Raw genomic sequence first — 72,089 nt, forward strand, 5'->3', positions numbered from 1 at the left:
ATTTTTCGTACATGCCAGCCTGTATATATTTTTGGCAGTATTGAAACCTGAAGGTTGATATTGGAATATTAATTATCCCATGTATTATCCATTCACTGACAGGTCGTTCTGACATTGTCACTGGTAATCTTTCGAGTTTTCAATGCTCAGGATTGTATAATCAGCACCCTTCTGGGCCATACTGATTTGTTTATCAGTAAGGTTAAAGATATTGAAAAGTGACGTTGTGTTGATTAAACGCCAAGGCACATAGCCTGAACGCAGATTTTGTAACGTCCAGCCAAGCTGTACAATAGAACGCAATTGAGACTGACCGTGTTGTAACAACAGTAAGTCTTGCGATATTATGTCGATTGCTGAAGACACAATGCTGTCCAGAGAAAAAATTCTGGAGGACAGAGTCATTAACCCATTGTCCACTACAGAAAGTGATTTTTCCAAATTAATACGGTCAATTTCCCGTATCCTTTCTGCTGTCTCAATTTGAGTAACCTTCCAGGCCTCATTGTATGCTGCATATACAGAGGCTGCTATGAAACGCTTTTGACGCTGTTTGCGTGGTCCCATAGTGAAATCACGCAAGTCAGTACCATCAGTAAGTAAGGTTAGGTGTTGCTTAATTTATGCCAGTGTGAAAGTTTGTAGCCATTGAAGGCATAATTTGCCCACACTGTAGGTGGTTATTATCCCTGGGTGATGTCTTTGGGGATATCTAGGGTCTGGCCTGGTCATTTTGAACCCCTGTGTTTTGTTCAGGAATCTGTCTTGACAGTTATTAGTATCTGTGGGCCAGATCAACCACTGTTTCCAATCTGGATGTGTTCTGTTTTGGTTTAATACATAGTTTATGTCTATCTCCTCATCTGTAGAGGTATTGCTGTTCATTGTTGGTTTTGGAATAGACGGTTTATTTAAGTCTTTGATTTTGGCTAAGCCAAGACAGGTAGTTTGTTGAACAGTGTCATTTAAAAATATAATTTGTTCTGGGATCATGCAGGCTCTAAACAAAGATTCTATACCCTGTACTTGCCATTCTTTTGTGCCCCAAACACTTTTCAATTCAACATTTTTGTCCCAATAATCAAAACCAAAAGTATTCATTCGTTCAAAGAATGAGTCTGAATATATCAATTTTGTGTTGGTTATCATGGTCTTTGTCCCTGTCTTATTTGACAATTTGAAATAAAATGTTTCAGCATTACTTATGTTAAAACCTGAAAAGTATGAATATTTGTCATAAACGGTTCTTGAGCTTCCTTTTGGAGGGGTTGCACAATGTTCCCATTGATTATAATTGAAAACATTTCTAGGTTGTGCAGATCTATGTAAAAAATGGTTACCATAGTGGTTGTAGCAATACATACTATCATAATTTGTAGAACCCTGCAAATAATCATGTTTGGTAAATTTAGCAGACATCACTAAGTCAGACATCATATTGTTTATACTTTCAAAGTCCCAATCATCAGCAAATGTGCTTGGTTTTACGAAGTCACTCAATGAGATTTTAATTTGGTGTGGATATTTCAGGATTTCAACCGGACCATAGATTTCGTAGTCAGTGTTGTGCCATGCTACCCCACCCGGTATAGGATTGGCTGTGAAGTTGACTGAAGAAAGTTCTCTTTTCTCGACGTGTGAAGATGTGTGTGGTTTGAGGATCAAGTTGATTTTCTGACTTGCTGTGTCCATTTTAGCATATTGTCCCTCAATGAAGCGTCCCAAAGTTAGTATCATGATGAGCCAAAGTATGAGGATAAATGCACCAAAACCCACCCAAAATTCAATCCATGGAGAAATCAGATATGTTTCTTTCAGTTGTTTCAAAAGTTCTTTAGCTTTATCTTTAAAGGTTTTTGATGATGGCTGTGTTTTTGATTCAGTGAAGCCTTTGGAGGAATCATCGAAGTTTATGAAGTAGCCGGATGCGGTTCTGTCAATTGTTCCAATTGCTTCAGGATTACTGTTTCTTGCATAGTCGTTTGTTACTTCATTATAGGTTGGTGTGTCTCTGCTAAATGTTTTTATTTGGGTGTTCAGAGGTCTAAGTTCCATTGCATTGTTGCATAGTCCTTGTCGTTCTTCTGTAGGCGTTTCGAATGTGATTAGCCTCTTTGTTAGGACCTCTGTACTGGTAGCGAACCTTGGTGTTCTGCTACTTATGGGGAGTCCACTTAGCCTACTATTTGTTATCGGCCACATGATTGTGATTTTACCAGGTCGATGGATACAACTCGGTTCTCCTTTTTACCAGCAAGCGGCGGTAGTACTACTGATCTTGTCCCGTTGACAGACAAGACAGGAACTGCTTTTCTGTAAGAAGGCCCAAATTCCTTCTTTACCGCGATCTTTTCTCTGACTAGATCCCCGACTTTTGGAATCCAGACAGGTCTTGCTGGGACAGGTGGTGGTTCTTCAGTGGTTGTTGGCTGCTGTTTCAACTTTATGTTGCTCAGGTCTTTTCTTGTTTCGTTTAAGTCCTGTAAAATAGCCAAACAATCTTTGATATCAAAGCTTTTTTCCTTTACCACTGAAGTCTGACTGTCAAGGTCAGAGATTAACATCCTAGTTCCAAATAATAATTCGTACGGACTGAATCCCTTCAGAGAATTTCTTGGCAGGTTATTTAGACTACGTTGGACACTTATTAGATGTTTGACCCACCCAGCTCCCGAACCTAATATCCTTTCCGTTATAGATTGCTTTATGCCTTGGTTTTTTCTTTACACCATCCCGTATCCCTCAGGAAGGAAGTGAGAAGATTCCCGCTGTGCTATGCTCATTTGGCCATGTTTCCCCTCAGGCTGGAGGGCTAGAGTGAAAACAATGGTCAAACGTAGCATGCTCTTAGCGTATATGCCATTTAGACTCGCAAATCTTTGTATAACAGTCCAGACGTCAGCCGAGGGCTGGTGATCTACATTATAAGTGGAAACTAGCCTGTATATGTTAATCGCAAGCCTTGCTTTTTACTGTTGATTTTTTCTGGAGTGAAACGACACAGTATTACACCGTTTCTCTCACCACTGCGATTCCTGTTGCAGTTGGGGCACTTTTTTACAAACATGGTGTGATGCAGGCTCATGCCTGGCCACCAGTACCTTGATTGTAATTCTTCCAGAGAATCTTTTAGTTTGAGGTGTCTGAGACCCTCGCCCATATGTGCGTCTGCGATTAACAAGTTTCTCCTGTCCATGTTTGGAATCACTCTATCCCCCACTCCAGGGATTCGAGCAAAAGGGACGGAGTTTGCATCGATTATGTATGTATAATTGAGTGGATAGTTGATCGGTAGCGCTGAGCAGTCACCTTTTGATGACGTTTTTACTGCCAGCACTGTTTCACCGTCAATATACTTCACTGTACGCTTTTTTCGAACTATGGAAGCCGATTTAGTTGCTACCGCTGTGGCTGTCTCAGCCAATGAATTCCCTGCACCGTGAACGCCATCACGCTGATGACTCAGTGAGTGTGTCACGTGAGTCTTTGGTAGTTCTTTTTGTAAAAGAGCTATTTGTTCCCAAAGCAGTTTTTGCTTTATTGTTGCACCTGTGTCATCTTTGTAACCGTTTTGAATCCATGTCTGCAAATCGTTGTTATATGATTTGACGCAGTAATATGAATCGGACACTATAAGTGTCGGGAATTCGCGATCCGCATTATCTAGCGCCATTTTCAATGCTATTATTTCAGTCTGTTGTTCTGAATTAGTTTCTACTGAGTGTGTTTTTGTTAATAGAGGTCTTAGTTTACCTCCGCGCCACACTTTTTTTGTAATCTCACATGTTGGGTTGTATGCTTGTTCTCCCCAAACGGAGGGTTGAGCATGTCCGTCTGTATAGATTACACAAGCGTATTGTCGTAAGGGCAGAATGTCGATTGGCAGAGGGAATGTTCTTTCATATTCTAGATTTTTTAGTTCCTCTACTTCTGGATCAAAGTAGTAGTATACTTTGTCCGTTGTAATGGAATTCACCCATTGTATCCATTCCGGATCCAATGTTGTTGTTGGTAAATTACACGGTGTTGTTAATGCCTCAAAGGCTGATTCTGCTGTTCTGACTGTGATACGTCTACCGTCAGCTTGATATTTTTCTCTAGCTATTGCGGTTTGAACTGCATGAACAATTTTTTCTTTAATGCTGAATTTCTGTTCAGCTTCTGTGTACAAGTGTGATTTGAATGCAATTTGTACCTTTTCTCCCTCATTAAAGGTCAGGTATGTGAATCCGCATCTTCCTGGGATGACTCGAATCACAAGATTGCGTGTGTTATCACGTGTTTCTAATTTTGTTTTAATTAGCATGTCTGTTTGTAAGGATCTCAGAATTTCTGTGTGTATTTGAGTCCAATTGGTTCTTTTAAAATCTGGTTTTATTAGATCATAAAGGGGTTTGACCCTTTCTGCGTAATTTGCAATGTATGTTCTTCCGAAATTTAGGAAGCCTAGAATTGACTGTAGGTTTTTTAGTGTTCTAGGTGCTTGGAGTACGGCACATTTCTCTAGAAAATTGTCAGCCAGGCTTTTGCCTTCACTTGATAATTCATATCCTAAGAACAGGACTGTCAGATGGGCAATTCTGGATTTTTTAAAGTTGAATTTGTAACCCTCTGCTGCGAACCCAAGTATTATGGTGTTCACTCGCTTCAAGTGAGTCTCCAAGTCATCATCTGTTAAGTATATGTTGTCGACATACGATAATGCTTCGTCGTCATATGTTTGTAGTAATTCTGTTACTCTCGCTGAGAATACTCCCGGGCTGTTCTTGTACCCCTGGGCTAACCGACAGAATTGTTTTTGAGTGCCATTTATTGAGAATGCAGACAAATATCTGCTCTCTGGTGCTATGTTTTGACAAAAGAATCCATTAGAGATGTCTAATGTTGTTTTGTATTTTTTGCGCACTATGTTATTCATTAGTGCAGCACTATGCGAGTTTTGCACTGCAAAAGTTTTGCAACATGAGTTAAGGTGTCTGTAATCCAAAACTAGACGATATGAATTGTCTGGTTTGGAGACCGGAAACAAAGGGTTGTTCATTTGTGAGGTGCAAGTTTCAATCACCCCCTGGTATTCTAGCTGATCTAGCATTTCTTTTACCTGTTTTTTTAGCTTCTTGCTTAATTGGGTACTGTCTCTGTGCAGTAGGTTGTGATTTTAACTGGATTTTGTGAGGAGGAGAGTCCTCATCCCATCCTACGTGATTTTTATATAAAGCAGGAGCTAGGGCTACTGCCCACTTTCTAGCAAGTGTGTATTTTTTATGAATTGGGATGTGATTTGAGAAGGCAGGCATAATTATTTCTTCGCCATGAGGGCAATCCCTGACAAACTCTGGTGGCCAGTCTTTTTCAGCTAGAAGGATGTCATAGCCCTTGGAGAGATTATCCCAAAATAGTCCCCTTATTTTTCTAGTCTTATCCCCCTCTATACGTAAAGTTATTTAATATATTTTGTGAGGTTTGCTAACTCTGGTGTCTGCAGTTTCCACTTGAAGATATTCATTCGTGTCCACTGTCTCCAGATGATTCATAAGGACTTTGCGAGCTATGCTCACTTCTGCTGCTCTGTCTAGCATTGTCTGAGCCCATTCTCCGTTTTTCAGTTGTGTCCTCAGTATTCTCGGCATTGTTAACTACCTTGATACTGGCTACCTTCTTTTTTGGAAATTGTAATTTCTTTTTTAGCTGAGCAGGTTCCTTGTCTTTGGACTTGGCGTGCTCTTCTCTTTGTTCTGATCGTCCTCTTCTTTCCGATTTCTGCGAGGAAGTCTGAAAAGATTGAGAGGGACGTGTATCAATGTCTTGATATATATCAGGCTTCTTTATATTATCCCTATTTCTAAGGTTATATCTTTTCCCAGAGGGGTCACTCTGGGGTGACCTGTGTCTTTGGTTCGGAGATTTTTCTCTTCGCCTAGGAGACCTTCCCCTGGACTGGAATTTCTTTTCTTTAGGATTGGATTGTTTGTTTCCATCCCAGCTCTTTTTTTGTGATGTTGAGTTATTATTAAAAAATATTTTTTCAGGACTTTCAATCAGTTGTGGTTTTACTGGTATTCCACCTAAACTATCTCTACCTAGTTCCTCATAGGATTTTTCTATGATTCTGGCAATTTCAGCTGGTTGGTCTGCTATATCTGTCTCTTTTAGCCTCTGGCGGATCGCCACGTTTGCTGCTTCTCCCTTTATGTTGGCTAATAATATAGCCGAGACCTGCTTGAAGTCTTTTAGTAATTTCATACCAAGAGTTAAAGCGGGTTCTGGACCATATTCGTCTTGAATTTGTTTTAGCACATCTGGTATTACCGAAATGGATGGAACACCGTGCGTTTTTGTGTAGATGGAAGCAAAGACTGTACCCCAAGTGTCACAGTCCTCAATGTGTGGTGCGATTCCCATTGGAAGACAGATAGTCAGAATCCTGTGTTTTTCTAACGGGGTCGTGTCTGGAAACACAGCCTCTATTTGGGTGATTTTTTGTGCTAACCAGAATGGTATTTGTTCCCGTTTAGCTGGTACTTTACCTAGGCAGGATTGTATGTTCTGTGGTGTAATTTTATTTGTGTTCCCCTGGTGAGGGGTCAGCTGTGGAATTTGAATTGCTGGCTGAATTGTTGAAGTCCGCATCACATATTGGACTAATTGTCTATGTATCTTTATTAATTGTTTTAGTTGTACTAAAACATCTGCTGCAGGCATTCTTTCGAAATCTGGATGTGGTGTGTATCCGGCTAGGACCGGCCACGTTGCTCCTGGTCTACCTAAAGGACCGAGCCTGGTGATGTGATTATTGTGTTTTAGGGCGCCATTAAATAAGAGCAGGTGCTCTTGAAATTTAAGTGGTACTTCCACCTCCTCGAAAGGAGTATAATCTTCAGGAGGTTCCTCTGTTTTGTAATAGTGGAAGTACTTTGTTACAGCATTTGCTGCTGGAAAATGTATCCATGAATAGTATACCTCTGTCTGCCGATATTCGTGTGCCTCAATTACGAATATGACTGTACCACCTCTAGGTGTCAGTCCATTTTCTATAAGTTTTAAGGTTATAGATTTCCTTTTGATGACCGGGATGAGTATTATATCCTGGTCTGGTTCTTGCAGTGCAGTATCAGCTGCTGCGAGTTCAGTTGCTAATCAAACTGCCTCTCTTTCATCATCACTGTCTACCATTTTACCGACAGGATGGTTACTTTGTTTGTTTGCAGATCAGGTTTCTTATGGAAACAAAGATTAGATGCACAATATTTTGGAACGGTTTATCCTTCAACGTTGACTAAACCAAGTACCATACATAGGAGTTTCCTCCTGCGAGGTTTGGCGGATATTACCTTTCACCCACTCCAGACGTCTTTGGAGTATTATGGGAAAAGGGGTCTGAGTGAGAAAGCACGACTGAGTTTCTCTAAATGTCTTACGTTAGTTTTATCGCCCTTCCAAACGCGTTGGGCGCCATGTAGTGTAGTTCCTATTATCCCAATAGGCTCTGCGCATTGGAATAATACCTTCAATAGTATAGGCCTAGACCAGACGTTAACTAGGTCTACTACTGTCGATATTAGACTTAAAGTTTTGGGTTTGCCAGCTAGCTCAGAGTTCACTAGAAACTTTCTCGAATAGGCAAGGAGGAGTTGAACCTCCCTGGATAGACAAGAAGGGATTAAGTTTCTGACAACCATAGAACATGACAACTTTGCTCTCCCCTAATCAAGAGTGTATCTCGAGAGTCGTGTGAACAAAAGGCAATTTATTTTAATCAGTCAGTACGTGCATTCTTAGTCTCATCAGATTGTAGAGAAAAGGAAGAGACGGGCGTGTTCAATAAAAGATGTTATTTATTGATCAGTCTCTTTTCTCATACAAGAGAAATGGATCGATATTATTGCAATACTTATGGTTAAGTAAAGTGCATACATTAAAAGCAGAAGTATAAAATAATACTGTAAAAACATTGATATGGTTTCTAAGCCATATGAAGGTTTAAAATGAATAAGATATATTACATACACATATACATTTGACTACTCGTACTCAACTGGTGTTTCTAACTACGCCTACCCCGTGTACCTGACCTAAGTCTAATGCGTGGGCGGGAATAGAAAGTTACAGTTTAAGTTAAGTTTGTTTTGCCAAGTGACTGACTAAAGAATTCTCTGTGAGGGGTTATTCAGTTCTGTACCTGGAATCTAGGATGGATGAGGGATGGTATCTCTCGTCTCTGGCCTCGATATTCCAGGCTGCCTGCGAGGGCTACCCGGAAGCGCCGGAGCTGGATTTCTCGGCAGGAGAATAGACAGCTTCTCGTTCTCAGCGCGCCAGGAAGGCGGGGCTGCGCCAGCGGGGTCTGCTATGCTCTGGGCTTCGGCAAGTCTGGCTGCTCCGATTTCGTCACCACCGCGTGTGTTTGCATAGGGCAATATCGGTAATATTTATACCTTTAAGGTGCCGAGATTGACGTAAGGATGGACATAGATACGTCAATAAGGATGTCATACGACCAGGTCGTTAGCACATTCTTTTGCTGAAGTTCTCGGTGAAATCAAAACAATGGCCGCAGGGTTTTTCCCAGGTTGTCATAGGTTTGATTTGTTTTGAGAACTCCGTATGCCTTATCAGGGGCTGGAGGAATATCGCTTGTCTAATTAGATGGCAAGCGTTATGACCTAATCAGATAACACGTTCCTGTGCCGTAGTGTGGCTTTATCAGATAACGGTTCCTGCATCATGGGGGTTTTCTGCCTCATGGGATGGCTGCTAGTTAACTTGTTAGTTTGTTAACCAGAATAGGGTCAGGAATAGGGGGATCGATACAGAACCTATAGGAATACATCACAATAGCCTCATCTGTTGCCAACACCTTTCACATTTCGCTGATGATACATCTCGCCTGATGACTAAAGCTGATAAAGTCAAGTCCCGGAGAAAGACCAACTGACTACTACTGCAGTGGGTGTTTGCCCTTCGCGGGGAACACTACCTTCTCGCCTGTATTGATAAAGATATCCTTTGCTGTCAATAAGGTGTGCAGTCCATCTCTTCTCCATAAGAAACTCTAAATTCCAAGTTGATCTGCCTTTCATGCTCTCATAGTATAGCATATAGAAGTAGACAATAGGTGTTCTAGATGGCATATTGAATAATATTTTAACATTAATGGAGGTTCATTTTATTCTCATTACCTATAACTTGTCTTGTTGCTGTTTTTATAATATTCGGTGTTGTTGTTTCAGATGTGCTGAGAAACAGATTGTTTCTGTAGTAATAAATACTTTTAGCTTAAAGCGTTCATTCTTCTTCGTAGAGTGTGTATGCACATTGTATAGTTTCATGCGGGCTGCAATAACTTGTCTTTCACATTCATCGCTGGTACATTGAACCATGTTCTCCAATGTCACCCGCAGGTGGGAAAGCACAGCTTGTATAGTTACGCCAAAGTCATAACTTATGCAACAGAAGGGGGCACTCTAGGGCTACTCCTTGCACTCACTTCTTAGTGTGTGTGTGTACTGGCCCCCTCCCTCCTGCCCTCTATTTTCCATTGTGCTGCCCTGCCTATTATGGTCTGCTCCGAATCGGTACACAGTCAAAATATCGAGTTGAAAATTTCGACCTACCAAAATATCGTGTTTAAAATTTCGAAGGTACAGAATATGGATGTCAAGAATATCGTAGGACAGAATATCGACCCTGAGGTAAGTAATATCGAAATCATTTATATCGATTCAAGTAATATCGAAGTTAGTAATATCGATAGCATATATATCGAAGTAACTAATTTCGATGTTATTAATATCGATATTTGTATTATTTTTTTGATTTTTATTATGCATGTGTTATATGTTTTTGTTAAGTATTTAAATTAATTTATATTATATGTGTATTATTTTTTTATATTAATAAATGTATTTTTAAGTAAATTATATGTTTTAGTACCGGAGCGGGTTGTGGGTTTATAGGGGAATAGGGTGGGAAGTAATTTAAGTGTAATAATTAATTGGCAATTAATTATTTTAATTGATACATTAATTATTTAATTGGTAATTAATGTTAAATATTATTAAATGTTATGTTTTAGTACAAGAGTGGGTTGTGGGTTTATAGGGGAATAGGATGGGAAATAATTTAATAGTAATTATTAATTGGCAATTAATTATTTTATTTGATAAATTAATTATTTAATTGGCAATTAATGTTATGTTTTAGTACCAGAGCGGGTTGTGGGTTTATAGGGGAATAGTGTGGGAAGTAATTTAATTGTAAATAATTAATTTTTTATTTAATTATTAATTGGCAATTAATTATTTTAATTGATAAATTATTTATTTAATTGGTAATTAATGTTAATTATTATTAAATGTTATGTTTTAGTACCAGAGTGGGTTGTGGGTTTATAGGGGAATAGGGTGGGAAGTAATTTAATTGTAAATATTTACATTTTTTTATGTGTAATATATTTTGTAAATATTTATTAATTGGCATTCCCTACTGTTGAACCCTTTGGAGTTGGAATAGTAATTTATCTCCCTACGCTATCCAACGCTTTCCCTACTGTTGCACCCTCTGGAGTTGGAATAGTAATTTTTACCCATACGCTATCCAACGCTTTCCCTACTGTTCCACTCACTGGAGTGGGAATAGTAATTTTTACTTTTACGCTATCCAACGCTTTCCCTAATGTTGCACTCTCTGGAGTGGGAATAGTAATTTTTCCCCCTACGCTATCCAATGTTTTCCCTACTGTTGCAGCCTCTGGAGTTGGAATAGTAATTTTCCCACCAACGATATCCAACGCTTTCAATACTGTTGCACCCTTTGGAGTTGGAATATTATTTTTTACTCATACGCTATCCAACGCTTTCCCTACTGTTCCACTCACTGGAGTTGGAATAGTAATTTTTACCCTTACGCTATCCAACACTTTCCCTAATGTTGCACTCATTGGAGTGGGGATAGTAATTTTTCTCCCTACGCTATCCAACACTTTCCCTACTGTTGCACTCTCTGGAGTGGGAATAGTTATTTTTCCCCCTACGCTATCCAATGTTTTCCCTACTGTTGCAGCCCCTGGAGTTGGAATAGTAATTTTCCCACCAACGCTATCCAACACTTTCAATACTGTTGCACCCTTTGGAGTTGGAATATTATTTTTTACCCATACGCTATCCAACGCTTTCCCTACTGTTCCACTCACTGGAGTTGGAATAGTATTTTTTACCCTTACGCTATCCAACACTTTCCCTAATGTTGCACTCATTGGAGTGGGGATAGTAATTTTTCTCCCTACGCTATCCAACGTTTTCCCTACTGTTGCACCCTCTGGAGTTGGAATAGTAATTAGCCAATCTACGCTATCCAACGCTTTCCATACTGTTGCACCCTGTGGAGTTGGAATATTAAATAAGATTTTTACGCTATCCAACGCTTTTGTTACTGTTGCACCCTTTGGAGTTGGCATAGTAAATTTTACCCATATGCTATCGAACTCTTTCCCTACTGTTCCACTCACTGGAGTGGGAATAGTAATTTTTACCCACCCGTTATCCAACGTTTTCCCTACTGTTGCACTCTCTGGAGTGGGAATAGTAATTTTTACTCTTACGCTATCCAATGTTTTCCCTAATGTTGCACTCATTGGAGTGGGAATAGTTATTTTTACTCTTACGCTATCCAACATTTTCCCTACTGTTGCACTCTCTGGAGTGGGAATAGTAATTTTTACTCCTACGCTATCCAACGCTTTCACTAATGTTGTACTCATTGGAGTGGGAATAGTCATTTTTACATACCCGCGATTCAACGGTTTCCCTACTGTTGCACTCACTGGAGTTGGAATAGTAATTTTTACCCTTACGCTATCCAACGCTTTATCTACTGTTGCACCCTCTGGAGTTTGAATAGTAATTTTTACCCTTATGCTATTCAATATTATTTATATTTATTTATGTATTTAAGATGTTACATAAAGTTGTATTTAATTAATTTTAAAAATATTGAAAGTATATTTAATTGTTGTCATTTATTAAATATACTTATTTATTATTATATATGTTATTATTTTATGAGTGTTGATGTATTTTTAAATTGTAGTATTTGTTAATATTTTATAATTATTTAAAAAATAATGTATATATTATAATTAATTAAGTATATATTATATATTTAATTATTAATTTTAATTAAATGTTTAATAGTAAATATGTATTATTTATTCATTTTAAACAGTATAACACATTTTAACATAAGTTTAAAATATATATAAGTACTATTTACTTAATTTTACCTTTTTTTTAAAAAACGATATTTTTAATTACGAAGTTTTTAACATCGATATTTTTGTTTCGATATTTTTGTACTTACCATGTTGTAGATAGGGTGTCGATATACTTGCCTTCGATATTCCAGCGTCGATATTTTGTCTGTCGATATTTTCAGCCTCGCTATTCTGTCAGAGATTCCTCTGAATCATCATCTTGTTTCCCTTGCTCCTCTCACCTCCATCCTACCCCTTTTGTCAGCACTTGCACACATCAGCCTGCCCCCTATGGCCAGCTTACTGCCCTTACTTCCTCCTGTCTGTTCTCCGCTCTCTGTCTGAGAGCATCTACCCCCCTACAATCTGATCTCCATGGTCAGACTATTGACTCTGCTGATGCGGGCCAGCTTCTGTGGTAAGCTTTCTGTGCCTTGCTCCATTCCTTCGATTCACAGTGAGCATGACCCTACCTTTAGCTCTTGGCTTCTATGGTCCATTGTGCTGTTCCTGCTGGAACCCCAGCTGTGGTGAGCTTGCTGCCAGCGATTCTCTCCTTCACCCTCTGTTCTCCATTTGCATGCTCTGCCCCCTCCCTCCAGCCCTTTGCGGCCAATTGTGCATCCCCTATCCATGCTGACATTTCCTCTGTGTTCAGCTTGCTTCCCTGCCACTTTACCCTTACCCTCCATTGTCAGTGTGCATGCCAGGCTCTCTCTTCCTAACCCCCATTTTCTGTGTACATGCCCCAGCACCTGTCTTATGACCTGTATGATCTGTTGCACTGCCGGGCTGTCCTGCATGGTCAGCTTGCTTCCGCTGTCCCCATCCTCCATTGTCCGTGTGTGTGACCCTGTAAACTCCTACCACCCTTCGCTTGTTGTGCTACCACTGCCCTTGTCATCCGCTTGTCCTCATTTTAGCGTGCTAGAACAATAACACCCTCAGTTTATTATTTTAAAAGGAAATGCTTTAGGTTTTACAGCTTAGATTTCATCAAGATGGCTACAGGTGTGCCACACTTTTGGCATAAATACAAAGTTCAGTGCTCTTGTTGTTTTTAGAGCACTATGGGGTAGTTAACTGACTGACAGATGTTGTTGAAAGTAAATGTTTCAGTCTGCATGTCAGAATCAGTTACTGACAATCGATGGAAAATACCTTTGAGAACTGTGACCTTGTTTAAACTTGCTAGAGCACTAACCATCATCTCTATAACAAATCAATCACAACTAAGTCTGGGCAGAGTTCGCAGATTTTTACTCCACAGAATTCCACGAAATTCCAGAAAAACTCTGATCCGCTCTGCAGAGTCCCTCTAGCGGTAGAGTCTGTTAGGTCGCATTGCTCACACTGATTTCTAGTGCCAGGTGTTTGTCCCGTGCTATGAAACTGTATATTGTGAATGAAAAATTTCAATGTGTAAATAAAGTTTCATTTTGAAAGTTTCCACTGGAAGTTCCGATATAAGCATACAAAAGAACATGATTCTATGGGTGAATGGTTAATAAATGTTTCATATAGGATTTAACATCTGCAGAGTGTAGTTGTTGAGAAAGCAAGCAGAATATTTCCCTTGTCTTAGGAAATAGGTTGGTGTTGACGACCTTTCCTAAACATACACAATATTTCTGATTTGTCAATGCGATCTAACCATGATCATAATATGCTGAATTTGCATTTTTATTAATTAATATGCATAGAATGCGTATAAAAAGCTATGGTTTTAAATCATTGGGGAGGGAGTAATTTCTCATTTTCTGCCCAAGACTCTGTCTGAGTTTTCTGTGGCTTTTCTTTCTCACTAAGATTTGTCAGTATTCTTCATGAGTTTGACAATTAGAATTTATGGTTTAAATTTCTTTATTGTAACTCAGTCACACCATTCATATGAAACAGGAGGAAACCTGCGGCAGTGATGATTGTAACAATGTGTTAATCCTACAACTTCCCCCTCGCACCCGCCCAACTAACGCGGACCTGGTTGTACATACGAAATTGTGAAAAGATAGAGCCAAATCCTCCAACCCCAAACCCAACTAACGATTATGTGTTAGAGATGTGCCTGACTCCGATTAAAGGAGTAAGCAAAAATTCTTAGGGCAAGTAAGTTCACGAAATTCCGTTGTGAGGAGAGTTTAAAAAGGCTTCAAGTGTTTGGGGAATAATGAGCCTTGATACGTCTGTGTGAGGGTGATTCGCTCCATCCCCATTCTGTGCCAGAGTCTATGCAGCCAGCCTTTGTGAGTGGGAAAATTTTGAGTGTCCCAGAACATTAATATGTTCTGGAGAGCCACCAGAAAGGGTAGGTCAATGCATTAGGAAGGCCCAGGAGAACATATGCCAGGAATCTGGAGATTTCTGTCTCAAGGTGCGTGTCTATGTCTTTAAGGACATGCGCCCAGTGTGTAGCCAATTTCAGGCATTCCCATAATATGTGCAGTGGCGTACCTATGGAGCTGCATTGATACCAGCAGACAGGTGGACTACATTTATGTTATCTGTTAGGGGTGTGGTACCAGTGCGTAATGATTTTTGTGGACATTTTAACGCCTGAGATATTATGAGCAGTATGTCGGGCACAGTAGTAAAAGTCATCCAATTCTTTCAAAGACAGTTCCCTTCCTGTTTTCACTTCCCACCTACGTTGACCCGGGGATTTCGTGGTTGGGCATTCATCGGCCTGTAGCTTATATAAATGGGCAATGAGGCATGTGCTGGATGTGCTAGAAAGTAGCCTGTGTTCATATGGGTTGAGGTGGCATTGTGCCGCAGGCTGGACAGTGGGCTGATTCACTCAGGGGTGGATTTGGATGTAAAGCCACTGCTCCCGTTTAGGAAGTTCTTGACCTTGGCAGAGGGAGTCAAACGGGATGGGACGCGTTGTGTTAAACGGATGGCCCACCGATCTACAACCTGCTTGGTCCAGCGGTGGAACCCAGGGTTCAAAAGGGCTGGAGTAAAGTTGGGGTTCCCTACAAAAGGTGTTAAGGGAGAGGGGAAGGAATTGAGATGTCTACTAGTCACCACCTTGTCTCAGGCCATCACAGCTGACTTGGTGATTATTCCTGTACTGGTGTTGTGGGAACAACCCTGCCTAATCCAGGTCTATGAGACCTGGCAGCAAGGGTTTAAGACTGGAGTCTAAGACACCAGAGAATATTTTTTAATCGACATTTAAAAGGGAGATCGGTCTGTACGAGGAGCATTGGGTATTGTCTTTCCCTGGTTAGGGAATCACTATGATGGAGGTCATTTTCATCGAAGCGGGTGGGGTCGTCGAGGTCCCGAGGACGTTAAAGAGTCAGGGGAGGAGGGGTGCTAACAACGGACAAAACATTTTTACAAAAGTTGGCTGGGAAGCTATTAGGTCCAGGGGACCGAGATGGCTTTAATCGGGCTATACATGCAATGACCTCCTTGATTTTGATCGGGCAGTCCAGATTTTCCCTTTGGGCCGAGGTGAGGGTTGATGTTTGTGCAGCTTGGATGTATGATGAAGTCACTGAAGACCAGCTTTCCACCACCCTCGCCCGGAGCTCACCCGCAGACCGGACTGACCCCGACGCCGCTCACAACCTCAGACAGTGGATCAACGACTGCGCCAACACCCTCGCCCCGCTCAAGAAGCCCTCCAACACCCACACCAGCAAGAAAGCCAGCTGTTTCACCGAAGACCTCCAGGCCTCCAAGCGAACCTGCTGAAAACTCAAATAAAACTGGATCCATGAACGAACACCGGAAAGCTACACAGCCCACAAAAACGCCATCCGCAGACACCACCACCTCATCAGATCCGCCAAAAGGAACTCTTTGAATCACCGCCTAGACAACAATGCACACAACAGCAAAGAGCTCCTCAACATCGTGAAGGAACTCTCCAACCCCAGCTCCAACATCAACGTCCCACCGTCACAAGACCTGGGCAACTCGCTGGCCACATTCTTCAATTGCAAGATCGCAGACATCCATGACAGTTTCAATGCTGAGACCACCCCGGCAACCTCGGAGACCCCTGCTCCCATGACCACCACCCATACCAACCGCCTGCTCTCCTGGACCAAAATCAACAATGACGACACCATCAAGATCATGAGCACCATCCTCTCCGGATCCCCGGCAGGCCCCTGCCCACACCACATCTTCAAACAATGAACAGACAGGAGTAAACCCGTTAACCCAGTTGAGACTGGGTAGTAGTTGCAACAAAAACAATGTCTCAACAGGAATTTCACGTTGGAGGACAGTTCAAAAGTGAAACAAAATCACATAGCACAGGGAAAAAAACAAAGGAGACCAACGGATAGTACAAAAGTTATTATTTGCATACAGTAGCACATAAATACAACTAAATTGCAATGACCATAACAACCAAATGTGTACTGGCAGTGTTTAAGTGAGTGAACGGTGCAATGACACATGATTATAAAAACAACATGAGGCGGCGCAAGTGAAAGGAGGTTTGGTGAAGGTCGACACAAATGTATTTACAATTACAAACAAAAATTCATTATTTGCAAGAGACCATAAGGAGGCCGCAAATGGCGTTGCAGGGTCGACGGCATTTCAACCTCTATGACTTGAGGTTATCATCAGGACGATGGTCACATGAGTTAAGTATAGCGCTCTGTCAGCTTTGGCGGTAAGTATTGCATCTGGATTCCCTGTGGCAGCGTCTTGGGAGAGTAATCAACCTTAAGGAACGGATCAAGAAGGGCCCAACTTCGCAAGTTCCAAAGGAGCAGGATATAAATCAGCGCTCGTGATGGGGCTCGTAATATGGACAGATGATTCATTTTCAAATCCATTCGGGGAAGCCGGCAGGGTCAGGCTGTGTCCCTGACGAGTAAAACGTCTCCGGACTACGGGATGGGGTTTCCTGCTGTGATGGTCCCACATCTGCAACAAAGCCAGCAGCACCATCACATCCCATCTCCGGAAAAGCATCAACATCTCCTTCGAGACTGCGACCTTCCCGGAGAGCTGGAAGCACGCAGAGATCAATGCCTTACTCAAAAAAAACAAGGCGGACCCCAATGACCACAAGAACCTCCCGTCCCTGCGAAGATCATTGAAAAGGCCATCAACAAACAACTGACCAGCTTCCTCGAGGAGAACAGCATCCTGGACCCGTCCCAGTCTCGGTTCCGCAGCAACCACAGCACCGAAACTGCCCTCATTGCCGACACCAATGACATCAGGACCCTGCTAGATAATGGAGAAACCACAGCCCTCATCCTCCTGGACCTAACAGCCACATTCGACACGGTCTGCCACCGCACACTAAGAACATGTCTCTACGACGCCGGAATCTTGGAGAAGGCCCTGGACTGGACATCCTCCTTCCTCTCCGGCAGAACACAGAGCGTCTGCCTCCCCCTTCTGCTTCGAAGCCACAGGGATTGTAGTGTAGTTCCTATATTCCCAATAGGCTCTGCGCATTGGAATAATATAAACAGCAGTGTAGACGTAGGACTGAGGTCGACTAGGTCTCTACTGACTATATTAGACTTAATTAGTTTTGCCAGCTAGCTCAGAGGTCACTAGAAACTTTCTCGAATAAACAAGGAGGATTTTAACTTCCCTGGATAGACAAGAAGGGATTAGCTTCTGACAACCATAAACATGACAACCTTGCTCCCTCAGAATAAGAGTGTATCTCTAGAGTTGTGTCAAAACAATAGACAGCTATTTTACTCAGTCAATCGTGCATACTTAGTTTCACCAGTGTGCAGAGAATAGAGAGACGGGCGTTTTCAATAAAAGGTGTCATTTATTGAGCAGTCTTCTTTCTCATGCAAGAGAAATGAATTGCCACAATTGCAATACTTAGCATAAAGTAAAGTGCGTACAGTAAAAGGAGTATTATAAAATAATACTGTAAAAGCATTGATATGGTTTCTTAGCCATATGATACTTTAAAATAGATAAAATATATACATACATATATACATTGACTAACGTACTCAACTGGTGCTTCTAAATACGCCTACCCTAAGCCTAATACGTGAAAAGGAGTAAGTAAGTAGCAGTTTAAGTTAAGTTGGTTTTGCCAAGAATCTGAATCAAGAATTCTCTTTAAGGGTTTAGTCAGCTCCGTACCTGGGTAATAGAAGCAGGAGGTCTGGTATCGCTTTCTCAGGACTCGATATCCCAGCAACCCGCAAGGGCGGCTGAAAACACCGGAGCAGGATTTTCTCGGCTGGAGAAAAAGACAGCGTCTTCCTCAGTGCGTCAAAAGGGAGGGGGGCGTCCGTGGGCTCTCCGCATCAGCTGGGCTCTCGGGCAAGTAGATAGCCGCTCTGCTCCAAACCACCGTGTGCTTGCTTAAGGCAACGTTGGTATAGTTATACCTGAAAGGTGCCGGGTTTGACGTAAGGTTGGACATAAGACGTCACCACGTCTGACTCTAGGAGTTCTTGTGCAAATCAAAACAAGAGCAGGGGGATTTCCCGGGTTGCTGGAGGCTTGGTTTGTTTAAAGAACACGTTGTACTTTCTAGGAGTCTAGAGGAGTAGCCATGCTGTATTTGGACTGCATGGGTTGTTACTAAATATGGATATGATTCTTATGCCTTTATAAGGATATTATTTATTATAACCATATAAGGGCATAAATCAGGAATATCGAATTAGGGTCCTAGATAGAATTACAACAGGATCATCTGCGGCTCATCCCTCGGCCCAACGTTGTTCAACATCTACATGAAACTGCTCGCCCATGCCGCATGACGGCATGACCTCAACATCATCTCCTACGCCGACGACACCCAGCTGATTCTCTCCCGCACCAAGTACCCCTACACCGCCAAAACCAACCTCCATGAAGGAATGAAGGCCGTCATCGACTGGATGAGGAGCAGCCGACTGAAGCTGAACTCGGACAAGACGGAGGTCCTCATCCTCGGGTCCACCCCCTTGGCCTTGGACGACTCCTGGTGGCTGACTGCACTAGGAACACCCCCAACACCCACCGACCACGCACGGAACCTAGGGGTCATCCTCAACTCTACCCTCTCCATGATGAAGCAGGTCAATGACGTCTTCTCCTCCTGCTTCAACACCCTCCACATGCTTCACAGGATCTTCAAGTGATTCCCCACCGAAACGAGAAGGACGGTCACCCAGGCCCTCGTCAGCAGTAGACTAGACTACGGGAACGCCCTCTACCCAGGAGCCTCAGCCAAACTCCTGAAACGGCTCCAAAGCATCAAGAACGCCTCCCCATGCCTGATCCTCGGCATCCCTCACCGCAGCCACATCACACCCCACCTGAGAGGCCTGCACTCACCCACACATACAAGGCCCTCCACAACACCGGACCAGTGTACCTCAACAGCTGACTCAGCCTCTACATGCCCTCGCCACCAACTCTGCTCCGCAGACCACGCCCTCGCCACCGTCCCCCGCATCTGAAGAGTGACAGCGAGTGGCAGATCCTTCTCCCACCTCGCCCCCAAGACATGGAACACCCTCCCCATCCTCCTACGGCTGACCGAAGACCTTCTGACCTTTAGAAGACTTCTCAAGACCTGGCTCTTCGAACAGTATCAGCTTCTCACCCCAGCGCATTGAGAGCCTCACGGGTATGTAGTGCGCTTAACAAATGCTATGATTGATTGATTGGCATGAGAAGTGTTTGGAGCAAAAGCCTGCTTTCGTCCCGGGGAAGGTGGGTCTCTTGTAATAGGCACATGTGGCATATGTGGGCCCCTGAGTTTTCCAGGTAAGACAGGATGGAACTCCATTCCAGGGAGTGATTAAGGTCTTTGATGTTTTGAGTGAAAATTTGCTCTGACATTGGGCTTAGGTATAGGGTGCCATACGATGGCTACTTATGTGAAGGCAGAAAGTTGTGCGTAAAATGTAGGCAGAGCTTACTGAGATAGGGAGTGTGGAGGTCCAGGTCTCCTGACAGGGATTCCCTAGTCCGTGCAACAAAGAAAATTCAAAACAACCCAAAATTATTCAAAACATACCAAAATCCCAACAAAGAAAAACAACAACAAATTTCAACTGGTCCATTAAGTCACTAGTGGGATCATGGGTGCTTCCCCCACTCCCCGTCCGAACCCAGCCATCTGCTGCCACTGCGATATGCCAGGGCAGAGTCGGATAGAAGAAGAGCCGAAGGCAGATGAACAGGACTCGGATACCGGAGAAGAGGCACACCTGTCAAGAAGATGCTGGTCTCAAGGAGGTGCCAAATCATGTGTTCATGACAGCCTGCTTCTCTCTGGCTAGAGTGTTACGATACAGTCTTTGTCCAACTGGAGAAGCGCCGGAGGCCCTTTGCGCTCAGCTGATCAATCTTGCCGGTTCTTCTCTGCTGTTTCCGAGTGGATTTGGGAGAGTTGACCCTGAAGTCCAATATACGAATTGCTTTTTCCAGGGACTGGGTTTGATGCAGTTCCCTTCGTGACAGAAGATGGTACGGAAGGGGTGACCCCAGGAGTAGTGCACCTGTGTGAAGTGATTGGGCGGAAGTATTTCCATTTCTGGAGGAAAAACGCTGCAAGATCCTGATATAAGACCATGTGACAGGCTTGGTAGAGCCGGGGTGTACTGTTTATCTCGGGTCACCTGGAGAATACGTTCCTTTAAGGGGTAGACGTGGACACATGAGAATGTCCGCAGCGGGGCCTGAGGCGAGCGCTTGGGTCCCAACTACTATGCACAGCCAGTGTGTTCTATCGAGTTGAATGGTTATCTCGGGCCCACATCCAGGATGGTTTGGAACAAGTCCTGGATATAGGCTGTGATATCCGATCCCTCAGCTTCGGAAGGAACACTATGGGAGGTAATCTCTTCAGGCTAGAAACAATCCAATTGGAGTCATTGCTTCCTTGGTCAGAGTCGGGATTGCCTGTGCCATGCAGTGGCCAAGGGCCCCCACTGCAAGTAATCTCGGAGGCCCTCCATGCGCATTACAGTCCATAAGTCTCTCCAGGGGCTACCATGTCCATGCCCACAAGCTTCTTGTCGGGGGGGCCCCACAGGGCTTACCGCTGCACAAAGCCTCCTCTCCAGTCGCACCCCCTGCATTTTACCCTGCTAGACCCAGGCACAGGCCCTCGTCCAATGTGATTGCACCACTTCCAACTTCCTTGGGACACTGAGCTCCGGCCTCCACAAAAGCCCCTGGATTCTGCCAGGTGAATCCCTCCCTGAGAAACACTGCAAGGGCGCCAGGTCTTCGCGGGCAGCCTCTCCCGCAGACAGCAAGGTGCACAGGTCCCGGGACACAGGACGCACCACAGCCCCACATCCCAGGTCAGGGGGCTGCCACAAGTCGATCCCAGCTGCACCATCTGCTTCTTCTTTTGGGGCCGATCTGCCCTGCGTCACAGTGGACTTGTTCCCTCCTCCACCACCCCAGTTGCGAGGGCACTTCAGGGCCGGCCCGTCGTCAAACCTCTACTCAAGCCATGCTCACTGCGGGCTTCTCCCCAGGGCTCCTCAGCTGTGCTGCCCAAGGGCCAGTCACAAACCAGGGTGATCGGTGCAGTCCGGGCCCCATGGATGCCCCAAATCTTCGGCAGCCGTGCCATCCGCTGAAATGAGCACAGAGGCGGGCCCCACTACAGAAGGCTATGGCCCACGGGCTGGCACTCCCTCATAGGAGGTAAGTCACCCAGGCCCCACAGCTCTGGCCACCTCTCAACTATGTACTGGACAGGGGAGCCACTCTGTGACACTTTGTGGTGCTCTCAGCCACCTCCTCCACTCCGGCCACTCTATCCAACCTGCCAGGGGACGGTATTCCTGTGTAATGCTACATTAGATGGCCGGGCCCTGCTGAAGGAAGTGGAGAGACACAAAAACACTTCTCAGCCCTTAGCCATCTTGGCCACACCTGACACTTAGAATTTGAAGGAACTGTTATTAATTAACAAAGGTTCTGGTATGATATATGATTCTGTAATTCTCTACTATGAGCACTCATGACAAACATTTTGCATAACTCTGTAATGTTCTAATTATGAATCTGTATTCAGCCTTAAAAAGATCATTTTAATCTAAAACTCAGTTCTTGAGTAGTACCAGGTTCTAAAATTGTTTACCTCTGTTAAAATTGTGTGATTGAAGGGAAGGTTGGTCTATTTCAGCAAGATTAATAAGAATACTTCAGAGCTGAACTGGTAAAGCAAATATTGGAGTTTTGAGATATTGGGGTTCAAGAAATTATTGGAACTTGGCTCCAACACTGACATCTTGTGGATAGTTTACCAAAGATAGGTGGAAAAGTATGGCTGTACACAGTGTTCTCCCTGTGCACAACCCCTTGTAGGGGCCTCACTGTCTCTGACACTCAAGCGCCATTAAATGGCCAAACCCACTATGTACAGCATACCCTCTGTACTGAACCGTGTAGGGATAACTAACTTCTTGTGGGCAATCAATTAAACATGGGGGGGGGTAGCCTGCTGCACACAGAATTCACCCCTTGCATAAACCTTCATGTGCTAACACTCTGTATACATCAAGCAAATGACATTAGTCAATGAGCAGGTGTTTCGCTGTGAGTCATAGGTACCACAGCATTTATTTAAGGTACAGAGGCACTGCAACACCTACCACAGTAACATTGGTGAAAAGCAATTCAAGACATCTTCTTTAATTGTGCCAGTGAGTAAACCTCCAGGTTCAAAGTTAATTTAAAATAAAGCCTTCAGACAAAATACAACTTTTAAGTTTCTATTGTTGGAAAATGCATACTTTACCCAAAGCGACCCACCCAATGGTTCTATGAGATCCACTAAAGTACTGTGTTACCAATAGTAGGTATATAAAATTAGAGGGAAAATACATGTTAATAAAAACCAAAGGAATTTTATGAAAAAAACTAAGTATAAAAATGAAATTATAGTAAAGTTACGAATGAGACCTTACTTTATGTTAGCAAAAACCTTGATGTTCAATGGAAAAAACAATTGTTAAAGTGACGTTATTGTTAGGTATTGTTATGGTTCCAATAAAAGATCTTAATTTATGTTAAGGAAAAACCTTGTCTTCTGATAATTCAAATGCATTCCATGCCATGGTAATAAAAAGTTAACTCGAACTGCTACTGTTCGGAGACTGATATTAACTGTTGGGTAAGGATTGTGATTTTTACCATTGGCACTCATTTAGAGACATTCTAGTATTTGCTTCATTGTTTGGGCTTTGTGGATTATGTACAGATTCAAGCAAATTATTTTTGGTAATTTGTCTCTTTCTCTGCACTTCTTGTTATATCTGATATACAGCCAAACACATCTGATTTAATATGTATTTTAACAAATGGCATAAACGATTAAAGCGCCTTATTTACAACATGGGTTTAGAAGCTGTCATAGTACAGAAACTGCTCTTACTGCGGTTTTTGACAACATTAGGACACAGGTGGATGCGGGTCATTCCACCTTACTAATTTTACTTGACCTTACCGCAGCGTTTGATACCCTATCTCCACTGAGACTTGTGGAGCATCTCAGGGAGATAGGTGTTGGGGGCTCGGTGTTGGGGGCTCAGCTTTGGGGCTTCTCGCCTCTTTCCTTAGCGAGCGGACCCAAACAGTAAAATTGGGGAATTTTTATTCACGTCCTGCCTCCCTTGTATGCGGAGTGCCTCAAGGCTCTTCCCTGAGCCCTACATTGATTAATATCAATGTGGCCCCGCTTGCCAGGGTGATAAAATCATTTGGTCTGGATGTGTTGTCGTATGCGGATGATACGCAAATAATGGTGTCTATCACTCATAATATCAATGACTCCGCTCGCAACTTTAAAAATTGCATGCAAGCTGTCTCGTCATGGATGGTGCAAAACTACCTGAAATTAAAAGGAGAGAAGACGGAGGTTCTGATCTTTGGGGACAAGTTGGACATTTGGTCAGGGGAGTGGTGGCCTGACTCCTTGGGCAATTGCCTATTTCCCCTCTCCAATGGAAAAAACCTGGGAGTTTTGGTTGACAATTCTCCTTCTTTGAGTCTGCAGGTCTCCAGGACGGTGGCTACCTGCTTTGGGCTAATTAGTCTCATAAGGAAAATATCGCATTTCCTTTCATTTGATGCACGCAAACAAGTTGTTCTTTGCGTTAATACTGTCCAAATTGGGCTATTGTAATGCCCTTCATTGGGGCATTAATAAAGGACAGCTGCGTCGCCTACAGCTAATGCAGAATGCGGCTGCAAGGCTGGTGATGGACTTGCCTAAATACCACTCAGTCTCTGCTTCTCTTCTTTCTCAGCACTGGCTCCCCATGGACCGCAGAATTATGTTTAAAATCCTCGGCCTCACTCATGCCTATTATGGCCTGGGTCTGGAGGGCATTAAAGCTTTATTTCAACACTATGCTCCCACTAGGAAACTCAGTTCAGCAAGCAAACATCTCCTGATCGTTCCCACTTTAAAATAATGAGATGGAGTGGGAGAGCCATTTCAACTGCTTCAGCTAAATTGTCGAATTCCCTCCCGGATGAAATTTCGGGACAACGTTCACACACGCTCTTTCGAAAGGCTTTAAAGACCTGGTTGTTTCTTTAGATGTTGGTCTGTGTGTGTCTTCTCCTGCCTGCATATTGCTCTGCTCTTAGCGCCTTGATGCCTTTGGGCTAAGTTAGCGCTCTATAAATCTTATATTCATTCATTCATTTACAAAGAGAGGAAACACGTTTATTACAACTAAATATTTTTTTGAAAATAGAAATTTACTGGAAAAGAGTTTAAAGGGACATTATAAGTAGGTGACATTGCAAGTCATACTGTAAACAATGTTTAGACCCACTGAAATGTGCCAGTTATAGTACAGCAATCTATCTATAACTTGTGCCCCTGTCATGCACTGCTTATAACCTCTCATATTACATCATTCATGACATGTTTAATGACATTATTGATGTTTATCACATACTAGCAACCTTGCAAAAAAATATCAAAACGACAAACATTCAATCCCCACTATATTGGCCTCAACTCTCACGTACTAGCAGTCTTATACTTCCAACAAAACTCACAGAATTATCAGAGTTGCAATCACATACTATCTAAAGCATTCTCACGCCCCTCATAGAATGAGGTGTACCTCACAAATGACTCAGATGGTGGGTGTTAATGTCTTACTCCAAATGTAAGACTAAAAAGAGGCCTTGTGAGAAAGTGGTTTATTAATTGGGGTGGTTGGATGTCAACGACAAGTAGTAAAGCCATTATCTTGTTTGGTTCAGTCAAATGTTTCAGTAATTAAACCTGTGCTCAACCACTGAGGAACTGACTGCTATGAGGTGTGGTTTAGATACACCCAGGAATATTGGTCCCACTAGGGCCTAGATGTAGCAAAGGTGGAAAACGTTTCTAGGTTGAAATCTGAAAAATTCTTCTCGATGTGAGACAAATATAAAATTCAATCTGATGCAAAAGCAAAGTCTAGTCCAGGTTCTGATGCCACTGGTCAGCTGAGACTCTTTACCGGAATGACCTAGTCAGCGTTTTCATGTTCCTAGAGCCATCCAGGGGATCAGACATATGATCCTTGAAGATCTTTCTGTTCTTGGACTTGAATGCGAAGGGGTCCATCCAGTCTCTTTAGACCTTCCAACGGGTCGCAGATGCCAACAGCATCAGCTCCAGTCTGCTTCATAGCCTTCGCAGGTCCAGCAGGTTCTGATAAAGGTGCCTCGGGATTCCTGACACACGTTTGCTTATCATCAGCTAGTAGGTGGGGGTGAATCCTGGTCACTTCCTAGCAATGGAATAAAAGTTCCCATGCACCCATACTCACTTTTTCAGTTTTTCAGTCATTCCTGTTTTACTTACTACAAGCCGCCCAAAATGCCAGGTGCCAGATCATTTTCAAAATTGCGAAATTCTTCAGTCACGCTAAACGTGGCTTTTAAGCTTTGGGGAGTGTGGGAGTGCAATAAGGAAATTCACAAGTGGGGGGTGTGAAATATGTTGGTCAGCGAAAGCTTGAATGTACATTAAGTCAACTAGCTTTATTGTCTAGAAGTGCAAAAAGGTGCATTGACTTGGAAAAACATTACTCATTTTTAAAATACTATTGCATTCAATTTCCAACTACACAGGGCTCATGGTGCATTGTAAGCAAGTTTCATAGAACAGAAGATGACATAACGGCAGAAAGTCGATGGAAGTTCACTGGATCTCCTTGCAGGACCATGCCATCTTGAAAACTAGCTGTATCATTTACACTAGCATTGCAAAAGTCACTCCTGCGTGTCTGGCTAAAACATTAATCATCTCCAGCAGCTCTTGGACCATGTTCAGCTAACACACTATCAGATTTGAAATGAAGGAGTACAAAAAGAAAAAACAAGGAAACAGGATGCCAACTATTAACCTACAGTACATCAGAACCACTCCAAGTGGTAGATTTAATATTTCTTTTGTTCAACGCAGCAATTGAGAGACAGAACCTTAAAGACATACTTATTAAGGCCTGCTGCTTTTCACTGTTCTGTGCTGGTGCAGAAATAAAAGAAGCAATTGATGGACGGAATGGTGGACAATGCAAACATTCACCCCCAGTCACAAGGATCTGGGTTAAATCCATCATTCTTTTTTCACCACATAACCCCAGGTTGGACCCAACCATATGCAAATCAGTCTTGACCATGTTCCTTTTGGGAACAGTCAAGCCTGAACTGCCAAGCCAGGTCCTTTCTGGACCAGAAAGAAGCATCCTGGGACCGGTTTCAGGGCATCACCCTTCATTAGCCAGGCTTGCTTGAATCCAGTGGTATAGTGAGCAAAGGACCCACATCTGGGCATACCCTTCCCACTTAGGGTGACATAGGTAAAAGAAACAATTGATGGACGGAATGCTGGATAATGCAAACATTCACCCCAGTCACAAGGATCTTGGTTAAATCCATCATTCGTTTCCTCACCACACCACCCCAGTTTGGACCCAGCCATATGCAAATCAGCCTTGACCCTGTTCCTTGAGGGAACAGTCGAGCCCAAAATTCCAAGCCAGGTCCTCCCTGGACAAGATACAAGCATTCTGGGACTGGTTTCAGGGCATCACCCTTCATCAGCCAGGCTAGCTTGAATGCAGTGGTGTAGTGAGCACGGGACCCACAACGGGGCATACCCTTCACACTTAGGGCGACATATGCAAAAGAAACAATTGATGGACGGAATGCTGGACAATGTAATCATTCACCCCCAAGGATGCGGGTTAAATCCATCATTCTTTTGCTCACCATACCACCCCAGTTTGGTCCAGTGCTCCCCATGCCAATGGAGTCAAGCTATCCTTGATGATGAGTGCAGAAAGACCAAAACCGGTCCCAGGGTGCTTTTTTCCAGTCTAGGGAGGACCTGGCCTGTCAGTACGGGCTGGACTGTGCCCATTGGGTGCAGGGTCAAGTTTGATTTGCATATAGCTGGTTTCAAACTGGAATGGCATGGTGACCAAACAAATTATGGATTTAGGCCCAGATCTCTGTACTGGGGAGATTGTATGACATTGTTCTGCATTCTGTCCATCAATTGTTCTTTTTGCATTTGTCACCCCGCGTGGGACGGGTATGCCCAAACATGGGTCCGGTGCTCTCCATGCCCTGGAGTCAAGCTATCCTGGCTGATGACGGCTGAAAGCCCCAAACCGGTCCTAGGGTGCATGTTTTCAGTCCAAGGAGGACCTAGCCTGGCAGTTCGGGCTGGACTGTTCCCATTGGGTGCAGGGTTAAGACTGATTTGCATATTGCTGGTTCCAAACTGGAATGGCAAGGTGAGCAAAAAATTATGGATTTAGGCCCAGATCTCTGTACTTGGGAGAATGTATGACATTTTTCATCATTCTGTCCATCAATTGTTCTTTTTGCATTTGTCACCCAGAGTGGGACGGGTATGCCCAGACATAGGTCCCTGTGCTCTCCATGCCACTGGAGTCAAGCTATCCTTTCTGATGAGGGCTGAAAACCCAAAACCAGTCCTAGGGTGCTTGTTTCCAGTCCATTAAGGACCTAGGCTCGCAGTCTGGGCTGGACTGTTCCTATTGGGCGCAGGGTCAAGACTGATTTGCATATGGCTGGTTCCAAACTGGAATGGCATGGTGACCAAAAAAATGATGGATTTAGGACCAGATCTCTGTACTGGGGTGAATGTATGACATTGTTCTGCATTCTGTCCATCAATTGTTCTTTTTGCCTTCGTCACCCCCGATTGGGATGGGTATGCCCGGACATGGGTCCTGTGCTCTCCATGCCACTGGAGTCAAGCTATAATGGCTGACGAGTGCTGAAAGCCCGAAACGGGTCCTAGGGTGCTTGTTTCCAGTCCAGGGAGGACCTGGCCTGGCGGTTTGGGCTGAACTGTTCCCATTGGGCTCAGGGTCAAGATTGATTTGCATATGACTGGTTCCAAACTGGAATGGCATGGTGAGCAAAACATGAGGGATTTAGGCCCAGATCTGTGTACTAGGGTGAATTAATGAAATTGTTCTGCATTCAGTCAATCAAGTGTTCTTTTTGCATTCATCACCCTGAGTGGGACAGGTATACCCAGACATGGGTCTGTGATCTCCATGCCACTGGAGTCAAGCTATCCTGGCTGATGAGAGCTGAAAGCCTGAAACCAGTCCTAGGGTGCTTGTTTCCAATCCAGGGAGGACCTAGCCTGGTGGTTTGGGCTGAACTGTTCCCATTGGGCTCAGGGTCAAGATTGATCTGCATATGACTGGTTCCCCAAACTGGAATGGCATGGTGAGCAAAAAAATGATGGATTTAGGTCTAGACCTCTGTACTGGGGTGAATGTTGGACATCGTTCTGCATTCTGTCCATCAATTGTTCATTTTTCATTTGTTACCCCAAGTGGGATGGGTATGCCCAGACAAGGGACCCCTGCTTCCCATGCCACTGGAGTAAAGCTATCCTGACTGATAAAGGCTGAAAGCCCAAAACCGGTCCTAGGGTGCTTGTTTCCAGTCCAGGGCGGACCTAGCCTGGCAGTTCGGGCTGGACTGTTCCCATTGGGCACAGGGTCAAGACTGATTTGCATATGGCTGGTTCCAAACTGGATTGGCATGGTGAGCAAAACAAATGATGGATTTAGGCCCAGTTCTCTGTATTTGGGTGAATGTATGACATTGTTCTGCATTCTGTCCATCAATTGTTCTTTTTGCATTCGTCACCCTAGTGGGACATGTATACCCAGACATGGGTCTGTGATCTCCATGCCTTCGGAGTCAAGCTATCCTGGCTGATGAGGGCTGAAAGCCTGAAACCAGTCCTTGGGTGCATGTTTCCAGTCCAGGGAGGACCTAGCCTGGCAGTTCGGACTTGCTGTTCCCATTGGGTGTAGGGTCAAGACTGATTTGCATATGGCTGGTTCCAAACTGGAATGGCATGGTGAGCAGCAAAACAAATTATGGATTAGGGCCCAGATCTATTTATTGGGGTGAATGTATGACATTGTTCTGCATTCTGTCCATCAATTGTTCTTTTTGCATTCGTCACCCCCGAGTGGGATGGGTATGCCCGGACATGGGTCCTGTGCTCTCCATGCCACTGGAGTCAAGCTATAATGGCTGACAAGGGCTGAAAGCCTGAAATGGGTCATAGGGTGCTTGTTTCCAGTACAGGGAGGACCTAGTCTGGCAGTTTGGGCTGAACTGTTCCCAATGGGCGCAGGGTCGAGACTGATTTGTATATGACTGGTTCCAAACCGGAATTGCAACGTGAGCAAAACATGATGGATTTATGCCCAGATCTCTGTAATAGGGTGAAGTCATGAAATTGTTCTGCATTCTGCCCATCAATTGTTCTTTTTGCATTTTTCAACCTGAGTAGGACAGGTATACCCAGACATGGGTCTGTGATCTCCATGCCACTGGAGTCAAGCTATACGGGCTGATGAGGGCTGAAAGCCTGAAACCAGTCCTAGGGTGCTTGTTTCCAGTACAGGGAGGACCTAGCCTGGCAGTTCGGAATGGCTGTTCCCATTGGGCGTAGGGTCAAGACTGATTTGCATATGGCTGGTCCCAAACTGGAATGGCATGGTGAGCAAAAAAATGATGGATTTAGGTCCAGATATCTGTACTGGGGTGAATGTATTACATTGTTCTGCATTCTGTCCATCAATTGTTCTTTTTGCATTTGTCACCCCAAGTGGGATGGGTATGCCCAGACGAGGGACCCTTGCTCTCCATGCCACTGTAGTCAAGCTATCCTGGCTGATGAGAGCTGAAAGCCCGAAAGCGACCCTAGGGTGCTTGTTTCCAGTCCAGGGAGGACCTAGGCTGGCAGTTTGGCTGGACTGTTCCCATTGGGTGCAGGGTCAAGACTGATTTGCATATGGCTGGTTTCCAACTGGAATTGTGTGGTCAGCAAAAAAAATGATGGATTTAGGCTGAGATCTGCGTACTAGGGAGAATGTATGATATTGTTCTTCATTCTTTCCATGAATTGCCATTTAGCATTCGTCACCTCGAGTAGGAGGGCTATGCCCAGACATAGGTACTGTGCTCTCCATACCACTGGAGTCAAGCTATCTTGGCTGATGAGGGCTGAAATCCCAAAAACGGTCCTATGGTGATTTTTTCCAGTCCAGGGAAGACCTAGCCTGACAGATGTGCTGGACTGTTCCCATTGGGCGCAGGGTCAAGACTCATTTTCTCATGGCTGGTTCCAAACTAGAATGGCATGGTGACCAAAAAAATGACAGATTTAGGCCCAGATCTATGTACTTTGGAGAATGTATGACATTGTTCTGCATTCTATCCATCAATTGTTCTTTTTGCATTTGTCACCCCGAGAGGGACGGGTATGCCCAGACATAGGTCCCTGTGCTCTCCATGCCACTGGAGTCAAGCTATCCTTTCTGATGGAGGCTGAAAGCCCAACACCAGTCCTAAGGTGCTTGTTTCCAGTCCTGGGAGGACCTAGTCTGGCAGTTCGGGCTGGACTGTTCCCATTGGGCACAGGGTCAAGACTCATTTGTTCATGGCTGGTTCCAAACAGGAATGGCATGGTGACCAAAAAAATGACGGATTTATGCCTAGATCTCTATACTTGGGAGAATATATGACATTGTTCTGCATTCTGTCCATCAATTGTTCTTTTTGAATTTGCCAGCTTGAGTGGGATGGGTATGCCCAGACGTGGGTCCCGTGCTCTCCATGCCACTGGAGTCAAGCTATTGTGGCGGATGAGGACTGAAAGCCCGAAACCGGTCCTTGGGTGCTTGTTTTCAGACAAGGGAGGACCTAGCCTGGCAGTTTGGGCTGGATTGTTCCCATTGGGCGCAGGGTCAAGACTGATATGAATATGGCTGGTTCCAAACTGGAATGGCATGGTGACCAACAAAATGATGGATTTAGGCTCAGGTCTCTGTACTGAGGTGTATCTATGACATTGTTCTGCATTCTGTCCATCAATTGTTCTTTTTGCATTTGTCACCCAGACTGGAATGGGTATGCCCAGACATAGGTCCTTGTGCTCTCCATGCCACTGGAGTCAACCTATCATTTCTGATGAGGGCTGAAAGCCCGAAACCAGACCTAGGGTGCTCGTTTCTGGTCCAGTAAGGACCTAGCCTTGCAGTCCGGGCTGCACTGTTCCTATTGGGTGCAGGGCAAGACTGATTTGCATATGGCTGGTTCCAAACTGGAATGGCATGGTGAGCAAAAAAATGATGGATTTAGGCCGAGATCTCTGTACTGGGGTGTATGTATGCATTGTTCTACATTCTGTCCATCAATTGTTCTTTTTGCATTTGTCACCTCCGAGTGGGATGGGTATTCCCGGACATGGGTCCTGTGCTCTCCATGCAACTGGAGTCAAGCTATAATGGCTGACGAGGGCTGAAAGCCTGATACGGGACCTAGGGTGCTTGTTTCCAGTCCAGGGAGGATCTAGCCTGGCGGTTTGGGCTGAACTGTTCCCATTGGGCGCAAGGCCAAGACTGATTTGCATTTGACTGGTTCCAAACTGGAATGGCATAGTGAGCAAAACATGATGGATTTAGGCCCAGATCTATGTAATAGGGTTAATTCATGAAATTGTTCTGCATTCTGTCCATCAATTGTTCTTTTTGCATTTGTCACCCCAAGAGGGATGGGTATGCCCAGACAAGGGACCCCTGCTTCCCATGTCACTGGAGTAAATCTATCCTGACTGATAAGGGCTGAAAGCCCAAAACTGGTCCTAGGGTGCTTGTTTCCAGTCCAGGGCGGACCTAGCCTGGCAGTTCGTGCTGGACTGTTCCCATTGGGCACAGGGTCATAACTGATTTGCATATGGCTGGTTCCAAACTGGATTGGCATGGTGAGCAAAAAAAATGATGGATTTAGGCCCAGTTCTCTGTATTGGGGTGAATGTATGACATTGTTCTGCATTCTGTCCATCAATTGTTCTTTTTGCATTCGTCACCCTGAGTGGGACAGGTATAACCAGACATGGGTCTGTGATCTCCATGCCACTGGAGTCAAGCTATCCTGGCTGATGAGGGCTGAAAGCCTGAAACCAGTCCTAGGGTGCATGTTTCCAGTCCAGGGAGGACCTAGCCTGGCAGTTCGGACTGGCTGTTCCCATTGGGTGTAGGGTCAAGACTGATTTGCATATGGCTGGTCCCAAACTGGAATGGCATGGTGAGCAGCAAAACAAATGATGGATTAGGGCCCAGATCTATTTATTGGGGTGAATGTATGACATTGTTCTGCATTCTGTCCATCAATTGTTCTTTTTGCATTCGTCACCCCCGAGTGGGATGGGTATGCCTGGACATGGGTCCTGTGCTCTCCATGCCACTGGAGTCAAGCTATAATGGCTGACGAGGGCTGAAAGCCTGATACGGGACCTAGGGTGCTTGTTTCCAGTCCAGGGAGGATCTAGCCTGGCGGTTTGGGCTGAACTGTTCCCATTGGGCGCAAGGCCAAGACTGATTTGCATTTGACTGGTTCCAAACTGGAATGGCATAGTGAGCAAAACATGATGGATTTAAGCCCAGATCTATGTAATAGGGTTAATTCATGAAATTGTTCTGCATTCTGTCCATCAATTGTTCTTTTTGCATTTGTCACCCCAAGAGGGATGGGTATGCCCAGACAAGGGACCCCTGCTTCCCATGTCACTGGAGTAAAGCTATCCTGACTGATAAGGGCTGAAAGCCCAAAACTGGTCCTAGGGTGCTTGTTTCCAGTCCAGGGCGGACCTAGCCTGGCAGTTCGGGCTGGACTGTTCCCATTGGGCACAGGGTCAAAACTGATTTGCATATGGCTGGTTCCAAACTGCTTCCGGGGACCGGTTTCTGGCATTACAGCCGTCTTCGGCCCGGCTTGCTTGAATCCTGATGGTGCAGTGAGCAAGGGACTCACATCTGAGCATACCCTTCCACACTTGTGGTGGCCAAAACGATTCAAAAAGGGGGTGGTGATGGACAGAGTATCTGAATTAAGCAAAACACTCCTACCCAGTCAAAAGATCAGGGCTTGATCCATCACCGTTTTTTAGCTCACTGCACCATCCCAGTTCAGAACCTGGCTATATGCAAATTAGTCTGTCCCTGGCCCAGTGCATCATGGGAACAGGGCAGACCAAACTACCAAGCCAATTCTTTACTGGAAAGGAAACAAGCTTCCGGGGACCGGTTTCTGGCATTACAGCCGTCTTCGGCCCGGCTTGCTTGAATCCTGATGGTGCAGTGAGCAAGGGACTCACATCTGAGCATACCCTTCCACACTTGTGGTGGCCAAAACGATTCAAAAAGGGGGTGGTGATGGACAGAGTATCTGAATTAAGCAGAGCACTCCTACCCAGTCAAAAGATCAGGGCTTGATCCATCACCATTTTTTAGCTCACTGCACCATCCCAGTTCAGAACCTGGCTATATGCAAATTAGTCTGTCCCTGGCCCAGTGCATCATGGGAACAGGGCAGACCAAACTACCAAGCCAATTCTTTACTGGAAAGGAAACAAGCTTCCGGGGACCGGTTTCTGGCATTACAGCCGTCTTCGGCCCGGCTTGCTTGAATCCTGATGGTGCAGTGAGCAAGGGACTCACATCTGAGCATACCCTTCCACACTTGTGGTGGCCAAAACGATTCAAAAAGGGGGTGGTGATGGACAGAGTATCTGAATTAAGCAGAACACTCCTACTCAGTCAAAAGATCAGGGCTTGATCCATCACCGTTTTTTAGCTCACTGCACCATCCCAGTTCAGAACCTGGCTATATGCAAATTAGTCTGTCCCTGGCCCAGTGCATCATGGGAACAGGGCAGACCAAACTACCAAGCCAATTCTTTACTGGAAAGGAAACAAGCTTCCGGGGACCGGTTTCTGGCATTACAGCCGTCTTCGGCCCGGCTTGCTTGAATCCTGATGGTGCCGTGAGCAAGGGACTCACATCTGAGCATACCCTTCCACACTTGTGGTGGCCAAAACGATTCAAGTCCAGGGAGGACATAGCCTGGCGGTTTGGGCTAAACTGTTCCCATTGGGCGCAGGGTCAAGACTGATTTGCATATGACTGGTTCCAAACTGGAATGGCATGGTGAGCAAAACATGATGGATTTAGGCCCATATCTGTGTACTAGGGTGAATTCATGATATTGTTCTGCATTCTGTCCATCAATTGTTCTTTTTGCATTTGTCACAATGAGTGGGACAGCTATACCCAGACATGGGTCTGTGATCTCCATGCCACTGGAGTCAAGCTATCCTGGCTGATGAGGGCAGAAAGCCTGAAACCACTCCTAGGGTGCTTGTTTCCAGTCCAGGAGGACCTAGCCTGGCCGTTCGGACTGGCTGTTCCCATTGGGCGGAGGGTCAAGACTGATTTGCATATGGCTGGTTCCAAATTGGAATGGCATGGTGAGCAAATAAAATGATGGATTTAGGCTAAGATCTGTGTACTAGGGAGAATGTATAATATTGTTCTTCATTCTGTCCATGAATTGTTATTTTGCATTCGTCACCTCGATTAGGACGGGTATGCCCAGACATGGGTTCTGTGCTCTCCATACCACTGGAGTCAAGCTATCCTGGCTGATGAGGGCTGAAATACCAAAAACGGTCCTATTGTGAGTTTTTTCCAGTCCAGGGAAGACCTAGCCTGACAATTTAGCCTGGACTGTTCCCATTGGGCGCAGGGTCAAGACTCATTTGCTCATGACTGGTTACAAACTAGAATGGCATGGAGACCAAAAAATGATGGATTTAGGCCTAGATCTCTGTACTTGGGAGAATGTATGACAACGTTCTGCCTTCTGTCCATCAATTGTTCTTTTTGCATTCGTCACCCTCGAGTGGGATAGGTATGCCCGGACATGGGTCCTGTGCTCTCAATGCCACTGGAGTCAAGCTATAATGGCTGATAAGGGCTGAAAGCCCAAAACGGGTCCTAGTGGGCTTGTTTCCAGTGAAGGGAGGACCTAGCCTGGCGGTTTGGGCGGAACTGTTCCCATTGGGCGCAGGGTAAAGACTAATTTGCATATGACTGGTTCTAAACTGGAATGGCATGGTGAGTAAAACATGATGTATTTAGGCCTAGATCTGTGTACTAGGGTGAATTCATGAAATTGTTCTGCATTCTGTCCATCAATTGTTCTTTTTGCATTTGTCACCCTGAGTGGGACAGGTATACCCAAACATGGGTCTGTGATCCCCATGCCACTGGAGTCAAGCTATCTTGGCTGATGAGGGCTGAAAGCCTGAAACCAGTCCTAGGGTGCTTGTTTCCTGTCCAGGGAGGACCTAGCCTGGCAGTTCAGACTGGCTGGTCCCATTGGGCGCAGGGTAAAGACTGATTTGCATATGGCTGGTTCCAGACTGGAATGCCATGGGGGGCCAAAAAATAATGTGTTTAGGCCCAAATCTCTGTACTGAGGTGAATGTATGACATTGTTCTACATTCTATGCATCAATTGTTCTTTTTGCATTTGTCTCCCTCGACTGGGAGGGATATGCCCAGAAGTGGGTCTGTGCTCTCCATGCCAGTGGAGTCAAGCTATACTGGCTGATGAGGGCTGAAAGCCTGAAACCAGTCCTAGGGTGCTCGTTTCCAGTCCAGGGAGGACCTAGCCTGGTAGTTTGGGCTGGACTGTTCCCATTGGGCTCAGGGTCAAGACTGATTTTCATATGGCTGGTTCCCAACTGGAATGGAATGGTGAGCAAAAAAATGATGGACGGCTCAAGATGGCGGCTGGCGCCTTTCTTCGCGGCTCACGTCCGGGCCGGGCGGCTGTTGCAGAGATGGGACAGGGATGCCCGCATCGCACGACGGAGTTCACACCCTGTGATGTGTTGGCTGCCTTAACGGCTTTGCAGGAGACTGTTGATTGCTACGCCCGAGTCCTGGGTGCAAGACTGGATGCCATCGCTGTTTCGCTACCTATGACGACCATGGTCCTACTCCGGGACTCGACCGCTGATCATGCTGCTGCTTCTTTGGGGAAGGTTTTGGTTCCTCGGAGGCTCCTCGGGCCGCTTGTGGCCCGGACTACTTGGCCCGTGCTGGCCGTCTTGATCGCCTGTATGACTTTATCCTTGGGGCACATGTCTGACTGGCGGCTGGGCGTGGATTGCTGTTTTCCTTCTTGGACTGGCCCCGGGGATTCGCGGCCATGGCCGGACTGTTTGACTTTCTCCTCCTGGATGCTGTTCTTTTGTGTCAGCTTCTGGAAGTTTATGGGACCGGCGCTGTGGTTGCCTTATCTTTACTGTCTGTATTTGGGTGGCTTTGAATTATTATGCTTTTTTATGGCCTTGTTCTGTCCGGGCCCACCTATCATGTTCGGACCTTCGAGACTGTGCTTCCCGTTGCTTATTGATAGACCTTCAGGCAGTATTCTTATCAGACGGGGTCAGGGCTGAGGTGGCCTGTCGTCTATTTGCTTTCTTATTGACGGGTGGTGTAGTGGATATCTGTGATTGCTATTTTTTTGTTCCTGTCCCCAGGCTCTATTGATCTTCCTTGTGGTATTGACTCCTTTTTGGGATTTTCGTAGTGTTGGGGTGCAGGGCAGGGACGAGCGGCGCATTGGGGGTCCTCCTCCATTTCTCTCTTTTTCTTTTTGTTTTCCTTCTTTCCTATCTTTCTATATTTCGGGTTTTTTTAGGGCGACAGGCACGCGGCTGGGGGGTAGGCCATGACCTTCTGCGGGTGTGCAGGGTGGGGGGTTGCGGGCTGTATGTATGTTTGTGTTCGTTATTATGGCCCTTTAGTCTTTCCTTTTTTTCAGTTGTCATAGTTGCCTGTGTTTCTTGCGGTGTGTATTGCGCTGAAGGGTGGGTTCGGACCTGTTGTATGCTGGGGCTGTGCCTTTGCTTCTCCTGTTATGTATATTTTGTCCCCTGGGGCCCCCCTCATCGTATAGGCACTGTTTCATCTATCCTGATTTACGCACTATCGTGGGAATGAGTGTGATTGCGTGACGCTTCTTTTTGCTCCTTCTTAGTAAAATGAACCTTTCATATCCTTACTCGAGCTGCTATGCTGTATCCGAATCCTGTACTGTTGCTGTATTATCCTGTGCCTTGAATTGTTGCCACAATGCTTCTCGCTCGCAATGTTTTGACTTTACTAGCGGCCGGCCGCGATGGTTTTAGGCCCATCTCTGTACTCTGATTTGCTACAAATAAAGGTTCAATAAAAAAAATAAAAAATAAAATAAAATAAAAAAATGATGGATTTAGGCTGAGATCTGTGTACTAGGGAGAATGTATGATATTGTTCTTCATTCTGTCCATGAATTGTTATTTTGCATTCGGCACCTCGAGTAGGACGGGTATGCCCAGACATGGGTTCTGTGCTCTCCATGCCACTGGAGTCAAGCTATCCTGGCTGATGATGGCTGAAATCCCAAAACCGGTCCTATGGTGATTGTTTCCAGTCCAGGGAGGACCTAGTCTGACAGTTTGGGCTGGATTGTTCCCATTGGGCGCAGGGTCAAGACTGATTTGCATATAGCTGGTTCCAAGCAAGAATTGCATGGTGAGCAAAACAATGATGGATTTAGGCCCAGATTTCTCTACTGGGGTGAATGTATGACATTGTTCTGCATTCTGTCCACCAATTGTTCTTATGGCATTTGTCACCCCAAGTGGGATCGGTATGCCCAGATGTGGGTCCGTGCTCTCCATGCCACCGGAGTCAAGCCATCCTGGCTGATGAGGGCTGAAAGCCTGAAACCGGTCATAGGGTGCTTGTTTCCTGTCCAGGGAGGACCTAGCCTGGCAGTTCGGGATGGACTGTTCCTATTGGGCGCAGGGTCAAGACTGATTTCAATGTGGCTGGGTCCAAACTGGAAAAGCATGGTGAGCAAAAAAATGATGGATTTAGGTCCAGATCTCTTTACTGAGGTGAATGTATGACATTGTTCTGCATTCTGTCCATCAATTGTTCTTTTTGCATTTGTCCCCCCAAGTGGGGTGGGTATGCCCAGACGTGGGACCCGTGCTCTCCATGCCACTGGAGTCAAGCTATCCTGGCTGATGAGAGCTGAAAGCCCGAAAGCGGTCCTAGGGTGCTTGTTTCCAGTCCAGGGAGGACCTAGCCTGGCGGTCTGGGCTGAACTGTTCCCATTGGGCGCAGGGTCTAGACTGATTTGCATATGACTGGCTCCAAACTGGAATGGCATGGTGAGCAAAAAAATCATAGATTTAGGCTGAGATCTGTGTGCCAGGGAGAATGTATGATATTGTTATACATTCTGTCGATGAATTGTTATTTTGCATTTGTCACCTCGAGTAGGAGGGGTATGCCCAGACATAGATTCTGTGCTCTCCATACCACTGGAGTCAAGCTATCCTGGCTGATGAGGGCTGAAATACCAAAAACGGTCCTATTGTGAGTTTTTTCCAGTCCACGGTAGACCTAGCCTGACAATTTAGCCTGGACTGTTCCCATTGGGCGCAGGGTCAAGACTCATTTGCTCATGACTGGTTACAAACTAGAATGGCATGGAGACCAAAAAATGATGGATTTAGGCCTAGATCTCTGTACTTGGGAGAATGTATGACAACGTTCTGCCTTCTGTCCATCAATTGTTCTTTTTGCATTCGTCACCCTCGAGTGGGATAGGTATGCCCGGACATGGGTCCTGTGCTCTCAATGCCACTGGAGTCAAGCTATAATGGCTGATAAGGGCTGAAAGCCCAAAACGGGTCCTAGTGGGCTTGTTTCCAGTGAAGGGAGGACCTAGCCTGGCGGTTTGGCCGGACCTGTTCCCATTGGGCGCAGGGTAAAGACTAATTTGCATATGACTGGTTCTAAACTGGAATGGCATGGTGAGTAAAACATGATGTATTTAGGCCTAGATCTGTGTACTAGGGTGAATTCATGAAATTGTTCTGCATTCTGTCCATCAATTGTTCTTTTTGCATTCGTCACCCTGAGTGGGACAGGTATACCCAAACATGGGTCTGTGATCTCCATGCCACTGGAGTCAAGCTATCTTGGCTGATGAGGGCTGAAAGCCTGAAACCAGTCCTAGAGTGCTTGTTTCCTGTCCAGGGAGGACCTAGCCTGGCAGTTCAGACTGGCTGGTCCCATTGGGCGCAGGGTAAAGACTGATTTGCATATGGCTGGTTCCAAACTGGAATGCCATGGGGGGCCAAAAAATAATGTATTTAGGCCCAAATCTCTGTACTGAGGTGAATGTATGACATTGTTCTGCATTCTGTGCATCAATTGTTCTTTTTGCATTTGTCTCCCTCGACTGGGAGGGATATGCCCAGAAGTGGGTCTGTGCTCTCCATGCCAGTGGAGTAAAGCTATACTGGCTGATGAGGGCTGAAAGCCTGAAACCGGTCCTAGGGTGCTCGTTTCCAGTCCAGGGAGGACCTAGCCTGGTAGTTCGGGCTGGACTGTTCCCATTGGGCTCAGGGTCAAGACTGATTTGCATATGGCTGGTTCCCAACTGGAATGGAATGGTGAGCAAAAAAATGATGGACGGCTCAAGATGGCGGCTGGCGCCTTTCTTCGCGGCTCACGTCCGGGCCGGGCGGCTGTTGCAGAGATGGGACAGGGATGCCCGCATCGCACGACGGAGTTCACACCCCGTGATGTGTTGGCTGCCTTAACGGCTTTGCAGGAGACTGTTGATTGCTACGCCCGAGTCCTGGGTGCAAGACTGGATGCCATCGCTGTTTCGCTACCTATGACGACCATGGTCCTACTCCGGGACTCGACCGCTGATCATGCTGCTGCTTCTGTGGGGAAGGTTTTGGTTCCTCGGAGGCTCCTCGGGCCGCTTGTGGCCCGGACTTCTTGGCCCGTGCTGGCCGTCTTGATCGCCTGTATGACTTTATCCTTGGGGCACATGTCTGACTGGCGGCTGGGCGTGGATCGCTGTTTTCCTTCTTGGACTGGCCGCGGGGATTCGCGGCCATGGCCGGACTGTTTGACTTTCTCCTCCTGGATGCTGTTCTTTTGTGTCAGCTTCTGGAAGTTTATGGGACCGGCGCTGTGGTTGCCTTATCTTTACTGTCTGTATTTAGGTGGCTTTGAATTATTATGCTTTTTTATGGCCTTGTTCTGTCCGGGCCCACCTATCCTGTTCGGACCTTCGAGACTGTGCTTCCCATTGCTTATTGATAGACCTTCAGGCAGTATTCTTATCAGACGGGGTCAGAGCTGAGGTGGTCTGTCGTCTATTTGCTTTCTTATTGACGGGCGGTGTAGTGGATATCTGTGATTGCTATTTTTTTGTTCCTGTCCCCAGGCTCTATTGATCTTCCTTGTGGTATTGACTCCTTTTTGGGATTTTCGTAGTGTTGGGGTGCAGGGCGGGGCCGAGCGGCGCATTGGGGGTCCTCCTCCATTTCTCTCTTTTTCTTTTTGTTTTCCTTCTTTCCTATCTTTCTATATTTCGGGTTCTATTAGGGCGACAGGCACTCGGCTGGGGGTAGGCCATGACCTTCTGCGGGTGTGCAGGGTGGGGGGTTGCGGGCGGGGTGTATGTTTGTGTTCGTTATTATGGCCCTTTAGTCTTTCCTTTTTTTCAGTTGTCATTGTTGCCTGTGTTTCTTGCGGTGTGTATGGCGCTGAAGGGTGGGTTCGGACCTGTTGTATGCTGGGGCTGTGCCTTTTCTTCTCCTGTTATGTATATTTTGTCCCCTGGGACCCCCCTCATCGTATAGGCACTGTTTCATCTATCCTGAATTACGCACTATCGTGGGAATGAGTGTGATTGCGTGACGCTTCTTTTTGCTCCTTCTTAGTAAAATGAACCTTTCATATCCTTACTCGAGCTGCTATGCTGTATCCGAATCCTGTACTGTGCTGTATTATCCTGTGCCTTGAATTGTTGCCACAATGCTTCTCGCTCGCAATATTTTGACTTTACTAGCGGCCGGCCGCGATGGTTGTAGGCCCATCTCTGTACTCTGATTTGCTACAAATAAAGGTTCAATAAAAAAAATAAAAAAATAAATAAAATAAAAAAATGATGGATTTAGGCTGAGATCTGTGTACTAGGGAGAATGTATGATATTGTTCTTCATTCTGTCCATGAATTGTTATTTTGCATTCGGCACCTCGAGTAGGACGGGTATGCCCAGACATGGGTTCTGTGCTCTCCATGCCACTGGAGTCAAGCTATCCTGGCTGATGATGGCTGAAATCCCAAAACCGGTCCTATGGTGATTGTTTCCAGTCCAGGGAGGACCTAGTCTGACAGTTTGGGCTGGATTGTTCCCATTGGGCGCAGGGTCAAGACTGATTTGCATATAGCTGGTTCCAAACAAGAATTGCATGGTGAGCAAAATAATGATGGATTTAGGCCCAGATTTCTCTACTGGGGTGAATGTATGACATTGTTCTGCATTCTGTCCACCAATTGTTCTTATGGCATTTGTCACCCCAAGCGGGATCGGTATGCCCAGATGTGGGTCCGTGCTCTCCATGCCACCGGAGTCAAGCCATCCTGGCTGATGAGGGCTGAAAGCCTGAAACCGGTCATAGGGTGCTTGTTTCCTGTCCAGGGAGGACCTAGCCTGGCAGTTCGGGATGGACTGTTCCTATTGGGCGCAGGGTCAAGACTGATTTGGATATGGCTGGTTCCAAACTGGAATGGCATGGTGAGCAGAAAAATGATGGATTTAGGCCAAGATCTCTATACTGGGGTGAATGTATCACATTCTTCTGCATTTTGTCCATCAATTTATTTTTGCATTAGTGCACAAACAGGCTGCCTCGCGCCACCCATAAACTTTGTATCATAGTGCACCGGTGTAAGTGAGCTGTTAATATTGGGTTTGTACTGAAAGAATACATTTCCAATACAAAATCAATTGTAGAATGCTTGGAGAAATCAAAACATTTTTTCCTTGTTTGTGCCTATTTCAAGGAGGCATTATTTTTTTGTACACAAAGACCAGTCGGGCAATTTTAGTACATCAGACTTTGAGTAAAAACTTATGGGTGTTTGAGCTGATCTGCCTATGTTACACCCGGTAACATGCCTTGATGCAAAGCATTGTAAAGAGCTATTTGCACTCTGAAAAGAACAAATTTCCAGTAGAAAATACATTAAAGTAAATTCCCTTGTAAGAGTTATCTTCAATTTGTGTCATTTTGGTCGTTTTACCCCCATCGCAACCCTTTAATAAAACTGGCATGGCTATTGTCCAATTTAGGAAAGTGCTGTAGAAACACCTATTTAAAGAACGTCGCATCAAAAAAGCCACAATCTACTTGGTAACCCTCTAAAACCTAATTAACCTCACACTAGATATTTAACAGTATCAACATTCATTTTATGCTAATCATATTCTTCAGTTTATTATCAGAACAATGTTAGCTAACTTCAAATTCATGAAATACAGTTTTAGAATCATAATTATATATATCATTTGATCGAAAAACAACTAAATGCTGCAACCACCCCCACAATGTCACTGCAAGTTACCCATTAGGCTCCCACTGTCACTCCTGCAGAGAATGTGTCTGACTGTGAAGTATTAAAACCATTGCATTTATTGACAACTTGAGATAATAACCGTACTATCCAAGTTAATAGCATAATAATTTGATCTTAATTGTTTCTTTATTTCTCTGCTGATGTGCCATGTTTTTAGATTTATCACATAATATCAATTAAAACGATGTGCTCAGTGGCTCATTACCTTTATATTGTTACTTGAAGCCTTTATGAAAGAAGGTCTTATGACGTTGCATAATTTGTCAAACCTACCCGTACTTAAAGTTATCAATGAAATCATTTCCTTCTTATGTTTTAACACAGAGGTATATTTCACAAGGAGCCATCGTTGTATTAACGGCACAATATCGCAGCCAAAATTGTGATAAATTTACCCCACCATTCACGAGCTGGTGCTAACAGCCCACAATACCAGTTTTCCAGCGATAGTAGCCGCAAAAAACATCGCCACAGAGGACCCCCGCAACTATCGATAATGAGATGCAAAGTAAGCGTTATGCCTGGCCCTTCCCTCTGCATCTTCCACTCGTGTCGCCAGACAACGTTGGGTGGTCTCCAGTGAGGCCACCTGCTTTTGCAGGGTAGTGTCCTTATCTTCCACTTTTGAGATCCGTGACTTCGCCTCCGTAATGCGTGTCACCGCATTGCGCAAATCCTGCTGTAGGAGCATGACATCAGCGCTGACTGCTCCAATTTTAGTGTCCAGAGTGTCTCTGGACTGCATAATAGCAGCCATGAGCGCGGCATTATACGGCATGTATCCCTGCGCCCCCCTGGCCCAGCTGCAGGGTCCCAGGGCCTGTAAATTTGCAGAGTGTGCTCTGTTTGGCCGATCCCCCACCTGCTTTGTTTCGTCATGTCTGCTGCCGAGCCCTCCCACTCCCAGCTTACCTTCGAGCCTGCTCACCGAGCTGGTCTGACAGAAGACTGCTGGCCCCCTAGTGTAAGATGGTGGGGAATCACACTCACGTGGGCAAGCCGATCCATCGCAACCCCTAAGTCCAGAGAGTATATGCTTCAGAGGGCCGCAGAGTTGCAAATTTGTGGCCCGCGTGACCAATTAGTCAATGTTTTTTAATGATTTTCTGTATAGTGTTAGAATAAAGTGTGAAGTTGGCCACACAAGTCAGTATGTCAGATCTGGGTCTCACATGTGGCTCTAATAGCGCCTCCCTCTTGTTTTTGCGTGCTTTTTCTTGTACTGTTTTATACATTTGGGAGGATAGTGGTGATTCCCCAAATAGCCCAGTAGTTTTTTTGCTTGTTCATTGTAATCACTCACTTTACTGCAGTTATGGCATGATCACAGAAACTGTCCATATGGGAAATTATACCTTAGGGCCCTAGGATGGTGGATCCCATATAGGAGTAGATTGGGACTATTAGGGGGTATTTTGAAGGTTAGATTCTGGAGATTTCTTTCAGAAAGGCCGATCATCAGATCCAGAAATTGTAATTCTGTTTCAGAGACATTGGCTCTAAGGTGTAGGAAAGGTTTTCGTTTATTGATCCATTCAATGAAGGTGGTACACACATCCTTGTCTCCCTCCGAGAAGATAAGGATGTTGTTGATGTATAGATGCCATTACACAGTGTTCACCTGGTAAGGATTCATGGGGCATAATACATGTTCTCTTGCAAAATCTGATAAATAGAGACAGGCCAGGCATGGGTCAAAAATACTGCTCATTAAAGTCCTCTGGGTTTGGTGAAAGAGTTTGACCTAATACTGAAATAAGAGCCAGCATTGCACATTCCATGATAAAGCTTATGGGAGTGGGTGACATCCAATTACTGGACCGCAGAATGTCCTTGATGATTGCAAGGGTGGCCATCTGGGGAATGTTAGTGTATAAGGCCTCCACATTGATTGTGACCAAGAGATCAATCTCTGTTCTATCATTATTGGTCAGTTCAATAAGATTCAGTGATTCCATAGCGTCCTGCACAAAGGATAGTGGTCCTTATTTATGAAGGCCTTGCGCCACCAATGCGTCACTTTTAACATGGGAAAAAGTGACGCACCGGCGGCGCAAGGCCTTCATAAATAAGGCCCAGTGTTTTTTGGACCAAGGGTTTCAGGAAGTGGTTGCAGAACATCAAGAGGCGTTCTGGTAGAGAGCCTATGCCAGATACTATGGGTGTACAGAGAGGGGTTATAACCTTGTGAATCTTGGGAAGGATGTAGAAATGGGGCGTTCTTGGGCTCTTATGTACCAGGATCTCAGCCTCATTTGCAGACAATATTCCTTGACTTTTGGCTGATGTGACCATGCTTGTAATCTGGACCAATCATCGGCCAGTGGAAGCTTCCATTATTGGACTGTAATATTGTTGGTTTGATAGCTGGGGAGGCAGTCTCCCTTCTAACCAATGGAGGGCATGATCACAATGGTGCCTCACTTGTCTGTCTGCTTTATTGTGATGTTAGTGTCGCTGGCCAGAGACTGGATGGCTCGGGATTCCAAATTGGAAAGATTGTAAAAAATCATTTGATTACTGCTCCTGTTCACCACTTTTATAACTGCTTGTGGTACTGCTATTTGAGGAATTTCTCCTCCGTAATGGCTGACTTTAATTAGAAAACACATCCTAATTTGGGGGTTGGAAGTATTCATTCAGATAGGGGTAGATTGTTTTCTTTACTGAGCTTTTTTAATGCCTTTTTGGAGCTTTGTTATATTTTGTTTCGTAACGAAGTCCTTTTGTTCAGTATTTTCATTATTTATTTCAGCCAGCTTACTTTTCCATGCTAAGATCTGAATAGTTGCTTTTAAATCACCCTCAGCAAAGGTGATTTACATGACCAAGACTTCAGCTAGTCATTTGACCGTTTTTATAATGAGGACCAACCAGTCCCTGGTGAATTTCCATGCTACCAGGGACCATTCGTCCTTTAATGTAATCTTCCAAAAAGATATGTGGGATATTGGTCACAATTAGACCGTTGGGAAAAATGTTTGCCCTCAGACATTCTGTCATTATTGCCCCATGGGTTGCAATTTTTATCAGTTGTTTTTTCATTCCTTTTATGTTGTTCCAATTCTCTGTTTGACTGCTTGACAGTGTTGAACCATCTGCTGCTAGCAGTGACTGTGTACTGAGAATCTCAGACACCACTAAGTCTTGGTTTTCACAATGTTACAAAGTAACAAATAAGATCAGCTTAGACACTTCTGCACCAAAAACACACATATTTCAAAGGAGGGTCAGAGTGTTTTGGTTGAGGATTTTGTACAAGAGGGTAATGGATTTTTAAAGGCAACATTTCTGAAAAGCTTTTATTTTTTTATTTTTTTGTTTTATGTGCACAGACTTGTAATGTGATGTTTCTTTATAACTGCACTGTTCACCATCACTGCCCCACCCGAATTCACTTGTTAGGTTGGTGATATGATCTAAGTTGGTGTTGTATAATTCAGTCCAGAAACCCGTCCTATCTTCACTGATGGCTGGAAAGTAATGGTCTAATGTTATGTGTGTTCCTGCTTCCTTTGAATACATTTCCATCGTATTTAACTCTGTGCTGAGACAAATTAATATTTTTATGTTATTCATTATTAACACTAATAGATTTGGTAGTATGCAGAGTTTCTCTACTATTTGGGTGCAGGATGAGATAAAACTTGATTGAGGGACAATCGGTATAACCCTGTTTGACTGAATATCTGTGGGCCGATTCACAAAGGTAAAGTGAGACAAAAGTCTAACTTTACGACTTTCGGTATACACAAAGAGAATTTACTACTAGAAAATAATCTTTGTGATTACCGAAAACATGAACAAAACAAGACCAAAATGACTAAATTCCAATTAGTATAACCTGAATTATTAATTTTTATAGAATAAATGAAACTGAAGTGCTTAAAAGCTTAAAGCACCAACTGGTGCAATCTGGTCACTCTAGACTTGGGTAAATCCAAACGTTCAGGCAGGCCATGATGGAGCGCAGGTCAGATACAGTGACCATTCGTGGTCAGCTAAAAAGTACCTTAGATTTGCTGTCAATGGAGTCAAGATGTGTCAGCATCGAGGGAGATGCGCCTGTTCCAATCTGTGCAATGTTGTGAATGCATGTATTTTTGCAGTTGCAGTACCATATACCTGCTTCTAAGGACCCAGAAGTGGATTTACTCCACTTGGCTGGGCAAGACTTGCAGCAAGAAAACTCCAGGTGCTGTTACACGTTGATGAGAAGTATGTGATATCCCTTGAGACTTAGAACAGGTACAAGACAGCATGCCCTTGGAGTCATTCTGGCTTCAAGCGAGATGGGTCTACTCATTCCTCTGTTGGGCAGAGGGTAGCTGGCAGCAGGGCAGCATAGCTGAAAAGCTGTTCTTTGAGAACAAAAGTCCATTAGAGTGGCAGTCCTTGCAGCAGTACAGCAATCCTTCCTCCTGCCATAGATCGTCACAGGTCCAGGAGTGCACTGAAATGGTAGGGTCAGAAGTCCAATTCTTATATCCAGTTGAGGCTTTGAAGTCGGGGTAACTTTAAAGAATGTTTTTGAAGGGCATAGAGATCCTCCCTCTCAGCTCTGGCTTCAGACTCACTCCTGGAAATGTACAGCCCTTTGTATGTGATTGGGACCCAGGCCATTGAAGATAAAGTGTGACCTCCTCTCTCCCATCCTGTCCAGCATGACCCTCAAGATGTGCATGGCTACTCAGTCACACCTTTGAGTGTGGATGTCTAGAGAGGGATTGACAAAGTCCACCTGTCACCCACCCCAGAGGTGTATTGGAGACAGGCTGCAGGCACAAAGGGCTAGGAGCAGAATAATACCATCTTTCCAGAAGTGACATTTTTGAAAAGCTAATGTTACATTTGACTTTACCAGTAAAGAGAATTTATCATTGCCATTACAATGCTATGAAAAATTGACAGATAAACTACTTCTCAATTGTTAATTGCTGAATAAAATCGTAATAAGAAATTCCCAATGTTTACCCCTGAGAGGGTTAGGCCTTGGGTGTTTTTCACTCCCAGGAAATGCAAAACTTAAACGCACATTTCCTACCTTTTGATTACACAGCTCCCTGCCCTATGGGCTACCGAGGACCTACTTTAAGAGTGACTTATTTATATGCAATAAAAGGGATGTTCAAGTCCTGGCAAGGGACTTTGAATGCCAAGTTGACATGGCAGTGTAAACTTTACAAACAGGCTCTGCAGTTGCAGGCCTGAGACATGTTTAATGTGGTATTTGCGTGGGTGGCATAATCAGTGCCACAGGCCGAATAATGGCATTTAATTTACAGGCACTGGGCACATGAAGTGCACTCTACTAAGCAGCCACGCCCGTGCATGTAACAGCGGTGGGGTTGTGGGGCCGGGGGAGGGAGGATTCCGACAGATGATGATGAGGGATAAATATTTATTTCATTTTCCCATTGTCCCTCAAAATCACCCCCACCCGGTACCACCGTCTCACCACTGTTACCTGCATGAACCGCGGCTGCTATTAGGGACTTAGAGATAAATTAAATATGCTAAATTGGGGATAGGTCCAACAAACCATCTTTTCTAGCACTGATTGGCAGTGGTAAGGTCCCCAGAGTCCAAAGGCCAACAAAAAGAATTCAGCAAAATTGGAGGCAAGCAGGCGTCCAATTTAAAATAAAATTGGCTGCAATGAGGGTAGAGTTCATTGGACAATGTGGTTGTCAGGAAAATGCTTGCTTAGAGAATTGGAATTGTGCTACTTGAGTGTATCCCTTTTCGGAGGTGCTGAAAAACTGCGTTATCTAAAGTCAAATTCCCTGCACTTTTTAATGTTTTACCTTCTCTAAAACTGATTTTTCCTTAGACAAATGTGGCAAATGATAATTCAATAATATACAAGTTAGTTGTATGAGCATCAATGTGGTTCATCTAACCCACACACTCTATTAGCAATGATTGAGTGGAGTTAGATACTTTAGAATCACTAAATACTTTGGTGGCCACACTTCCAAATGAACTGTGTCTGGGTTGAGATTAGAATGACTTTCATAAAATGAAGAAAATAAGGGAAAGCTAGAAATTGAAGGGGAATCTTTTTGAGCTTGCTTACTTATATACCTTGCACTGAATGGCGGAAGATGGTTGAAGAAATCTTTTCATTGCCAATTTATACATTGATGATGACTTGGGATTTGACGAAATTACCTATGCACAGATAGTGATAAAGTGCACAGGCAAATAGGGCCTGTCTAGTGCTATTTTAAATGGGTGTTTCACTCATGCAAGATGGCTACACATGAACATAAAGAGCAGAATTCATGGCGGTGAACAGTTAGTAGAGGTTTTGAGAAAAAGAGGCTATCAAATTTTAGGTTGCCTTGACTCAAAGAGTATACTTAAAAATTATGAGAAGAAAGGCTTGTCTCTCCTTGCTGCCCCTTCCCAAATTCTATCTTTTATTTCCCAGCAGTACCTTTAAATGAGCCTTGGCTATGTGTCGTCCAGAAGTCAAGGTATTACAATGTTGCTGTTCTGCAGACATTAACTACTTCCTTCTGACTTATGCTTAGAGTAGGATTTAAGTGAGAGGAGAGGGATTGCTTCTTATCTGGATTTACTACCACTCAGAGTAGTGCAACCAACAATAGTATGGTTGTTGAGTCTTTCTCTCACCTTCACATGCTCTACAAGACACTCTCCTCTTGCAAGGTCTCACTCGTCTCACCAAAAAAGATCCTCGCCACTGAGAGACAAATGTGGTCCCTATTTAGCGAAGGTTCAATAACAAAGTAACCACCAGCCACCACCTTTCACTGAATAAGTGCATTTGCATGCCCGGAGGATAATATTTTTTTAAGTACCCTATTGTCAGGTTGCTTCTTCCTCAGGGTCTGGAGTGATGATATAAGGGGCCCACCTCTCAATACCTCCAACTCTGATTGTAATGATTACACAGAGTATTGAAGTGATTAAGCGGGGGAAAGGGAATTAGGAAGGGAACAGCTGGGAAGGAGATCTGAAAAGGAAAAGGTACTCACAAACAAAAATACACGCACCTTCCTAAGCAAAAAGACGTAAATTAGGACATCGGATTCTGTCCTACTATCAGGAACTAGCTTAAGAGCTTCGTGGCTTGCGTTTATTCAGACAATCAGATTCTTAGTTGACCTTTCTTTAGATCCGCTATAGATAATACATCACTTCAGTATCAACTGCTCAAAGGCATAAGCGGACTAGGTTTTCAATCACCTAAACAATCAGTGTCTTATATTTCCTTATTTTATGTGACTTTAAAAGTATTCCCAAAAATATTCATAGAACTACTTATAGAACAAGAATCACACTCATGAATATGGAAATGAGCTGGAGAAAACATGCATAGAATTTCTACTGAACAAGAATCACACTCGTGAATAAGGTAATGATAAGGTAATGATCTTGAGAATCAAAACAAATGTTCACTGAAATGGTTTTCACAAGATTCGCAATCTTACCTGTAGAGTACGACCTACTCTACTTCTGAATCTGGGTTAGTGATAGGTAATCCCCAAAAGCTAGCCTCACAAGGAGCAGATCAAGAAGAGAAGCCTCAGCAGATTCTAAACTCCTCCTGCAGCTCAGCGAGCGTTGTAGCACTCTTCAGGCACCCAGAACTCTCCACCGATCAAAAGAAGAAAGATGGCCTCACCGAGAAACAGAGCCCCAAGATCCTCTTCCTCCTTCACCAAAAGACGTTGAATAGTGAGCACGGGGAACTGGGCGCGCCCGCTGACGTCATCGTAGGCACGCCCATGCCAAATCCCACGCATCTCGCGTGAGATGCCAAATCTCACGCATCTCGCGTGAGATACCAAATCTCACGCTTCCTGAGTGTGAAAAAGTTAGTAAAGAGAACAAATATACTAGGACACAAGAACATGCATCTTTAAACATTTGCGCCACCACAATCCTCCAGGGGCTACTCTATGATATTTACCACATAAAGGTTGATCGCACAGGAACAGGCGTATGAGCCTATAGGATGGGGCGGGCCCTAGACCGCAAGCCGCCCTAGTCCAGACACCTATTTATCCTCCATCCATCCTGGTCTTTTTATCCGGTGAACAGACATAATATCGAAAGAAAATATAGAATGGACATAATATCGAGTTAAAAATATAGAATGGACATAATATCGAATGGACAGAATATAGTTGTTAAAAATATCGAATTGAAGGTAAGTAATATCGAATTTTAAAATATAGAAAATCATAATATCGAAGTAAGTAATATCGATTTTTAAAATATAGAAACTCAAAATATCAAAGTAAGTAAAATCGATTTTTAAAATATGGAAAGTCAAAATATCGAAGTATATAATATAGGTATTTAAATATATCGAATTTTTAATATGTAATTCTGTAGCGGGTTGTGGGTTTATAGGGGAATAGGGTGGGAAGTAATTTAATTCTAATTAATTAAAAATTTTAATTTATTTATTGGTATTTATTTTGAATTAATTGTTAATTAATTTTTAATTGGTAATTAATAAATTTTTAATTGGTAATTAATTTCTAATTGTTAATGTGTTTTTAATAATTAATTAATTGATAATTATGTTTATTTTATTAATTTATTTTCCGTAGCGGGTTGTGGGTTTATAGGGGAATAAGGTGGGAAGTAATTTAATTGTAATTAATTAAGTATGTTAATTTTTTAAATGGTATTTATTTTGAATTAATTGTTAATTGTTTTTTAATTGGTAATTTATTAGTTTTTAATTTGTATTTATTGTTTATTATTGATTAATTGATAATTATGTTAATAATTAATTTATTTTTTGTAGCGGGTTGTGGGTTTATAGGGGAGTAGGGTGGGAAGTGATTTAATTGTAATTAATTAAATATGTTAATTTATTTATTGGTATTATGTTTGAATTGTTAATTAATGATTAAATAATAAATTTATAATTGGTAATTTATTTTTATTAATTGATTATTTGATAATTAAGTTAATTTTATTATTGTACTTTCTGTAGTGGGTTGTGGGTTTATAGAGGAATGGGGGAAGTTATTTAATTGTAATTAAGTAAATAATTTTTATTTAATTATTGGTATTTATTTTTAATGTATTAATTAATTGATAATTAATTTGTATTAATAGGCAATTCATTTTATTTATTAATATTAATTTGTTTTTGTAATTGATTAATTATTATATAATATTAAATTGGTAAATTCTTTTAATTAATATTTTCTTGGTATTGATGTTTAATTAATTGTTAATTATATATTAAATCTTTACTTTCCCTAATATTGCACTCTCTGGAGTGGGAATAGTAATTTTTACCCCTACGCTATCCAACGCTTTCCCTACTGTTGCACTCTCTGGAGAGGAAATAGTAATTTTTACCCTCCCGCTATCCAACGCTTTCCCTACTGTTGCACTCTCTGGAGTGGGAATAGTAATTTTGACCCCTACGCTATCCAACGCTTTCCCTACTGTTGCACTCTCTGAAGTGGGAATAGTAATTTTTACTCCTACGCTATCCAACGCTTTCCCTATTGTTGCACTCTCTGGAGTGGGAATAGTAATGTTTACCCATACGCTATCCAACGCTTTCCCTACTGTTGCACTCTCTGGAGTGGGAATAGTAATTTTTACCCCTACCCTATCCGACGCTTTCCCTACTGTTGCACTCTCTGGAGTGGGAATAGTAATTTTTACCCTCCCGCTATCCAACGTTTTCCCTACTGTTGCACTCTCTGGAGTTGGAACAGTAATTTTTACCCCTACGCTATCCAACGCTTTCCCTACTGTAGCACTCTATAGAGTGGGAATAGTAATTTTTACCCCTGCGCTATCCAACACTTTCCCTACTGTTGCACTCTCTGGAGTGGGAATAGTAATTTCCACCCTCCCGCTATCCAACGCTTTCCCTACTGTTGCACTCTCTGGAGTTGGAATAGTAATTTTTACCCCTACGCTATTCAACGCTTTCCTTACTGTTGCACTCTCTGGAGTGGGAATAGTAATTTTTACCCCTACGCTATCCAACGCTTTCCCTACTGTTGCACTTTCTGGAGTGGGAATAGTAATTTTTACCCTTCCACTATCCAACGCTTTCCCTACTGTTGCACCCTCTGGAGTGGGAATAGTAATTTTCACCCCTACGCTATCCAACGCTTTCCCTACTGTTGCGCTCACTGGAGTGGTAATAGTAAATTTTACCCTTTCCGCTATCCTACGGTAAAATTATTATACATTTTTTATTAATATTCTGTATATATATATATATATATATATATATATATATATATATATATATATATATATATATGTATTAACAAATCAATTTGTATGCTTTTTTAATGTTCATTAATTATTTATTAATTTTAAGGTTATTTAAGTTTTTTAAGTATGTTTAAGTTAATTATATTTAATATTTATTAATTTTTAATTAATTTAAAGCATTTTAAAAAATCGATATTTTGACTACCTACAATTTTTTACATTGATATTTTTGATTCAATATTTTTGTCCTTACCTGTTTGGAGATAGGAGGTCGATATTTTTGTATTCTATATTTTTACCTCGATATTCTTGTAGTTCTATATTTTTGACATCGATATAGTTTCAGTGATCCCTTTTTATCCCACTGAATTTACAGCGACAAAGAAATATCATGAACAATTTGAATAAACAGTTATACACATAGTAATATATATTTTATGTTTAATTTGGTGCATGTAATCAGAAATAAAGTGTATTGGAGATTGCAACATGCACATCTCTACAAAAATGGCAAACCAAAGGAATAGTGATGGTTAACAAAGGTTATTTAACATTGATTCTAGGAGTGGGCGGGATTCCGCAAAGTTATATGAAAATTCCACGGGTTTTTGATGAGTTCTATGAACAGGCAGAATTAGACATGTCTCACTACTCCCACTGATTTTGAGGAAGAATCAGCGCAAACGGCATCACACAGCATGCAAAGGGGACTGCTTCATGAGATTTTCAGTCAATCCACAGCTTTCTGACCGCCAACTCCTCAGGCAGAGCGGAAGTTATCACCCACCCCTAATTGATTATTGAAGAGGTGGAGGACGCCTCCTCGCACTGGCCCTCCTCCTGCTGGATAGTAGTGGATGGAGGGTTGGCCCTTGCAGGTAGTAGGAGGGTCAGTGCATGGAGAATTTGGCCTTGTACATCAAGTTTGAATTGAGAGGCTCAATCCTGTCTATGAATGATGATGCAACAATGGGCTGTGTGCATGCATGCCACTGTGGGTGTCTTAGCCTTGAATGATAAAAGTCATCCAGGCAGTATGTCATCCGCTAGAAATATCAATTGAATAAGTGACTGGTTAGTTAAGGCAACTTTGCCCTGGCTAGACTGTGGCTCGGGTCACTTGTGAGAGTGATGGTGCCATGAGTGCAACCTGATAATGCTTCTTTCAATAATGGGATTGGGTGCTTGATCGGATGGGGTGGAGCAGGTCAGAAAGCACTGTTCAAGAATGTTCTAAAGCACTAGTGGCTGCAGGTTGAAACTCATTTTTTTGGGGTTCCAAAATAAATTAATACAAATGTGGAGAGAAGAGTCCAATAGGTCACTTCTAGTTCACATATGCACACTGATCACACGTGATCCACGTCAATCCACCACATGGCTGATGGTGCTCCCAGCCCAAAATGTAAACAAGAAACCCCCCAATCACTATTCAGCAACATCGTTATCTGATCCTAGTACCAAGAATCCCAAAAAAACAATAAAATAGTGAGAAAAATAAGGTAAAAGGCATCATGTGTATGAATTCTTCCGAATTCATATTTCTGAGTGACTTTGAAATTGAAGAATTTCTTTGTATTTGTCTCTGAACTCGATGCTAGAGTTTTCACAATGAAAAAACTTGATTTTAATACTAAACAGAACAAATATTTTCTGATTTAACTAATGACAGCCTCAAATTGATCCACTCCATCCGAAAATAGATTTAGCAATGCGCTCTAATTGCAGCTTTCATTGAAAATATGAAAGCTTCTTGCTTACTTAGCTTACCTTTTAGAAGAGAGCTCGAATGAGATATGGTTATTGTTCAGATATTGATTTTTCGCATTTTACTGTAACTTGCGCTGCAATCGCGCATATTTTTCCAAAGTTCAAAGAGATTTCAATCTTCACTGTTTCGACTGTGGTATAAATCACTAGTGTCAATACCTCCACTGCTAATGTTGTACTTAATAATACTTTGGTTACCCTGATGTCTGTGGGACATCCATGCTGATGAATACTGTATGTCAAGAAGATGTATGTTACAAATTGTTAAGATCAAATGCATTTTAAAATATAGTAACGGCAACAGACTTTAGGAATTGCATGCCGGTCAGAAATGCTTTCAGAGTCTGGTGTTTTACATTATTAAAAACAATCCAGAAGAAAAATATATTCAAACTTTTTGATTTCCATATTCAATAAACAATGTGATACTATCTGTAGTAATAAAAGCCTGTGACTAAACAGGGACTGTAGAAACTGGTTCTCTGTATATTGCGGATTCACACTGGTTCACCGTAGTTCAAGATAATAGGAAATTGTGAGACAAAATCATTCTATCTTTGCAGAAAAAACACAAATAACTCTCGGATACCTTATGACAATTAGTCTAATAATCACAGGCTTTTTGTTATGAATATCTACCTTGCAATATGATGACAAAGAGAACCCACCTCATGAACTGATTCCGGTTTAGGTAGTAAAGCAAAAACCTCAGATTTTCTGCAGTAAGTGCAAGATTCAAAGTAGAAGGTGAAATGACTTCAAATATGCAATACCTAAGTTGAAGGAAATCCAGCCATAAAAAGAATAAGCCATTATTGGGGGCAGTATATAGAGTCTGAAAAGAGCGAGCATAACTACTCCCTCTTAATGGGCTTGGGTAGATTATTCCACAATTAATACTACTTGGATCGTGGGTGAACCACTTGACTGATTCCTGAGGATGAGACTGGTGTCTCAAGACATGTTTATTGGTATGAGTTAAAAGACTTATTAATGGAAATTTGAGATGTCATCAGTGATGTCACTGACCATGTCATGAGTGATATAATATGTGAGGTAATAAGCAGTGCATTGCGGTGGCGTAAGTTACAGTTAGCTAAAATAAATATAACTGCTGAATTTCTATGCTTTTACACAAGAGAAATCTGAACCTAACTGTAATGTCCCTGTAGTCTTTGTCTTTTTCATTACTGAATTTTGAAAGTTTTTAAATTCTATTTCCTAACTATAATGTCCCTGGAACCTTTGATTTTTAAATTACTGAATTTCTAACATTTTTTTTATTCTATTTCCTAACTATAATTCCGTGTAACCTTTGTTTTTTTTTGTGAATTTCTATATTTCTTTTCAATTGTTATTTCCTGCCTATAATATCCCTGTAAACTTTTTTTTCAGTGAATTTTTAATTTAAAAAAATAATTGTATTTCCTAACTGCAACCTTTAAACTTTGAGATGGGACGTGTGAGTGGCTGTATAGGTTGATGCTTTGGTGTGTAGTAGGTGGCTTTGTGCGTCTTTGAGTAAGTATCTTGGTGGTTCTGTGAGTTGGTATGTGAGTGGCTATATGGGTCTGTGAGTAGTTGTGTGAGTGGCTGTATGGGTCTGTGAGTGCCTGTATGGGTCTGTAAGTAGGTGTGTGAGTGCCAGGGTGGGTCTGCATCTAGGGCTGTCAGAGGCAGTATGGATCTGTGATTGGGTGTGTGAGTGGGTATGTGGGTGTTTGGGTGGGTGTGTGAGTAGCTGTGTGGATGTGTGAGTGGGTTGTTTGTGAGTGTCTGTATGGGTTTGTGAGTGGCAGTATGGGTCTCAGAGTGACTGTGTAAGTAGCTGTGTGGGTATATTAGTGGGTTTGTGAGTGGATTTATAAGTCTGTGAGTGTCTGTGTGTGTCTGTACAGTGGGTGATTTAAGGGGGAAGGCCTCCGATGAGCTCTCAGCAATTTCACTGTGCAGTATTTACTGGTGGTAACAGGAGGGGTTCTTGGCCCCAGCGATCATCAGCATCTATTACGACTTCATCCCCAACTAGTAGTACACCAGGAGGCGTATTTGCAGAGTATTCGACAAAGGAGGTGGGGCCCCCGATGACCTCTCAGCAATTCCACTGTGTGGGATTTACTGGTGTTATCAGGAGGGGTTCTTGGCCCCCAAGGACGCTCAGCAGCCAAGGAGACTTTATCTTCCAACCAATAGTGTTGAAGTCGGTGTGTTTGCTGAGTGCTGCACACAAGGGGGCTCTGACAAACTCTCAGAAAATCTGCTGTGTGGGACTAACTGGTGGTAAAAGGAGGGGCTCCCTCCCACATGTGTATTGTTAGCTGGCCCCTGGAAGGTGGTGCTCCCCGTGGTATGATGGACCCCCTGCTCTTTATTATTCTAATGCCCTTGGGAAGTGTTTCATGTTAAGGAAATGGAAAAGAACCAGCTTGGTGGGCCTGGCGCCTTAGTTCCCCACCTCAGACAAGGAGAGACAGGGCTCTGATCTGAGATGGTAATGGGGTGGATCTTTGCAGCTTGTAAGAACCCTACCAGTCCTTGACGTAAGAATAAAGAACCTAGGTGTGGATTTGTCCAAAGTACATGTGATAAGAATGTATAGTCCCTTGTAATAGGCATAAAATCCCTGAGTCCCATATTCTGAAAGGCCTGCTTTGTGCTTTTTGATGAGCAGCCCGTAGGGAATCTTTGGGGGTGTGTACTATCTAATCGTGAGTGACAGCGAGATTGAAGTACCCAATGAGCACTACCAGGCCTTCTGCAAAACCTCCCACCATACTTAAAAGTGTCGTAATGAAGGCCAGTTGACGTGCGTTAGGTGCGTATGCTGGAATAACTGTACATAGTCTCTCCATTATTCTTCCCTTCACCAGAACCAATCTTCCAACTCTATTGGCTTTTATTCCTTCAGGTTGGAATTTTGTGCCTCTGTGAAACAATAATGCACCCCCTTTCTATTTTGTATCCGTGGCCGATCTATATATTAGAGGATAGCTCTTATGCCTTCACCTGAGTTCCTCAGGCCTCTTAAGATGTGTCTCTTTTAGAGCCACAATATCGAATTGGTAGTCTATCATGTATTTCCGGACATTTGTGCATTTCAGAGGGAGGTTCAACCCTTTCACGTTCCTGGACAGTACTGTAATCATATAACCCTGTATCTCACCCCCTGTGCTCACAGCCCTGCTTGATGAATCACCCTAACTCTACCCCTCCCATCCTATGGCATGCCTCCACCTGTTGCTGAATTGTTGTATTGCATGTCTTCTTCCGTTGTAACCCAACCATCCTCTAAGATCCCTTAAACCCTCCCTAAGGGGCTAATTACAATGGCGGGCTGACTTGAGTCTGCCCGCCATCATTGCTGGATCGGGACCCCATACCTGTAAGGCGGCGGTCCCAAACCCCTAATCATGATGTGACCGCCAGCGTGGCGGTCGTATCCAGCATTTTAAAATTGCCGACGGTGCTGCTGGCTGCAGCACTGCCACGGTGTTGTAAATCTCATGTAGTCTGAGTCCTACACTGAAAGGACTTTTTGTGCTCCCTATCTTTACCTTATGTAGAGGTCTGGGCATCCACCTCCAGGTGCGACAGTCCAAGAGCTTATAGGCCTTCCTTCAGTTCTGTGACTTGTCGTGTTTTATTGTTGAGTACAAAAGGCAGACCAAATGGATAAGTCCTGCTAAGCTTATAGGCTTTCCTCAAGTTCTGTGACTTGTCGTGTTTTATTTTTGGGTGCAAAAGCCAGCCCAAATAGTTAAGTCCCGGGATATTTGATGCAATACGCTCTCAGCTTTTCCTTTATTGGTCTGAAGTGTTGTCTTTGTTCCAGGGTGGAGTGCACCAGATCTTGAAACAACGTGCATGTCAAGCCCTGCAAGGATACCGACTCCTTCTGCCTGGATGCTTGCAGAGAAAAAGTCACTGGACACAAAAATATAATTAATTATGGTACTATCCCTTTGCCCTTTAAATGTATGTATTTCAGACAACTGTTCCAATACAGTTTGTAGAGAGGAGATTCACTAGGTTGAAGTGGGGAATCAAGTTGTTTAGCATATCCCCTTGGGCAGTATGCTTCACATGGACCTGAAGATCAAAGGAACTATCTGAATCATCTGAGCAATACAGATAACATTCTTTACAGGGGCGAAGATCGAAGATTACCGATAGAATTAACATTACAGACTTGGATGAGTGGGAAAGAATAAAAGAATCAAGAAACCTGTCCAAAAAATGCCTAAGAGATGGTTTTTTAATAAAGTTAATTTAAGAAAACGAGAACTGGTGCACAGAGGTAGCTATCAATATTAGTGCTTGCTTTCTTAATAATACAGACACTGCCCCTTTAAGCATAGTGTGGGACGCATTTAATCTACACTACGAGGGAAAATTACATCAAAAGAAGTTCCTCAACAAAGGGAAAAAAAAGAAAAAAGGCAAATGCAGGAATACTACTACCAACTAGGAGACTCAGCAAATATGGCATATCTCCAAAAGACGTAAAAAGAGAGCGAATATACAGGGAGATTACTCACATGGCAGGCAAAGGTGAAGAAGGTCCAAAATAGAAATGAAAACATCAGAGATGAGGAATCAAAAGCAAAACTAACTAGGACTGGGGACATCGAGGAGACTTTTCTGAGGTATTATAAGAATATCTATCAGACTGACTAACAAACACTGCCTGACCACATTGCAAGCTTTCTCGATAAACTACCAATCCCTTCCCTAAACAGTGAGATCAGAGAAACGTTTTTTGAAGAATTTACCACAGAAAAAAATAGAAATGGAGATAGGCTCAATAGCAAACTGCAAAGCGACCGGGGAGGACAGATTGCCAGAAGAATTATATAAAAGGTTCGCCACAATCCTCAATTTCCAAATTTTAAAATTGGCCAACCACTTACTAATGGGGGGGGGGGGGCCTTCAGCCTCTTTCCATACAGCAGTGGTAGTCAGCATTCTGAATAAAGATCAAAACAGGGAGAATATCAATTTGTACAGACCTATCAGTCTTCTTAATGTTGACTATAAGATCTTTACAAAGCTCCTTACAAATAGGCTCAATAGAATGGTGGGCTCATTGATCCATGCAGACCAATGTGGATTTGTGGCTAGGAGACAGCTCTTCATCAATGCAAAATTTTTGATAGAATCTCAGGATTATTTAAATAAGGATGGTATAAAGGCGCAGGTGTGTTTTTTAGATGCTGAGAAAGCCATTGATCTGCTGTCCTGGGACTGTCTTTTTTTAATCCTTGCAAAATTCAGCTTCCCAGAAGGGTTTATACAATTAATAAAAAGGCTACTCTAGGGCTTGCAGGCGCAAATATTAATCAACTCTAGAAATGTGTGCATCTGCAGAATAAACAGAGGTACAAGGCAAGGATGCCCCTATCTCCTATTTTATTTACCCTAGTCATAGAACCCTTGGCAATAGCTATCAGACATAAAATATCACACACTGCGCCCTTACAAGGCATGACTAACATAAAACGTTATGCCGACAACATTGTTCTATTTTTAAATCCCACTAAGCATAATCAGGAGGAAATTTTAGGGATCTTGTTAGAATTTCAGGCAATAGGTGGTTATAAAATAAATAAGGTCAAGACAGACACCCTGCTGCCAAGATTTAGGCTGGTATATAATTCCCGCCCAAAGAGATACCTGGGGATATATGTGACAGAAAGAGTAGAGGAGCAATTCAATTTGAATTACATAACCCTGGTACAAAAAGTTAAACGCCTATTAGCAAAATGGAATCAACTTCCATTATCAATACTAGGCCTCGTGGCACTTATACGGATGTCAATCCTACCACTATTTAACTTTTTACTTGCAGCAGCCTTGTGCGGACTACAAACGTCTTTTTTTAAAGAGATAGATAGTCTTTTCACATCTTTTCTATGGGCCAATAAGGCACCAAGACTAGCATTAGCCACCCTAATGATGAGGGAGGATTGTCCCTATCAAACATAAGAGAATACTATCACGCACATTTTGCACACAGCAATAATAGATTTTATACCCAATCTGACTTTTTAGAGATGAATACATTTTTATGGATACAAATGGAATATAAAATTACAGACCCATGGATAATAGTTAGACATCCAAAGAAAGAGAGGTATAAAGTCCTCCGATGGATTCCTAAACAAAAACCCAACTGTTAGTATTTTACGGTATCCCCGGATAAATAACTCAACGAGGCTGGCTCATCTCTGCACCGGGGAGGTCAGGCTGCTCCAAACCGGTGTACTAAAGAAGTGAGAGGTGAATGGCTTCAGGCAAGTGAGAGACTTTCTTAATACAGACTCAATCTGTTCAGAATAAAGTCTAGAGATAGAGTAGTAAAGAACAGTTTTTATATTTAAAAATCTTTTATTTAATACTCCTTCACTCTTGTTGCCACACAGGTCGACAACAGGAATTCAGTAGCGTCCAGGATACGGCCCCTCCTCCCTAACTTAGCCGTGTAGCCTAGTAGTTATTTACCAAACACACAGGTTGTTCGATAGGGATTTAGGAAGTCTGGCACATAGCGTCTTTGGGAACTTCAACAAGACACCTTAAAGGTAAGAGTGTCTTTACTAGTCTGACAGCACCAGATGCAATTTAACAAAGGTGATCAGTTCCCTTTTTGCTCGCCTACTTTAGGAGCAAATACCATTTACACTAAAAGATACATAGCCTGCAAAATGTAAATCACCCTTGGTGTTCCAGGTCTACTGCAAATTAATAAAATCATGGTCTTTTAAAAAATAAATCACGTCAGGGTACTCTAATTTACCATGATAATCCGCTATGTTCCAAATCAGGATTTTAGATGCTCTGGCGATGTTGGGCAAAGGGGTAGTAATCCTGCAAGAGTCCAATCAATCTGAGGTGTTTAACCAGCTTAAGGGCTCCAAACTATTGCTCAATGGGAGGGGAGCATGCTTCAAACATGGAATACTAGGAACAGCTGATGACAGTGCGGACAAAGGGGCCTCTCCCTAACTTGAATCTGCCCCTAACATGGGCTTATAAAAAAACAAAGTGGGAGCACGGAAATTGTAGAGGGCTTGTGAAGATAAACGTTGCTTCCCTCATTATGACTCCCCCTAAAAGCATTGGTTGAAATGTACTATTGTGCAATCTCCCTCTTGAGACTTGGAGACGTCCCATTCCATCCAGTTCTCCTTATCACAATAATTTGATTAAACAGATATTTACTATTCAGTTTAGAAAATGTCACAGCCAACCAGTGGATGATCTTATTATTTGTTGGCAATATGTCTCTGATTCCCCATGTTTAAGGCAGGGTACATTAGTGAGAACAACCGCATCCGGGGTACAAGCTGGGAAAAGATGGACAACCGTATTGTTACGAATATGGCACAGAGCCTGTCTGGTTAAAGGTCGTACATGATTGCTCTGCTTGCCTTAGACCAAAGTTGTAAAACGGGTTTTAGTGCGTGGGCAATTGTTTGAATTAATAGTTTTAAGTTTCTGAACTTGAGTAGGGGAAACAGGCGGTTTCAAATTAGAAAAGGGCAGCCACTGAACTCCATGTTTGTCTTTGTCTTTCCTAAACTATAGTGGAAGAAGGTAACGCTGGGCCCACAGACCTTGAAGCCATTGGAGGCTTGGAGAAGAGTGAAGCTGAAGTAGTCGGGTGTGCAGGTCTTCATAGAAGGAATCCTGCTTCGAGGCAAAGAACTCAATCCCTTTACCCAAGCAAAGTACTTTGGCCTCCAGCTCTGTGACTCTCTAAGAGAGGACATCTATTGTGATAAACTGCTGCTCGCCTTCTGTTTAGGAGCAGTGGGTAACAGATAGCTCCATCTGTCGGGTGTAGTTTTTTCCCTTGTTTTAGTGACTGCTTTGTAAGGAGCTTGAATTTGCTTAGTCAGGTGTAGACCTCCCGAAAGGCTTAGACTTAGTCCCTTCCTTCTACGATTTTCAGATGGTCCGGGGGTTGTACTAACTGTTTGTGTTGACGGGGGCTCAGGTTCAGGGCAAAGTAGGTCATTTTTTGGACCAGTTAGAGTTCCTGATGCCAGAGGCTGCGATTAACTTCCCAGAGAAACCACAGTGTCAGAAGGGGTATAGTCTGCAAGGCTGGAACAAGAACCAGATGCTTTTTGGGATTGAAAGAGCTGCTCCTCTACATTAGAAATTCCCTCTGCTAATTCCCCCATCACATTGGAGAGAAAAGATAAGATAGCATTGCTTGTTATAGGGATCTTACCAATTGTGTTCACTGGCTCCCTCTTCCTTTTTCTCATATTTTAATTCTGACCAGACTAATTCTAGGAGAGTACTGCTACAGAGAGCCAAGTAAAGCATGTACACATACACGAAAGCCCCAGCAATAGTCCCCACACAAACAGAGAAGGAATGTAAAACCTTAAAACAAAGAGTGAAAATTCTTAACCAGGCAGTACACAATGAGTGATCAGTCCCCAAAGTTCTAGTCAATGATGGGTCCCAGCACAGAGAATTCAGTAACTCACCGACAGAGTTACAAAATAAGAGACTTGGTTCAGCCTCTTCCAGTCATAGATGGGCGCGGCCTAAATACCGCGTAGTATCTGCAGGAGTAGCTGCAGATATGTGGGAGGAGGGGCTTCTGGGTCTTAGTGTCTCCAGCGGTGGGGAAGGACGGTGGCTCTCCCTTTCACAATATCCCAGTGAGCAATATTGCAGCCAGATGACAAGCAAGTTGTTCTTCGGTGATGACAACAGAATCAGCCAGGAGTAAAATAGGTTTTGGACCCTAGCACAGTCAGGAATGAGAATAACAACAAGCACAGCCCCTGAACAATGGGTTTGTGACGCGCCTAAATAGTGGTTAGTGGCTGCCGGTGTTGTGGCAGGAGGGATTCTTGGATTTAGATCTCCCAGCACATCTGAAGTACGGCAGCTCTCCCCCTTCACGATACCCCGGTGTGCAATATGGCAGCCAGATAACAGAGTCAGCCAGGTGCAAAGCAGCTTTTTGGCCCACTTGCACAGAGTCAGGAATGAGAATAGCAACAAGTTCAGCCCCCAAATAAAAGGGCTGCGACACACCTAAATAATACTTAGTGGCTACAGGTGGTGTGACAGGAGGGGATTTGGGGCTCATAGTCCACAGCGGTTGTGAGGTATGGCAGTTCTCTCCTTCACAATATCCCGTTGTGCAATATGGCAGCCACGTGACATGCAGGTTATTCTTTGGTGTTGGCAACAAGGTCAGCCAGGGTCACAGCAGGTTTTGAACCCTTGCACAGTGTCAGGACAACAGGGCTGCAACGTGCCAAAATAGTGCTTAGTGGCTGTAGGTGGTGTGGCAGGAGGGGATTGTGTGGCTTAGATTCTCCCATGGCTGTGAGGTACGGTGGCTCGCCCCTTCACGATATCCTGGTTTTCAATATGGCAGTCAGTCGTTCAGTCAAAAAGTAACTTTATTTGGTTTGTCACAACCATAAAGCACACAGTAAAAATTTGTTTCCGGGCGCAATTTGCAAGCTCGCGTTGTGCGCGGGAGCGATTACGTGTTCACGTGCATATTTGCATGCTCGCGTGGGAAATTTCACGCAAACTTACCCACGCGGTCCTCAATGGGCGCGGCCATCTTGTTTTTCATTATTTGCTCATTTCTATCCCACTCTTTTTCTACATCTATATTTTCTTCTACTTTTGGTTACTTTTAAAGCTACTTTTTTTAAATCCTATTTTTTTTTCACCTGTCCAGGACCAAGGCAAAGGGAGCCGGGAAGAGCAATGGGAAGGGTCCCGCACCCTGTACCCGGCTCCCATGCGGGCAATTGAGGGGGGAGGATGTAGAGGCCAGGGAGATTTTCACCGCGGTGGTGGTGGCCGCTCTTATATTTTTTTCTTCTGCGCCACCTCCCTAAGACCGTCGCAGCAAGGGGCAGGCCCGGTCAAGGGTATGGCCTCCGGGAGCGTCGCCAGCGGTGGGATAAGGTGTGCTGGGCCATGCGGAGGGAGTCGGTGGTCCGGCGCACCTATGACCAAGCGACTCACGGTGGGCCGACGTCCTCGACCGGGAGCAGGACCTGCTTGACCTGCTAGGCGTGGAGATCCCTGGCCTTGGTGAGTAGCTATTTAATAACTACTTTGTTTTCTTCTGCTCTGTCTTATATTGCTAATATATGTTTTTCCCGAAGAGCAAGAATGCGGCCTATTCGATTACATTGCAGCTAAAATAATGTTTAAATAGCCTCTGTGATTGCAGGTGCTCGCCTCCTCAGTGGTGTTGCTACTATGCTTACTTGTTTGCAACTTTGTGCTCATTTGGCCTGAATATGTATGAGTGTAGTACTTTACAGACCTGCGTAATGCTAGAGAGACTAGAGACTCAAGTCTAGTCCTTCCTTTATACTCCTGCTGCCACTAAGAAGAAGAGATAGTGATGGATTGATAGGTTGAGTATATTATGACTTGTTATTAGTAGTAGGACATTTTTAGTGGTCTGCAATCATGATGACGGACTGTGTCTGTCACGTCGCGTGCTGCTGAGTGCTGGCAGTCGTAGTAGAACCTTTTTGTTGTTGGTTTAGTTAGTGATTTACATACCTTTCCAAGTAGACGGTCTGCGAATCCAGCAATACCTTACTAGTATCCTCCTAGTTGACCAGATCAGATAGGTCAATACATGTAGTGCAATTGCTGCTAATTTGTTTCCCCCCAGATAATTTTAGATTGTGGTCAAAGAAATCAAATATTTGAAAACAACAATCATCCATGTTTGTGTTTATTTCATCATCAACAGCACCTCCCAGGGGCAAAAAGACAGCAACACCCGGCGGAACAGAGTGAGTAGGAATGGTCCTCTGCAGGCTCTTCTGCTAGCGCCAGTAAGTTGTTCTGTTGTTAATATAATTATACTTCCCTAACTTTTACAGCTCCTATTCATTCCAAACTGTTTCCTAATTCTATTTTTTACAAAATAGTCTTTGATCTTCTTGTAGACTGTTTCTACATTCTTATCCTGCCTCTCTACCATCACTCTCTGTGCTGCTACTATTTACTATTATTATGAGTCGGTCTGTGCAGGTAGCTAAGCTTGCCCAGTCGGCAAACGGTGTTAAACAAAACTATGATCCAGCAATAGCTCTAGAGGCACTCAGTGCAATCCTCTGGGTTGCCCTTGCTGTCTATTCCAGTGTTCTTAATGTTAGTGCTTGGACAATTTCCAACAACAAAATGTCAATGTCCACCAAGAATAAGCTTAGTACTTGGCTTTTTGATTTGATAGTAGCACATACCATACCGCTAGTGTTTCAGGGACTATTCTGCACATACAGAAGTATGGACAAGAGAAATAGGACAATGTTGCTGATAGGTGCAGTTCAACTTTCCACATACCTCAGTCAGAAGTAACTGTGCGGGACTCGGGAGCCCTCACCTTGTTGGAACTTCAAGTCCTCCTGGTGGTGATGAGGAATAGTTGGTCCTGTCTGTAATTATAAAAATGTTGCCCGTTAAAGAGCAAGCATTCATCAGTTGTGCCAAAAAGAGTTGCATGTTATGGCTAAGCATATAAGTTAACACCCTCCCCAAAACCGTGACTTTCTTCAGTCCCAATAATTAAAAACTGTATATGTATTACATTTCTCTTCCATTACGAGACAAAATAGGGGGTGGTGTATGGCATCTAAAAATATGACATGTTTTTTCTAGGCGTCACAACATCGGATGCGGCACTACTCACCACCAGTGCTGGGGCCAGCAGTGCGGAGGGGTCCACTCCATGGGCGGATGCAGCGGGGCCACAAGTGCCACCAGGAGGAGCTGAGGGGGATGGCTCAGCAGTTGCAGACAGTGGTAAGTTATTATTATACTCCTTACTTATTGACATTTTAGAGCAGGCTCGCAAAGGAGTGTATGATGTACTGTACAGTAGACAGTACACTACTACAAGTACACTGTACTGTTAAGAACAGTTACTGATTCAGAACTACATTTTAGCCAATCACGGAGAAGACAGTCACCCTTGACTTAGCAATAGCATTAGCGGCTGTAGTTCTCGAGTAAGCAATGGCCCCCTCTATTTGACTTCAAATCAGCTGGTAAACTTTTATCGTGAAGCCAAGTCATAACAGATGAACTTGAGGGATGTGATGAACGAAAAGGGAAAGAACTTAGGGTTAATGGAAGGACGAGCGAGTCGTAACATTTCTGACTGTAAAGAATGATACGTGTTTTTGAATGCAGGCAGAGGTGGCTGATAGGAAGGAATCAGATGCATGGCTGCTTGAAGCAAGGATGGTTGGAGGAGAAAGAAAAAATGACTGCCTGTGTGGGTGAATCAGAAAATTCATGTGTGGTGTGCATTGCAATATATCATTTGGGTGAAACTCAAATGCAAGTCAAGACGGTGGTTTACCAAATAAAATTAAATGGGTGTTACAGTTGTTACAGTTGAGACCTTAAGAAGAATGGTAGCCGTTTACTTTGGAAGCCTGGATGGTATCTTCTTCCTCATACATAGCAGAGGTGTATGTAGAGCAGACGCTCAGTGTATGAAGAGTGTTACTTTGTTCAAACAGCATGTCCGTGCCAGAGTAGCAAAGCAGAGGAAATCCAAATACAACAAGTTGTGATTGTTCAGAAACTCTCCCTTGCCTAAAGTAACAGTACAGTAGTTTACTTTGGAAGCACAGCATATATTGTGTATGTATTGTATAGTTGACAATTATATCAAGTCAAGTCCCTTCCTCCAGCAATTATGGTGCCACACTCATTCCCTATGTTCATAATTTTCTTTCTGCTGTGTTAATCATGGGTGGACTATCGCTGTTGTTCACTCAATCTATCACAACAAAGCACCTAAAGTCATCCATCATATAAGCAAAGAGATCATGTGATCGGCTGGATACATGATCAGAAATTAATAATCTTCATTTTCCTTTTGTAGTACTGAAGGCCCAGGGGGGGCAGTGCGAAATATAAATTACATTGAGCAGTAGACCTTGATGTAACCGAGTATGGCCAGTGCCACCCCTATACAAAAGTAAGACCTTCCCTATCCCTACCTGCATGTACTGCTTAAAGTAATGCATGCAAGTCTGCGTCATCATGGCTTGTGTCTCTTTTTCTTGGGTGCAAGCTGACTCAGCTGGCATTATGCCGGCTACCACAAGTTCACGTACAAGTAATTTCTTTCGCAAAACTAGAGAAAAAAAGAATACTGGTGTACTCTCTGACTCTCTGACTATGTATTGAATCCATAGTGCCGCCTGGTAGTAGAATTCCTGAAACTCCCACTGTTACAGGCCTGCAAAGACGGCGGAAAGATACATGCCAAAATGTTATACTGTGCTTGCAACTTGCTAGTGTTACGGTGAGACAACTTTCTGTTGAATTATTTTGTGTTATTGTTAAAGAGTATTAGTTACATTATTTGTATTTCTTTCTACATATAGATGCTCCAAAAAAGCTCACCAGACAGGAGATGGCTGTCCGGGCCAGGGCCCGGAAGCTGGGGGCCATTTGTGTGGAATATAGCCGGCTGTGGGCTCAGGAACAGGAGCAGGTGGCATCCACAACCTCCTCCAGTGCCCCCTTGTCCAGCAGCCAGCAGCCTCCAGCACGGCGCCGTGCTTGGACAGCCTCCCACCGCCGCTCAGCTGCAACAACATCAGCAGCTGGCCCCCCCAGAGCCTGGATGGCATGCCTGCGCCGCCTACGCCTCAGAGTGGACTACCTGGAGCGCAAGGTGGACAATCTTGAGCAACAGCTCCGGGACCTCCGCAAGTAGCGGCGGTATCGCCTGTCCAGAGACCGCCGGAAGTGACTGTGTCCCTTTCCCCTTTTTTAAAGACTGTTGGGGGGTGGGAATCGGGAGTTGGGGATTATCTTTTAAGGAACTATTTGAAAAGGACAATTGTTTGGGTTAGGGAGGGGGGGACTAGTTTATTTTTGTTAGGGTAAATATATAATTATTTATTTTACATACTTCAACATAGTGTACGGGTTGATGTTATTTTGTGGGATGGTGGGCGGGGGTTACGGCTTGTTTGGTTTCCTCAAACTTTCCAGCATGAATTATCTACAACGTCCAAAAGTGTTAAAAAGTGCCACTGACAGAATTAGTTAATTCAATTGGCCTACTAGTACTTTACTAATACTACTGTCAGTCTCTCCTCCGAGTCCTAGCCCATTATTCTACCTCCCCAAAATGCTTATCCTACCTGTGATTCGTGTTTGAGAATAGACATTGATCCACATTCAGTCCATCACTTGTTGTTTTTTGCAATTGCCGCCCTAAGTGCGCTGGGGATGCCCAGACGTGGGTCCCAGGCACTCCACACCACTTGGAGTCAAGCCAGCCGGGCTGAAGAGAGGTGTTACCTCGAAACCGGTCCGGTCCTCGGATGCTTGATTCCGGTCTGGGAAAGATATGGCTGTTGTAGTTCGGACTGGACTGTTCCCATGGGGCAACAGGGTCAGAGCTGATTTGCATAAAGCCATTATCTGACCCAGGGTGGTGTGGAGTGCAAAAAAACGATGGATTTGGGCCCAGATCTTTTGACTGGGGGAGTGTGTGACATTGATCCACATTCAGTCCATCACTTGTTGTTTTTTGCAATTGCCGCCCTAAGTGCGCTGGGGATGCCCAGACGTGGGTCCCAGGCACTCCACACCACTTGGAGTCAAGCTAGCCGGGCTGAAGAGAGGTGTTACCTCGAAACCGGTCCGGTCCTCGGATGCTTGATTCCGGTCTGGGAAAGATATGGCTGTTGTAGTTCGGACTGCACTGTTCCCATGGGGCAACAGGGTCAGAGCTGATTTGCATAAAGCCATTATCTGACCCAGGGTGGTGTGGAGTGCAAAAAAACGATGGATTTGGGCCCAGATCTTTTGACTGGGGGAGTGTGTGACATTGATCCACATTCAGTCCATCACTTGTTGTTTTTTGCAATTGCCGCCCTAAGTGCGCTGGGGATGCCCAGACGTGGGTCCCAGGCACTCCACACCACTTGGAGTCAAGCTAGCCGGGCTGAAGAGAGGTGTTACCTCGAAACCGGTCCGGTCCTCGGATGCTTGATTCCGGTCTGGGAAAGATATGGCTGTTGTAGTTCGGACTGGACTGTTCCCATGGGGCAACAGGGTCAGAGCTGATTTGCATAAAGCCATTATCTGACCCAGGGTGGTGTGGAGTGCAAAAAAACGATGGATTTGGGCCCAGATCTTTTGACTGGGGGAGTGTGTGACATTGATCCACATTCAGTCCATCACTTGTTGTTTTTTGCAATTGCCGCCCTAAGTGCGCTGGGGATGCCCAGACGTGGGTCCCAGGCACTCCACACCACTTGGAGTCAAGCTAGCCGGGCTGAAGAGAGGTGTTACCTCGAAACCGGTCCGGTCCTCGGATGCTTGATTCCGGTCTGGGAAAGATATGGCTGTTGTAGTTCGGACTGGACTGTTCCCATGGGGCAACAGGGTCAGAGCTGATTTGCATAAAGCCATTATCTGACCCAGGGTGGTGTGGAGTGCAAAAAAACGATGGATTTGGGCCCAGATCTTTTGACTGGGGGAGTGTGTGACATTGATCCACATTCAGTCCATCACTTGTTGTTTTTTGAGAATAGAGCTAGGCACAGTGCTGGCAGCATGGCAAATGGTGATTATGCCACCCCGGACCCAAATTCCGTTGTTGTGGTGTTAGTAGGAGAGTGGTACCACACTAGCAGTAGCAGCATATGAAAAACAAAGTAAAAAAATGAGACAATGAGTGGCCTGAGAGGAGTATTATAAGGAACAGTAGCCTAAGCAATGCTGAAGATAAGTATGGGGGAAAAAGAATTGCATGGATGATTATGGCTACAACAAGAACAGTGACACAGCAGCGTAACAAGTCTTCTTGACATGTAGGAGGATGATGTTGACGATGGATCCAATCGATGGTGGACATGAAATTCAGAATTTATTTTAAAATACTCATTGTTTTTTTAACCAGAATTACAATATCCTAGGATTCATCTAGCTGCCTTAAAATTGATTTGAGGAGGTTGCTTGCACCTTATGCTCCCCAGCAAGTGTGTAGAATTATTGTTGTAATTTACTCATACCTCAATGAATACCACACAGCCCGGGGGAAGAGGGTTAGGGTTTGAAACTTGGATGGGAATGCCGTTTGTGGGGAAAGTTTTGTGGAGAGAGGGAAAAAAAAGCACAGCATGGTCAAATGAAGATAAACAAATCTTTGGATACGAAGCTATCCATAAATCTTTTAAGGTACATAAAGGAAGTGCATGCACTACTGCATGCATGAAGTTGTTTGCTAAATGGATAGGTTACTGAAAAGTAAGTAGTACTTTCTACAATGTACTAACTATGAAGAAACAATGTTACAGTACAGGGCTGCAGTAATTACTCAATTTCACTTGCCTATCTGCCCTCAGAGAGAAGAACCACTTAGTACATTAAATTAGTTTAAAAAATAGCAAAGAAAAAAGTATGCAATGGCTGGAGGGATGCATTGAAGCAGAGAGCAAATAAATGCACAGAGTCACACTCATAGAAGTTCACAGCAATAACATTACTTAAAAGATAAGTAGAAATGAAGATGGATACTGTAACTGTATGTTGTTGTAGTTGTCCTGTTGAATTTGGGATGTTGCATGCATCCAACCATTCCCCTTTTTTCGTGGTACTCCTCCATTCCATCTGACGCTCCGTCGATCAATGTTGGGTACCAGAAGATACCTTGTCCTCTGCCTGCCTGGCGGATGCTGAATTGCGGCTCACTAATGGTAAGCCTGAGTTCATCATTTTTCCCATTGCACAGGGTAAAAGCCAGCCTGTAATTGTTGATGGAAAAACAGGAAGTGATATTAAAACACCACGGAGAAAAAAATATAAAGTACGCTGTGTAGTGCAAAATAACACTTTCAGTTTCAGAGTCGACAGTATTACAATACATACAAGCATCATTTCGAAAGTGCGTACTCT

This window comes from Lissotriton helveticus, chromosome 3_1 (genome assembly GCF_964261635.1).
Source record: "Lissotriton helveticus chromosome 3_1, aLisHel1.1, whole genome shotgun sequence".
Classification (NCBI taxonomy): Eukaryota; Metazoa; Chordata; class Amphibia; order Caudata; family Salamandridae; genus Lissotriton; species Lissotriton helveticus.